General features: G+C 41.5%; 3 protein-coding genes and 1 pseudogene across 9 annotated transcripts; 3 read left to right on the top strand and 1 right to left on the bottom strand.

Annotated features, from left to right (window-relative positions):
• The first annotated feature begins 11,878 nt into the window (after window positions 1-11,878).
• LOC105039884 (uncharacterized) lies at window positions 11,879-17,472 on the top strand (annotated as a pseudogene).
• Window positions 17,473-23,624: 6,152 nt separating this feature from the next.
• Window positions 23,625-26,903, top strand: LOC105039891 (protein trichome birefringence-like 40). Its single transcript, XM_010916208.4, has 5 exons — window positions 23,625-24,522; window positions 24,638-24,812; window positions 25,720-25,901; window positions 26,028-26,189; window positions 26,453-26,903. The coding sequence occupies exons 1-5, from the start codon at window positions 23,780-23,782 to the stop codon at window positions 26,787-26,789; spliced, it is 1,599 nt and encodes a 532-aa protein (XP_010914510.2). The 5' UTR covers window positions 23,625-23,779; the 3' UTR covers window positions 26,790-26,903.
• Window positions 26,904-43,898: 16,995 nt separating this feature from the next.
• Window positions 43,899-48,468, top strand: LOC105038926 (protein trichome birefringence-like 42). 2 transcript variants are annotated; one of them, XM_010914860.4, is made up of 5 exons: window positions 43,911-44,788; window positions 44,901-45,075; window positions 45,722-45,903; window positions 46,212-46,370; window positions 48,006-48,468. In XM_010914860.4, the coding sequence occupies exons 1-5, from the start codon at window positions 44,007-44,009 to the stop codon at window positions 48,334-48,336; spliced, it is 1,629 nt and encodes a 542-aa protein (XP_010913162.4). In that variant the 5' UTR covers window positions 43,911-44,006; the 3' UTR covers window positions 48,337-48,468. The 2 variants fall into 2 exon arrangements, with proteins under 2 accessions (XP_019708615.3, XP_010913162.4); XM_019853056.3 differs by lacking the exon at window positions 46,212-46,370 and having other exon boundaries at window positions 43,899-44,788.
• Window positions 48,469-59,351: 10,883 nt separating this feature from the next.
• Window positions 59,352-70,859, bottom strand: LOC105038935 (UBP1-associated protein 2C). Of its 6 annotated transcripts, none has more exons than XM_010914885.4 (2): window positions 69,503-70,858; window positions 59,352-59,553 (listed from the first exon to the last, which is right to left on the bottom strand). In XM_010914885.4, the coding sequence occupies exon 1, from the start codon at window positions 70,743-70,745 to the stop codon at window positions 69,504-69,506; it is 1,242 nt and encodes a 413-aa protein (XP_010913187.1). In that variant the 5' UTR covers window positions 70,746-70,858; the 3' UTR covers window positions 59,352-59,553; window position 69,503. The 6 variants fall into 6 exon arrangements, with proteins under 6 accessions (XP_010913187.1, XP_010913172.1, XP_010913202.1 ...); XM_010914870.4 differs by lacking the exon at window positions 59,352-59,553 and adding an exon at window positions 60,421-60,706 and having other exon boundaries at window positions 69,503-70,857; XM_010914900.4 differs by lacking the exon at window positions 59,352-59,553 and adding an exon at window positions 61,810-61,952 and having other exon boundaries at window positions 69,503-70,859.
• Between the last annotated feature and the right edge of the window lie 1,230 nt (window positions 70,860-72,089).

The raw sequence follows: 72,089 nt of genomic DNA, 5'->3' as shown, positions 1-72,089 counted from the left end.
AGTGGGTCATGAGAGAGAAAGTAGAGAGAGAAAGTGGAGAAAGAATCTTCGTATCTTTCAAAAGTGACAATCATAATTGAGATCATCAGAGATCAGGATGTTTTAATATAGATTAACCATGATCGATGTTATCAATTTCGAATAAGAATCGGATCAGGATCCAATCTACTGCACGAATTTCGAAGTAATCTCAGGTCATCATATTTTTATCTCAAATTTATCCTAGGGTCTATAAAGCAATCAGAGAGAGAGAATGATCCTAGAGAGATAAAATCCATAAAAAGAGATAAAAGATCTAGAGAAAGAAAATGGAGAGAATTTAGAGAGAAACTGGATAGAGAAGGTAAAGAGAGGAGAGGAGAAAGAGAGAGAAAAAAAAAATTTTTTCTTTTTTTTTCTTTTCCTTTTTTTTTCTTTTTCCTTCTTTTTTTTTCTTTTCTTCCCGTGGTCTTCCCTGGTCGAAACAGAGGATCGACAGGTCCCCTTCCTTTGATTGACCGTTCGGGCCGCAGCCGGCACAACGAAGGCCGACGGCAGGGGGCAACCCTCTCGAGTTCGGAAAGACCAAGGCCGGCAGTCGGCAATGATCGCCGGCGTTGGAAATTCAAAGAGAAGAAGAGACCAAATAGGGGGTCCCTTCTCCGACGACATCCGTCGCCGGCAGTTGTGCACAGAGGCACGAGAAAAAAGAGAGAGGAGAGAGGAAGAAGAAGAGGAAGAAGGGCTTACCTCAGCCTTCGGTGATCCCGCCGACGAGAAATCGCAGCGAGTACGAATCGAGGGGCCGCGGCTTCAATCGAAAAAATCGGAGAGGAAACACCAGCGATCATCGGTGATTGCTATATCCTCTCACAGAAGAGAGGAGAGGAGTTCTTATAGGGCTCATCCTAGGGTCCTTCAATAGCCTTAGGTCTTCGATTTTCAATCAGAATCGAGGAAGGAGAAGACTTTGATCGGGAGACTTCTTCCCCCTTTTTTTTTTCTGAGTGGGCTTAATGGGCTTTAGGCCCAATAGGCCGGGTTATCACAGAGATGAGGACAGCGGTCAAGCATTTGAACATCACATGACTATCAGAGTACTGGAGAGATGCTCACACGGTGATGTACACCATGAGGAGAGGGAAGCTTCTCACATCGGAACAGCGAAAGCAACCTCAAACTTACGCTGACTGCAGCCACTGGTGCTTTCCCGGCCTCCCTGACACTTGGAACGTTCTTCTTTTGGCCTCAATCGTTGGAAATCCTTCTACTGTTTTGTAGTTCTTACCACCGAAGCTCCAACTTTCCTTTCTTTTTCTATAAAAGGAGAAGTGTGGCTGGCTATGCGTTCTAATAAAGTTTAAAAAGTTGCATATTCTTTCAACTGCCCAAAAAAACAAAAAAATATCATTATAGACCCAGCGGAATCTGTTGCCGCTAGAATCCGAAGTAAATATTGAGGCCAGTAGGCGACCCGGGTAATGGGGTGAGGTCGGTTGCACTGTGAACTAGAGAGTTGTGTCTAACAATTGGAATGTTAATAGTGAATCTAGCTGAATTTCTGCGATCTAGGACTAATTTGAAAATAAAATTTTATTATAAAAATTTGTTACACGGAGGATCATCCGATGCTCAAATTAATCAAATTCTATAGAAACGACAGAAGAAAGAGAAAGGAGAGAGATGCAAAATATTTCGAAAGAAAGTAGAATAGACAATGACTTATCTAAGGATCTTCTAGCTCCTCCTTTATATAGGATGGAGTTGCAATCTATTATCAAGATTAACAAGATGTGCACTGTTAACTAGAAATTTGATAAATCAAATACACTAAACTGTTTAAAAAAATATATATCCATAGAAATCAGCAAACAAAATATTTAGTAATGGAATGAGAAGATTTATCGAAGAATCCCAAAACATGGTCCTAACATGATTTGTTACATAATTGAGGTGCAATCCAATCGGTTGTAGTATTAACTTTCCAGCATACATGTGAATCTCAATGGAAATAAATGTGTGCACTAATCTCTAACAATCCGATAGAAGGTGATGGAATTGGACATCATTATAATGTGGATCTAAAAGTCATCCAATAATTGCCAAGCAGTCTCCTTCAATATTTACGTGGCATAAATCAACTCCTCCCATATCTTATTTAATTCCGCCATTAGAACAATCGTATCAAAGATCTTGACACCACCACTATCAAAGCACCACAAACAATCCTAATAATAAAGTCAGCTCCACCAAGAATATCTCTCTTCTGGACACTGCTATCGAAGTTAACTTGAGCAAGCCTAGAAATGGCAGGTTCCAAGAAAATTAATAACCTCGAGATATTCATCAGCCTGGTGGAGGCCTTTAATAAAATTAATCAGGCACTCTATCGCATACCTTGGAAAAATATGGCACATTCATTCATAGCTAGCAGATATGATAAACAACATAACAACTTAAAAGGAGTTTGGAAACTCCATGTATGGGCGCGATGGAGTATATGGACAGCATCGGGCACCTCACGTGTTCCAAAGCATGATGAGCGATCAAGCATGCCTATGCATTGACTACTATTTGTTTATTGGATTCTCCAATTTGGGCCACTCATCATGCTTAATCTTGGAAAATTTGTGACGCCCATCGAGGGATTTAATTCACTCTGTTGAACCTGACCCAAGCCCTTTCTTTCACGCCATGCAGTAAATTGCGTGAAATTGGTTAACTCAAGGGAGTTTACTGTATGCCGATGTGATCAAGTAGTGCACATGGAGATGAAGCAAAGTTCTACATACTAATTGGGAGATTAGTCATGCCATGCCCATGTATTACTTTATGTACTCTCCTTTAACATGATGATTTAGTAAATCGTGGTTGTCAGTCATATGCCAGTATGCGCATGGGCAAAGCATCTTCCTACCAATGTTGTGGCGAACAATAACAGCATCATCACCTAGTAAGGTTCTCAAAATAAAATGTCCGGAAAACATTATTATTAAGGCTCAAAATGTGGATCTCCCCAGCATGCAGGAGAGATGCAACTAATTGGTTATAGATCTATGTATGTTTTATAATATGACAAGGTAGATGTTGCAACCATTGATATATGCGAGAAGTTTTGGAATTGTTTAAGCTCTGTTTGCTTTGTTACTACACTATTAATCTATTGGGAAAAAAATGGAGTTGGAAAAAAAAAAAAACAAACAAACAAACAAATCTTGACCTATATATTGTTGGTCAAGCTTTTCTCGCCATCCAGGGATGAGCATGTCCAAAGGCTTATTTGCATATTTCTGGGGTAGAGAGATAGATGTGGGAAGGTGTTACCGATATTTGAGTAGCTAGAAAGGAAATTTTTGAAAAAAAAAAAAGATGCTTTGAATGTATAACATGGGTCCATATGTCTTCATCTTTGAGAACTTTCGATGCTGTCATACTGCCTATTTGAAGATTGATGGATAGAATTAGATGTGACTATTCAGGGCTATGATAGAAGAGATTTACTATTACCGCTATTGCTAAGTTAGAATCCTACTAGTAATCTAGAAGTGAAGTAAAATAAAGCTAAAAGGATAAGTAATAAACTGGATTTATTGATATATTGAAGATCTTTTCTCAGAATACATTCCACCTTATTTCTAATATGACATGAACAACGTAACAACTGCTTGCTTCCATCGATCATAGCCCGTGTTCAACCTCCATTTCTAGTAGTTCCCGCAACTGACACCAGCTGTTCTCCTACTTGGCACGTCAGTCAAAATGGTTGGACCTTGTTCTACTTGTTAGATCAAAAATCGTGCCCTATCGATTACGCTTCATTTAGCCTATCCCATCTCCCTCTAGTTGGCCTATAGTACAGTTCTTTACACCTTGATGTGTCCAGGCTGAAGCAAGACATGCATATATGTTAGAGTACCTACGTTAATTACACCGGAAAAACATTGTCAAAATTTAAATTCGGACATTCTCCCAGTTGGTGTTGGCGTGCATTTAAATATAACTAGCGAGAAGATTTATGGCAGGGGGGAAGTCATTGAAAAGGATAAAAAAGAGGTGCAGGGTGAAGCTCACAAAGCCAACATCTTTCTGCTGGCAGCTGTTGGCACTCATTCCTTTAGCAGCACATGGTCCAGCAATCTTTCTTCACGAAGACTGTATTAGCTATTTGGTGATTGGCAGAACATTGTTTACCAAAATGAAGATGCAACTCTACGGAACTTTTAAACATTGTAAACTTTTCCAATGGATAATAACTACCCAAAAATTTAAAAAAATAAAAATAAAACTTTAGATAATGCATATCTAATCAAAAATCAAGCACTTAACAGAGTTTTATCAGTTAAAAATTCATATTGTTAGAAAATATATTAATTGTACGACAGACGCCATAGTACTAGAAGATTCTTGGACTTATTTTGTAGGGCATATAGGTTTGCAACTTATGCATAAGATGCCACAGTAGAAGATTCTTGGACTTATTTTGTTGGGTATGTAGGTTCCACGGCAAGACCACAAAGCCCTTCGGGCGAGCCAACGTTACGCTGGATGTACATGAATCCGTTGTCACCCCAACAACTACTCCATGAATTCTTCAATATCCAATGTTCAGTCAGCCCATCATAATCCTCATGTAACCCATAACAACAACCGTCATGGTGTGGTCCTGACAAGTTCGACATAGACCTTTGAAGAGACCACCGTCGTACCACTTGAAGTTTTCAGAACAAATGTAAATTGAAACAGGCTGATTCGCAACTGCCTGCATGAGCGCAGTCTCGTTATATTGAGGCACGTACTCGCAGCCGCTAATGCTAGCTGCCGGATATAAGGTCTCGTCGGCGTCGCAAGAGCTGGAAACCCCTATGTAACTGTAATTAACTTCCGCTGCTATGCATCCATTATTAATGACGTAATTGAAGGCGCTGTCCAGCCATCCCCCCTGCATCCAAGGCTAGTAGGATCACAGTCTACAAGTTGTTGCAGCGCCAGTGTGAGCAAATTGCCGGTCTTGATTTGAGTGATCCCTTCGATCGCAGCTACAGCAGCGAACGCCCAGCAGCTCCCTATATAGTTGTTTGAGATAACATTATTTGTTTTATCCCCATTATTCTTTAAATTTAAACAACTCGTTCTTAAGAATAATAACTCATTGTACGCTATATCTTACCACATGCCCCTTGATACTTGACGTTAGTAACTGCACCACTGGTTATCCAGTTCACACTTCCAGGCAGCTTGCCAGCTCTATTGACAGACTCGATGTACTCATAGTTGTTCTTGAAGAATTGGAAACGCCGATCCGTCTCTGCTGCGTCCGTGTAGAACCGTCCATACTTGGCCATCCATTGCTAACAATGCAAGCACAAAGCATCGGTAAACCATATATTGCTGTGTGAAGATTTTGGGATAATTGCATCTAGGTGGGTTGGAGGGTGATATGTAAATCAAGAAAACAAAGGATGAAATCTCTTTGTATTCACTTGTGTGTCACTGCTATGTATATATATATATATATATATATATATATATATATATATACACACACGTTGTCAATTTATCAAATATGGTAAACATTTCAAAAAAAATGAATCGGATCCCAATGACCGGGAAATCTTACAGCAATCATGGAAAAATCATATAATGACAGAACAGGGAGGATAATAATCATCATGATAGAAAGGTACTTAAATTTGTGTTCGCCCATAATTCTCTTAGGATGGAAAGTGATACAATGCCCTTCTAAAAATAAATAGCTAAAATAATAAAAAAAAGCCTGATTATATGGAAAATTAAGCGAATCAACAATAATTTGGAAAATGGATCAACAATAATGCGGTTGAGAATGTGCCAGTGAATCAGATCTTATGTAGTAATGAGTCAAATCCGACATGGATCAAGGCTAGATTCACTCTTTCCTTCACTGATCAGATTGTAGATATATTCACTTCCTTTACAGCAAATAATCAGGCTATATACACTGACAGATTAATACAATCATGACTAATAAACTTTTCGCTTGAAATCAACTTTTGGCAAGGGAAAGAGACAGAACGAGGTTTTGCGGTAAATGTATTCAGATGGGTGTCCAAGCATTTGAAATGGCAAGAGAAAAAAGGAGATATCCAATTACGCAGGAGACAATCAGATGGTAGACTAAAACGAATTCTAATCCAAGATGATCTAAACCATGATTCCATGAAAAAGATGTAAAAGTTTTCATGATAAGCATATTCTGGTAATAAATACACGAACCAATTAAAGCAGCAACTGGTTTGCATCCTCAAAACATAAACTTAACCAGCTCAAAGTAGCATAATGATGCACAAGCTTTTTAGCCATTTAGACTTTAAGTATATGAATCCATAGCAATTTGGATTTCCCAGGTAACAACAGTAAATAAATAGCTAGCCGAAGCAAAATTAACTTTATGGAGTCCAAAATGATGGAAATATATGGATTGAAGAACAAATGGGTTTAAACAAGGAAACTAAATCGATCTTCAGGATTCTAATTTCTAACTAAAACTAAATAAAAATTCCACTTAAGGCATATTTAGGGCTAGTACTCATGATGGGGCGAACAAAGTAGTCGTGAATTCACTCTAATCGCGCAAACAGCATTTCCCATCCCTTACTGAAACATGGTAAGTTTATATTGCCGTATTGCTATGCTTTAGGCCTGTTGAGTTTAACGAAAAATTGTATCGAGCAATAAATTTAACGAAAATTTTATGCAAAACTGTATCACATAAAATCATGTTAATAGACTGTTCAATTCAAATCAACTTTTGTTAGTCGTTGAAAGTGACAGAAGAAGATTTGGCACAAGTAAAAGAACTAGATCCGAACACCTATTAATGAGATAAATTATAATATAGCTAAATTATATATATCTTTAATTTCTAAACTTTAAGCATCAAATGCAAAGATGTCATTTGTTGAAGACATCCACTGTACATATTTTTCATTCAAACTTTCCAAATTGACTTAAAGATACCGGCGAAATAATATTTTACAAAGTTTTTTCAATTTCGTACTTTATTTTTTTTGCCAATACTAAACAATGAATGCTCACTTCTAACCTAAAAATAAATGGTCAAACTTACTGCTAGGAAAAAATGGCAACCATATATAAAATGTCAGAATGCCAACATCTTTCCGCTAGCAGCTGCGGTCAATCACTCCAAGGGATTAAAAGGGTTAACAGGGCCAAATGAGCTGATTTCAAAAAAAATATCATGATTTATATTTCAGTATTTCATTTGTTTAATTAAAGCATGTCATGAACATACCGGATCAAGGTCAATCAACACCTCCCATAGGAGCAGAAGCACAATATTTTGAAGCAGTAGGGTTCACGTGGACCTTGTTCCATGATACAGCATACATTTATAAATGACATACAGATACTACAAGCAAATAGGGCAAATTAATGTTCTCTTAGTATTTTATTCATTCTATTCCGTACTAAGGTCATGAGAAGGGAGAACTAATTCTCCACTTCTCAAATAGCATATAAACCTCTTCATATGATTGCCAAACATGCAAAACCTATTATTGCGAGAGGAGTGTATCCTTAGTCCCACATCGGTTGTAAGTTAAGGAAGAGTATAGCTTATATAAAATGGGACATTTTCTTCTCTATAAGATGCCTTTTAAAGGACAAAATCATAAGGTCCAAGACGACATCAGATATGAGCCAGAAGTCAAAGCAGACAATACCTCACGCATATAGGAGCGGAGACCAACCCATCAGAGCTAGGAGTAGTTGGCCTTAGGAAGGCCTAATCCTTGATTATGAGTCAAAAGAAAGTATGACTGATCCATCCAAGTCAAGAGTATCCTTGGCCGCAACACCTACCAATGTCCTAACCATACGATAATGAAAAATCCAGCTTTGAATCATGGTGTTATGCTAGGATAGCTTAGGTCCCTTTTTAGGTCACACCTAAGGGCTGAACTAAAACTTTTAAAGGCTGTTTAGATGATTGATCCAAAAAAAAATAAAAAAATAAAAAAGAAGCTCCTCATGAGATTCGGGTCGGCCCATTCCAAAAGTATTTTAGACCTGTATACTTAATAGAGTCTGATCCAATCTAATTTGGATAGTTGTATTAGCTCAAATGCATGATCCCTGTGGGATTTTATATCCAATCATCCGAACAAACCCTAAAAAACTTTTAGTTAGCTAAAATTAAGTTCGTGCAAAGATTATTTTTTATTTATTGGTTTATTGTAAGGGGTTCAGGTAGCCAACCATCTTCTATTGATGAGTCAAAGTGTAGCACTTACAAAAGAGGGGAGTTTACAACTGAGCATAGACAGAGGCTAAGCGTGCAGCGCAAGCCATAGGAATACAACGATTATTTATTGAATTCAATTTTATGAGATTGGCAGCAAAATTTTTCAGAAAAAAAAATATAGAACCACGCAATCCTATATAAGATGGCTTTCCCATGCCTAACACCAACAAGAACGACCACCACTCTATTCTAGACGATCATTGCAAGAAGAAAATATATGAAGAGAAGTCACAAATATAGGACCTGGCATGTTTCGAACTTCCAATACTTTAATAGCCATTAGATATGACGGCTAATACATTAAGCATGATGCAAAACAAAGTAGTCTCACGCTACACTTTTAGATAGAAGTGTAAAAATTATTATCTATCCAAAATTATGAATAACGTAGCCCATGAATTCTTGTCTAAGACTAGACTAAGAGGACCAGCGCAAATCTCGGAGCATATGCACGGTGGATAACATGCAATCTGGAATAGGTGAAATGCAAGGGATAATGTGGCGTGTTATCCACCGTATGATTTGGCGTGGTGCATCTGACCGGGTCGAAGTAACAATTAGACCACGGCAGCGACAGCATGCGCCCGGACCAGCTCTATGGTTTAGAATGAGGATACCGGGGAAAAACTGGAAATCTTCAAGATGACTTGGTGATTGGCAAGAACAACAGCAAAAATTGTTTACCAAACGAAGCGCGCGCACATCGAACATGATAACTCATGTCGTAGATTTATTGGCAAGACGCAGCAACTTCACAGCACAACCACTGGTAGGAGCTATAACATGCCTCTGCTTAAAAAGGCACTATTACATAAAATTTATTCGATGGGAAAGATTCCTCTAAGCTATGGATAAGAATATGCCTGCCGTGGTGGAGGATTCTTGAACTTATTTTACTGGGTAAATGGGCGTCTTGGCAAGACCACAAAGCCCTTCTGGTGGACCAGCTTCACGTTGGATGAACATGAATCCATTCACACCCCAATCTTCACCCCATGAATTCTTCAACGCCCAATATTTAGACGACGGATCCAAGGTGTCTTGTATCCCGTAACCAACAACAGTCATAGCGTGGTTCTGACAAGTTCCACACGGACCTTTGAACAGACCACCGCTGTACCACTTGATGTCTCTCGGATTTCTGGTGCAAAGGGCAATTGCAACAGGCTGGTTCGCGACCGCCTGCTTGAGCGCAGACTCGTTATTTGGAGGCACCGCCTCGTAGCTGCGAATAGTTGCTACCGGGGGAACTCCGCCTCGGCACTCGCCTTGACGTCCCGTGTAACTGTAATTAAGTGCCGCCGCTATGCCTCCATTCACGAGGACGAAAAAGAAGGCGCGGTCCCGGCCTCCCCCCTTGCATCCATGGCTCGCAACATCACAGTCCACGAGTTGTTGCACCGACACAGGGGCCAAAAGCCCAGTCTTGATTGCATTAATTCCTTCAATGGCAGCTGCAGCAGAGAACGCCCAACAGCTCCCTGCATGGTGGTTGGTGGTCGTGTAAACTTCTTATTTGAATGTATTCCGTTATTCTTTAGATTTAAATAGCGTATTGCGAGTTCATAAGAATTATAATCTTACCGCAGTGGCCTTGACTCTCGCAGCGAGTGACTGCATCACTGGCTATCCAGTCCACGACTTCGGGCACGTCGGTCACGTTGGCATACCGAAAGCTTCCTGTCATGGACTCCAAATGCGGAGGGGTTGGGTCAAGACATGAGTCCTGATCCTCCTGGAACTCTTCGTCGGTCATATCCGCGAAATGGTTGAGGCCGAGCGTATACGTACGATTGCCAGCTTTGTTTGCGGACTCGATGTACTCATAGTTGTCCTTGAAGATTTGGAATCGCCGCTCCTCCTCTGCTGCATCTGTATAGACCCGCCCATATTTAGCCATCCACTGCTTGAACTTTGTCCGCACGGATGCATCACCGATAGCACCAGCTATGGCTCCAGCGATCCAAATATCCAGAATTAACAACGCAAGTACGCAGCATCGGTGAGCCATTGCTGTGTGAAAACTTTGGGATGATTGAAGTTAGGTGGGTTAAGTAGCTAGATAGCGTTGGAGGGTGATAAGTAAATTATAAAAAAACAAAGGATGAAATCCCTTTGTATTCAATGGTATGTCACTGCTATTAGGTTCAATGAATCAAATCCTAATGATAAGGAAACTTACACAGCAACTTTGGAAAAATCATATAATGACAAAATAGGAAGGGTAAGTTTGGAAGGTGATCAAACTGCTCTTCTAAAAATAAATAGCTAAAATGAATAAGAAAAAAAAAAGAATAAAGATCATGATTGCCTCCCATAATAACCGGGCACAATATGAAGGAAAGTAATGGTCATGGTAGAAAGCAAAGTAATTAAACTCGATCCGACCCAGCCGGTTGGACTGGAAACCCGATGACCCGGCCATGGGATCGAGTCGGTTGCCTAATTGAACCGGCTATGCTTAAAACCCATTGAAATTCAGGCGAACCGGTCGGTTGGACTGCGAACCGTTTGACCCGATAAAATCCGGTTGAGGCAAATCCGATTAAATTACTGACTTACCGTTCATCTTCATCGCTTATCTCCCGAAGTCTCGATCGTCCCTTGGGCTTCAACTTTCCAATCCTGGCTTCCCATGTTCAAACTCCGTCGGCGTCTTCTCCTTCCTCGGTGACCAAGTCGGCAACGGCGGCAGCGAACGGAGACTAAGAACGAGCCGACGAGGACGACGGAGCCTCCGGTGAGTAAATGATGCTAACCCTCTTTTTTTTCTTAAATCTCCAATGAATAGGCCCAACCGCCCAAGATCGGCCCCTCTGCCTCCTCCATCCGCGACCGACGACCTCCTCCCTCTGCTCCCTCCTTCTCCGCTCGACCACCCTGCCTCCTCCTCTATCGACCGAGACCTCCCTCCTCCGCTCCTTCTCCGCTCGGCCCCCTCCCCCCTCCGCCTCCTCCTCCTCCGCCGCTCGACCCCCCCCACCTCCTTCTCCCCATCTGAGACCTCCCTTTGCCTCCTCCGCTCGGTCCCCTCCTCCTCCACCTCTACCATCCAAACATCTTTCCTCCATCTCCTCCTCCTCCGCTCGACCCCCTCCGCCTCCTTCTCCCCGTCCGGGACATCCTTTCTCTGCCTCCTCCTCTGGTCGGCTTCTTCCCCCCTCTGCTCGGCCCCCTCCTCCCTCCGCCTCCTCCTCCATCTAGGGCTCTAGGCATTAGTGGGACTGAGGGTTAGAACTTAGAAGCTGTGACGGTACAGGAAAAATTTTTTTTTTGACGAGTGCAGTGCTATGTCACACGGTGATGCAATGGACTACTGTTCGTGATCTCACTGTAAGTCCCACTCTGTGGGATCATGAAAAAAAATGAAAAAAATTGTTGATGATTTATTACTGTTATTTTATCTTCTACTTATAAATTATAAATTATAGTTTAATTTAATTTTTTTTATAGATTATCAAAATGACTTCTGTTGAGGAGACTATTCCATCTATGAGTGATACAAGTAATACTTCATCTTCTGGAGTTAGAGGTAAAAGTAATCCTGCATTGAATCATTATAGAGAACCTCCATAACTTAATGATAATGCCAAAAGGATGAAGTTGGCATGTTTGTATTGTGGAAAGGTATTTGCTGGTGGTGGGATCAATCGCTTCAAACAACATCTTGCAGGAGTAAAAAGAAAAGTAGAACCATGCCGCAAGATACTGGCTGATATTCGCCATCAAATAATACAAAATATTCAAGCTATTGGTGAGAAGAAGAAAAGAGCAAAGACAATGGATGAAGATTACAATCCCTTTAGTGCAAGGCATAAGGAACATGAGGAACAAGTATATTATAGGCAATTGGATGAAGATGATGGCATACAAGAAATTCTTCACTCATCAAACAAGTCTACAAGTAATGCAAAAAGTAAAAATATAGAAGGTGAAAAAAAAATAATTAAAAATATTTAAAAATTATTTTATGTCAAGAACAACTCCTGGTGCTCAACCAACTATAAAAAGCTTTTTACAAAACAAAGAAGCAGTTAAAAGGTGTGATTTTGCAATGGTAAAATGGATAATAGATGCTGTGTGCCATTTAATGCTGTCAACTCTAAGTATTATCAATGCATGATAGATGCCATTGCTAGTATGGGGCCTGGTTACAAAGCTCCAAATTTTCATTCTGTTCGTGGTTATTTGTTAAGCAAGAATGTTGATGAGGTAAAAAGTTATGTTGAAAGTTTTTGTGCAATATGGAAGAAAACAAGATGCATAATCATGGCTGATGGATGGATAGATCAAAGACAGCTGATATGTTATACAAGTTGTTCAAAGAAATTGTTATATCCATTGGTTCTGAAAATGTGGTTCATGTAGTGACTGATAATGCTGCAAATTATGTTACTGTCGGTAAGAAGTTGGAACAAGACTTTTCCACTCTTTTTTGGTCACCTTGTGCTGCTCATTGTCTTAATCTCATTATGCAAGCTATTGGTAAGTTAGTTTCAGTTAAGAACAAAGTAGCCCATGCTGCAAGTATCACAAAATATATTTATAATCATTGCTATCCTTTGTATTTGATGAAAAAATTTACTAGTGGAAAGGAGATAATTCATCCGGCATCCACACGTTTTGCTATCAATTTTATTGCTTTACAAAGCATTTTGGGCCACAAAGATGCATTAAGAGCAATGGTGACTTATAGAGAGTGGACAACTTCAGCTAATGCTAAAGATAGTAAAAGAAAAAAGCTTGTCGATGATATGCTTAATTCTCTTTTTTGGAATGCATGTGCAACCATTGTTAAACTAACGGAGCCTTTAATTCGAGTTTTGAGGATTGTTGACAGTGATGATAGACCTTCAATGGGCTACTTGTATTATGTTATGCATCAAGCTAGAGATAAAATGATCAAAAGATTTAGAAGGAGAAAGACTGTAGTTGAACCTTATTTGAGGATAATCGATTCTCGGTGGGATCTACAATTACATCAAAATCTTCATGCAGTTGGATTTTGGTTGAATCCTTATTTTCGATATGACTCATAACTTATGGATAAACATCCTCGTAGTATTTTTGGACTCTTAGATGTCATAGAGAGGTATTTATTTGGTAATCCAACCTTGTAGGTTAACTTAACTAATGAGATGAGGTTATTTAGAAATACAGAGGCTGACTTTGGATGCTCATCGGCTATAAATGATCGAAGTCGCTTAGCTCCAGATAAGCTTGTTTCTTAGTTATGTCCTTATGCTTTCATTGATATAAAATTTTTTCAACTGCATTCTATTTTAACAAATACAATATTTTGTATTTAGATAAATGGTGGATCACATATGGAAGTTGTGCACCTAATTTGCAAAAGTTGGCTATTCGTGTTTTAAGCCAAACTTGTAGTGCGTCCGGGTGCGAGAGAAATTGGAGCATCTTTGAACATATTTATTCTAAAAAGAGAAATAGATTAGAGCACCAAAAACTTAATGATATGGTATTTGTGCACTACAATTTGAGAGTACAACAAAAGTAATTTTATTATGAATGATATCCAATTTTTTTTATTTATTTTTTATTATATAATTTTTAAACTAACAAGTATTAAATATAGGTTTTATTTCAAGGGTCGCAACTATGATCTTATTGACTTTAAATTGTTTGGTGATAATGATGCGTGGGTATTAGTTGATGAGCCATCAGAGTTAACTAGTGAAGAATTGAAAACTTTTCACTGTGAATTGGTATTATGTTCTATTCAAAAAAATGATAATAATGGTGAGTAAATTATTTTATTATATAATTTATGAATAAAATATCATTACAATTTCATGAGATATGATTTTTCTTTTTAACTTTTTGTTAAATTTGTGACTTTGTAGATATATTGAACTTAGAAGATTTGGATGCTAATGATGGTGAAAATAATGGAAATGATGTCAATAGGAGAGAAGATGGAGAAGATGAAAGTATTGCAAGTCAAGAAGATGTTTTTGCAAATATTGACATAAATTTCAGTCCATTAGCTTGAATTTTTATATTGTGTACTTGTTTATTACTTTTAATTTTTTTTTAAAGATATTGAAGTGAAATATCGTATATTATTGTGTACTTGTTTGTTAAAACTTTTGATCTTGCTAGCAGATGTGGATGGTTATATTTTAAAGTTAGGTTATATGTTTGAGCTTGTATCAAATTTTGATATTTCTAGATATAAGATTAGCAGTTGGTTGGGTACATATATCTTTACCAGCTTCGTTTGTGTGGTTGAATAATGCATGCTTGCTAATTGCTAAAATTTATAAATTCATAGCTTATTATCTGATGAAGCTTTTTATGATTTATGTTATTGTGGATATAATGCATGAGGTACCATGAAGGCATGGATTATGCGATAGAAATATCAAATAAGTTTAAACTATTAGTTAAGCAGTTATTATGAATTTATAACTTTATGCCATTAAATGTTTATATTCATGAATATTTTAATCTAATTATTTTATTTATGAGATTATAGTTGTGTTTCATTTGTATTTTGATACTTGCAGTATTGAAATATATATTATCAGGACTCTTATTATATTTTTGGATATAAACAGATTATTAAATTTTATATTTTATGCTTTATGCCTTAACCCGCCGGTTCAACCATTGATCCGACGGTTGGATCGCTGATCCACTGATCCGATGTCTTGTAAGGATTGATGCTCGGACTGGGTTTAATAACATTGGTAGAAAATAATCAAATTTGTCTTCACCCACAAGTCCCTTAGGATGGAACACTATGTTTAGAAGGTGATAAAATAGCCCTTTTAAAAACAAATAGCTAAAATAACGTGAAAAAAATAAAGGCAAGGTCTCGATTGCCGCCTATAACAATCTGCGGCAGTGATCTTGGCATCATCATGATCACAGCCGTCTCAACACAACACATTAGTATATATAGCTTGATTATATGTTCCAAAATGAGCATCAACAACGACTAATATGGAAAATGGATCTTTAATGATATGGTGGAGAATATGCCAGTGAATCAGATCTAATACGGTAGTGAGTCATATCCAAAATAGATGGAGAACACTGTGCCATAGTTTGGGAGTGCACCATGGAGTCCCTGTGCTCAGATATCAAATTAGTCAAAACTTTAATTCAAGATTTGGCATCAAATATGGTGCTCAGGAACACGTATAGAGTTTGCAGCAACCTGCAACTTTAGACCGAAACACTTTTTGGTTCTTGTTTCTTCGCTCCTTCGCTCCTTGTGGCAGCGGGTTCATTCCTTCGCTCATCATTCACAAGACTGCTTCAATTTGGCTTAAGTGGATAGACAACTCCAAGTGACGACACATATTTCGAGGTATTAAAGGATTTCAATTGGTTGATGATACGCGTCTATTATGTGCAGAAAAAAAGTGTGTCTTTTCGCTGCATGCAAAGACAATTCTTTTGGCCTTCGAGAGTGCCTTAGCTCTCAGAATTAATCTTCATAAAAGCTTGATTGTGTGCTTGAATATGTAGAACTTTGAAGCCTCCTTTTTTGCCTCATTGTGGAATTGCAAGAAAGAAGAACTGCCTATCTCCTATCTTGGACTCTCCTTTTGTGATCAAAAACCCCCAAAGCATTGTTGGTTGCCTTTATCGAAAAAAGTTAACTCTAGATTGGCATCTTAGAAGGATAAACATCTTTTTTGAGGCAGTAGCGTTACACTTCTCAATATAATTTTATCATCTTTGCCGCTTTACTTCATATCGGTATTTAGACTCCCTAAATGAGTTCTGTCCAAACTTGATCAACTTTACCCCGCTTCTATGTGGAAGAGGGAAGAGAAAGTTTGTGGATTTTATAGCTTGGTGAATTGGACTTAGTTTGCGGATCAAAGGAACAAAGAGGTCTGAGAATTAAAAATTTAGAGCAAGTTAATCTTGCCCTCTGGACCATATGGGTTTGAAAATATATTATTATATCTACCTCCCTACGGTGGAAGCTAGAGTTGGAACCGGACCGGATCAAGTCGGACCCTATTCTTATCCGAGCCTGATCCAAAATAATTTTTCGAGCTTCAGATTGGGCTAAGATCTGATTTTTTTGAAAAGCTCGACCCCTGTTCGAGCTCGGCTCGAGCCCAATTGGGCTTAAGCCAGATTTCTCTCCTGCTCAGCTCCCTGGCACGCCGCCTCGGCCTGGTAAACGACGTCGGAGTCTCACTGGAGGGCCTCCTTGACTGCTTGCCAGTGGCCTACTCTGCCTACGACTAGCTTAACCCTCGAATCTCGTTTAGCCGCAACATTGCTGAAGGTGACCAGCTCGCCCCCGCCTCGACCACCACCCCGGTAGAGTCTTCCTGTTAACCGTCAGAAATCTGCGAGCCGGAGACCGCCAGCAATGACCTTGTCGACTTCAAATTTTGGCTCGACGATCCCGTCGTGATGCTGCCCGCTGATGAGCTCTTCTCTGACGGAAAACTGGTCCCGCTACAGTCGGCACTGACCGCGTCGAAGCTTCCTCTGGCATCCACTGATGAAATCCGGTTGCCCGAGCCACTCAAGTCGTGGCGGAGGGTGGAGAACGCCGTCGGATTGGACCCATACTTCTTCTCTCCCAAGGGGCCGTAGTGTTCCAATTTGTGAAGGGAGATCCTCGGCCTCAACAAGGCACAGACCCGAAAGCTCGATTCTCGAAAGCCCCCCGTCGCCGCTTCCAAGAATGCGAACACCAAATCTCTGAAGCATTTCCTCCACCGAGACCCTAGATCACCGTCGGCAGACTCATCCTTCCGCCTCCCACTGCTCCACGACTTGGACTCAGAGTCGGTGTCCTTCTTCTCCCGGCTGTCCTCCTCCCGTCCCAACCATGAGGACCTCCCCTGGATCTCCCTCGACTCTGAAAAGCCGACGGCCCAGACCCTGATCTCGCTGAGCCGAAACCCATCGCTAGTCCGGATGGCCTGACCGAGATCTGCCTCGACCATCACGATAGGCGAATCCCAGCAAGGATTGGTTGGACCTCGATCCGATGAATGGCAGATCCGGGGGTGGAGTCACCTTCACCGTGGGGTTTGTCTATGGACAGCCCCCGGATGAACCCGACGGGGAAAATCGTATTCCAGGGCTTGGAAAGGAGCTCGAGCAGCCCTGGAAGCTTCCACAGCAGTCCTTCCGATTTAGTTATAGTTGGGCTCGGATCTGAGCCAGGCCAAGGCTCTGTCTGAGCCCGATCTGAAAACAAAATAGGTTCTATTTTTTAGCCCGAGCCTGGTTTGAATGATTTCAAATTGAGCTCGAAACCGGCCTGGCTCAATGGGCCTCGAGCATGTCCGAGCCCTCTTCCAATCCTAGTGAAAGCAAATCAAAAATGCATATTACTTGAAAAAACTACTTGGTTCGAGATCAAGAAAAAATTTTAGAAAGATGTTTCCAATCTCGAAGAATGTATATAAACATTTCAATGCTTTTTGGATCTCTCTCTCTCTTTCAAGCTCAGTGATGGATCCAAAATTCATTTTTGGAAGGACCAATGGTGTGGCCCTACACCTCTTGCTTATCTCTTTGAAGCTTTGTACCCCTTGGTTGTTTAGCAAAACTGCTCTATAGCTTCACAATGATCAAAGAGATTCTTGTCTTGGAAGATTAAAGTTAGAGGATCACTTTCTCTTCTCCAACATAGACAACTGTGCATTCTCAAAACTTGTATTGCCAACATCAAGCGTCTAGAATTGCTGATGTCCCTTCTTGAAAGCTCACTATCACTGGGCTATTCACTGTGGATTCATTTCATGGGTTCATTAACAATGGAGGAATTGTTTGTCCATACTACAAGATGATATGGAAAGCTGCTACACCTGAGAAGATCAGGATGTTCTTGTGGCTGGCGCTTCGAAATAGACTGCATACTGCTGAAATTTTGGCCAAAAAAAAAGATGGCAAATAAACTTCAAATGTGTTCTACGTGGATCTAACTCCAAAACCATCTCCCATCTCCTTACTAGGTGCTCCTTCGTGCGTGGGATCTGGATGGACCTACTTGTGAATCTGAACATCTCCGATCGGCCTTCAAATTTACCTGATTTGTGGATTGTTTGGAGGAAAAGAAAATTGGATGCCTTAATTAGAAAAGCTACTGATCAACTTCTTGCCGCTTTGTGCTGGAAAATTTGGAAAGAACGTAACGCAAGAATCTTTAACATTACTCTAAGTTTGTAGTTCTTCAGAAAATTCTCCAATCTTTTCATAGTTGGCTCTACATCTACGGGCTAGGAATTCAAGACAGCCATGAAATACTTTGGAGAAAGCTTCAACCATTGCTTCAGCAGCCAGTGGATTCGCCTTGAGTATCAACTACTTTGTTGTCTTGCAGTCGCTGAAGGTTCTACACTTCACGATATCTGATGGAAGCATTGGGCGTGGGAGTTGTTGTACTCTATTTTTAGACCCTGTTCTGCACGATTTTGCTGATCTTGATTTTCTCTGTTGTGTAGCCCACTGTTCTTCATAAGTTTCTGGCTTTTTTTCTGCTGTACATTCTTTTCTTTCTGTATCTTACTCCTTCTTGCAATAAAGCATTGGTGACTAAGGCTGGCCCTTAGTCTCCTTTTCCATCAAAAAAAAAAAATTCTTTAAGTGACGACACTGTTTTGTTCTTGTTTCTGTTTTTTTATTTCCTTCTTTTATTCTGTTGAATTTTGCTGATATGTATTGTTTCGCTGATTCACGGTCTCTATACCTCCTAGTTTCAAGTGTGATCTCTGTCAACCTATTCTTAGGATGGTGCACGACTGCAATGGTATGGAGCTGCTGGGAGGAAAGGAACTCAAGGATGTTCCTTAACAAAAGCTCAACAGAGAAGGTGTTGTTTTGGAAGTTGCTTCTTCTGTTCAATGAGTGGTCTATTTTCTATAATCAGAATGAGCTGCCTACTGTTGCAATAGTGGCTGTGTGCAACTCTTCAACGGATAGCTCAATCTTTTGTGCCTGGAGTCCTTGATTCCCCAGAGGACTTTCTGCTGTGATGTACAACTTGTTTGTAGTTGATATCTTCTTTCTTGCTTCTGATTTCTAAATTTGCTTTAACTCCTTTCTGTAGCACTAAGCAACTGTATATATTTATCCTTTGACAACTTCTTTCTGAAACTCTTATCATCTGTACATTTTTATCCTTCTAATAAAAATTGGGTGGCTGTTTTCTAGCCTCCCTTAATTTCTAAAAGAAAAAAAAAAAAATTTAGACTGAAACATTCATACAAAGTTAAAAATTAATGTAAACCTTTAAATATTAATATAAACTTGACATGATGGTTAGCATTATATTAAGTACCAAATACCAAATTATAAATTATAAGCCACAGTATTTGTTAATAAAATTATAATTAGTTGCATATACTTATAGACCACATTTAAATGTGTGTAATTTTATAGGTTAAATTTGCTAATTCGATGTCCAGGGCATTGAGGTGGGATTGGGATGGGTTGGCAGCGGGATGTGCCTCCTATATTTATGGAATAAAGCTCTTCCAGTAACTTGAGATATTGCAGCAAAGTGGGCAAACTTAAGGTATTGCAGCAAAAGAGGCAAACATGCATTAGATCTCAACAAAATGCTCCCTTAGATAGATTTAACACCTAGAATTTAGTGCTCAAAACAGTAACCGCCATCAATGGTTAGTTTTCGCTTGGAAGAATACCATCCATTTGTGCACCTCAAAGGAATACACAGTCAATATAGCGGACTATCAATCTAAGTGCCATATCATGAATTTTAGAATGTTGCACAATAGACACCATATTTTTGCACCCACATGATGCACAGATAAGAGAGTTTCAAAAATGCATTTTTTTTTATTTTAGGTCTTTATAAGTCCAAATCATAATCAAGAAGCATGGCTCTTTGATTTGGATGTCCTGTCATAAATTTCATGATCACTACATGTATACATATATTATGATTGAATTTTTAATATTTTTATATGGCCCACCTACCTTCCTACCTTTTGTCTGAGCACTCTATGGTGCCCTAGGTGCCTCCATACCGTAACTGACTTTTAAAACACTAGTTCAATTATATAGCAATTGGCCTCCATCATAAAGCAAGGGACAAGAGTTTCAGCACTTTAAGGGATATAAATTATAAAGTTAGGAAAGTAGCTTCAGTATTCAGCAACGGGAAGTTTGTTCCTGGGGTTTGCGAACCATTCGGCATATGCAATGTCATAAAGGTTCGGAGAAAAGGAACATGCATGCATTCTCCCTGCAAAAATAAATAAATCCATTGTGGTTACCTATAAACTTTGATTCTTAAATTATATATATATAATTATTTAAAAACAAGTCTTTTTGTTCAGAGCTAGAAAAAGTAGTCGCGCGTCTTAAATATGTAAGCGAAGGTTGGACGGGAGCGTTGTTAATGGGCTCACTTCCACGCCCCAAGTTCATCACCTTCAGTACATACTTTGGCCCGTCTTAACTATGTCAGTAAGGAGCGTTGTTAATGGGCTCACTTCCACGCCCCAAGTTCATCACCTTCAGTACATACTTTGGCCCGTCTTAACTATGTCAGTAAGGAGCGTTGTTAATGGGCTCACTTCCACGCCCCAAGTCGCAGCCCATCATCACCTTCAACGAATAGATTGGCCCATACGAAAAGTCCGAAGTAATAATGAGTGGGACCCAATCTATAGAAGGGGGAGAAATTAATAGCCAAAATGTAGACATAATTAAGCGATGCATATGGCCAAAATCACCATTTACCAAGCAATCCGTATAGCCAAAATCACGACTTGCCATGTGCCATATGTTTCCCATGGAGTGACACATTTCGTGAATCACATAATAAATTAGTTGCCAAATTCATAATGGTCGTTGGATATTATAAGCCTTGTCTCGGTTTGTAAGGGAAAACATATGTAAATCCACTTCAATGTAACATAGATCCTGGACAAGAGTATCTTTTCTACCTTACAAAGGAGGTTTTGTATAAGCCTTTCATGAAGCTGTCTCATGTTCTGATGTATAAAGCCTTTGGCTTTCATAAGAGAAACACTCAATGCTGTTTTTACCTAAGAGTGATCACTTGACTCAGACTGGAGCGGTAAGGTTCTTAATTCTCCATTTTGACTGAGCTATGCTTGTAACTTCCGTCGAAGTCGAGGGAAAACACCGATGCTATAAACCGGGCATGGAAGTTTTCCAGTTTTAAACAAAAAAGTTAGCAGATATTGAGTTCAGAACAGGAAAGAGCTTGGGAAATCCAATAAAGAGAGCAAGAGCCTTAGACCTGCTAGTTACTAGCGGCAAATGGGGAAAGCTGGTTTCATCATTCACCAACATCACATGGACACTAATTTAATTTGGGGATAGGTGCTGATCTACTGCTTCAAATGAACAGTGGATGAGTCCACGCTCCTACTTCCTTTAAGTTTTCATAATAAAATATTGCACATTAACCTCATGATCAGGTTTGAAAGCTATTGATAACCGTGCTTATGAATTATATTTTTCTTGGCCAACCAAAAAACCGCTTTGTTAAATTATGATTTATTTTTACATGTAGAGCGAGGTCACACTTTCCAGAGACCCAACGCAAGAGACTTGGGACCATCTACGGGTTTTACCCTGCAAGAATATAAGTAATTTAACGGGGGCTCGTCCACTTTGCCTCTATATCAATAAGTCATGCTGGGACGTAGAGCTCGAGGTCTCCCATCTCCCACTTTGCCTCTCTACGTTCAATTTATTCTGTAGTCTTAACGGTCTCGTTTCTATTTCACCATATTCCAAGGTCCTGTCACGTGATCCACTTGTTTCCGCTGCTTTTTTTTTTTTTTTTTATTTCACCGTATTCATTTCCACGTGATCGAGTTGTTTTTTTTTTTTTTTTTTTTTTTGGGTAAAGATGATCCAGTTGTTTTCGACTCCTGCTGTTCTAATACTAATCAGTGAGAGTGCCAGGCCATGGACCACACGTTGCACTACATCAGCAAGAAGCAGGGATTGTTTACCTTGAAAATTTTTTAAAAAAATCAAGCAAGAGCGCAATATACTATTGTTAGTAACGATCTTATCAAACAAACGAAATATGGATCCCAGGTACGAAAACCCTCTGCCAATATTTTGCAAAGAAGGGCTCGAGTTGTATCTTTCATATAATGTCAACTATTGGATAATATAATAGCTGCTTTAAAACTTATGCAAATAAATGAAAAAAATATTTGAATTTTTTGAGAGCTATGCGATGCACGATTCATTAGTTAATATCGTAGAAGAAGATCAATCATTCTCTTGTGTAAAACATACAATCTAAATACCGTCAAAATCTAAAAAATATAAATGCAAGTAGAAATCTATCGAGCTCTATATTTTAACAAGAAATATTGGCATGCCATTCAGTAGCCGACTCAAGTATGCATTTTCTTGTCATACAAAACTCCATCTTATAACATGTACATTTTTTTTTTTTGATAAATATATACCTTGGTTAGATAGGGATTCTCTTAGCAAAGTGAAAACAGATTATTATTTATATAATACATAAAAATATAATTAACTAAATATTGCCACAACCATTCCTCATTCTCTTACATCTGTCAGGTCTCCGAAAAAAAAGATATTTTGGCAGGCTTATAAAAAGAAAATTTATAGTTTTTAAGTGCTTCTTGTGGGAAATGACTTGGCTCCAATGATATCTGAAAGTAATCATTTGCTGGATAAGTTGAAGCTAATTAAATAGTTGCTTATGAAAGAAGTTTAAATAATAAACTAACACATAATTTATATTTATCTGAAGCATCTGCTTAATCAATTGAAGCTGCCCACTAAATTAGGTAAATTGACTGAATTGTAATTTAGATTGACCCATCGAGTCAAAACCAAATATTTTAAGTTCTCTAGATATTAGTTTGGCTCTCTTGATCTGAACTCAAACTTCAGTGAAATAACATCTGGATCTACTTTTATAAAGTGCACAGAAAAGCATGCCTTTGCATCACGTATCTTCTTTTTAACATATTTTTTATCCTTTTTTTCTTTTGGGTGGTAAGCGTTTTATGAAAAAGCACAAACCATGCCCGAGCGTCAGCAACTAATTAAAAGCTAATTTGAGCAGGACTCTAGGAATCCTTACCATATAATATGTTCAGCAATGCTACGGCAACCCAAAAACATCACCCAGAAGAGTCACTCGGCTCGTGGCCCCAATCACGTTGCTTCATTTAATGGCACACTCTTTAATCGAGGATGCCAGCTCAAAGGAAGAAATCAGGATACACCACATCATCCGAGTGACCTCTTGTTTAAGTTACTCAAGCATTTTCCTAATATTTTACGAGAAGCCACCATGCCCTTATTAGGAGGTGATTCACTGAGCATGGAACAAAAGTCCGCTCCCCTACGTCGTCCGGGCCACGGCGTTTCGAAGTCCCATACACGGAACACCAGCCAGAGCGGCTTCTAGTCAGAGTACCATCCCAAAGAATCAAAAGAATTGATCTCCCCTTCCTTTTGTCGCCGATTGGAGAGAGTAGATTCATGGAGTTCCCCACAGCCAACGTTGCGAAACGTATATTGTTTCTCTGCACCCTTGCTAGCTTCCTCGGCGGCTTCTTACTCTACTCTAGCCTCAGCCAAGGCCATTGGCCCGGCCTAGCCTTTGCATCCCTCGGCAGCTTAGAGGCCACAATGAGCATGGAATCACCCATGGAGTACTCAAGCACTCCTCTCCCTTCTCCACCCAACATGGAGGGACGAGCTCGCGAGTCATATAACTTGGATTTACCTTCTCCAAGTAGTTTTCCAGCGCCTACTTTAGCTGAAAGATGGTCACCAGCTGAATTCAGCATAGAGTCATCTCCTCAGTCTTTACGGGTAGAGATGGTACAACCCCCACAATCCACTATAGCATTTTCTCCACAGCCTAGCGTAGTTGAGGAAACTTTACGAAGATCCAATGATAAATTCTTGTCTCCACAATTAGTTAGCGTAGCACAGCCGGTGTTCATGGAGTCTTCACAACATTTAGCCACCTCAGAGGCAAATTCAGAGGTGTCTTCACGATCCACAGAGAGGACTTCTTTGTCGTTGGATGGCAAGTCGATAGAACGAAAATGCAACATCTTTGATGGGAGGTGGGTCTATGATCCAAAAGCCTACCCACTCTACCACGGGAAGCGGTGTCCGTTCCTTGGTGCCCAAGTGAGTTGCCAGAAGAATGGAAGGCCGGACTCGGCTTACGAGCATTGGAGGTGGGAGCCCAATGGATGTCGGATACCAAGGTATTGGCTGTAACTTGGGTAGTAGTTTAACAGAATGGGCTGGTTAATTTTCTCTTCTTTTCTTTTGAAGTTTTCGTTCACTTTGTTTGCATGGATGTCATATATAATTTGGAAGGTTTAATGGGAGTTACGTGCTCGAGAGGCTGAGAGGGAAGCGAGTGGCGATCATTGGAGACTCTCTCAATAGGAATCAGTGGGAGTCGCTGGCTTGTCTGCTCTATTCTTCGGTGCGACCGTCACGTGCCTTCATTAAATCACAAAGCTCCGACTATAAGATCTTCCGAGCTGTGGTAAACGCTTACCCTTTTTCTATGTTTTCTGTGTCTTTTGATAAAATTGGATTTTTTAAACCGATCCAGCGAAAACAATGAGTTTTTTTTTTATCTTTATAAGTTTTAAAAGTCCTTTTGACTGTCAGAAGATTACAAAAGTCGAAACCAGTTGGAAATGGAACTGTGTTCGTTCCGCCGTCATTTCCGCTGGTGACAAAAACTATCGAAAAAATAAGTAGTTTTTTGCCTGTAATTTATGTGCCACATGGCTATGGTCAGGCTTCTCAACTAAAAATGAGTTGCTCACATATTGCGATGTTACGGCTAAAGAACCAAAACACCAGAAAAATAAAAAATAAAAATATATCCATGCACAGACACCGCATTAGTCGATCGGTTGATGCACCGAGTCGAATTGGGAAGAGGTTCCCAAATGTTTGACCCAAAAAAAATTGTTAGATAGTGTACGTCTCTGATAAAATTATACCAAGTAGAAAAAGAAAGGCACCATTCACGTGTATTAATATAAAATCATCACTCGGAATAGTGTATCTAGTTACCATTATTAGCATAGCCATGCGTGTATGGAAGTGGTCTGCTCTACCGCGCACCTTGTCAGTGCAATCGGTGATTATAATGCCGTTTTTTACACAAAACAAATTTGCTTATAAACTTTATATTATGTAAGAAAAATCATCTAGTAATAAATTGGGGTGGAGGAGCCCGCTTCAGTGAGTGCTCGATGTCACACCATCTTAGGGGCACCTCAAACCCAGGGTTATGTAGGCCTCGGGAAGGGTGGAAGTAAGGTAGGATGAGGCTTGGATGGTATGAATATGCTTTTGCTTCAACTAATTTTTGAGAACGGGATGGATATATATATATATATATATACCTCAATCAATAATACTTCATTTTGTGCAAGGACTATGATTGCTCAGTGGAGTTTTATTGGAGCCCATTCCTTGTCGAGCTGAAGGAAAGGGAAGACCAATCCAAGGTGCTAAGGCTCGGCAAACTCCCAGGATCGGCCAAGAGTTGGCGAGGGGCAGATGTCATGGTTTTCAACACCGGTCACTGGTGGACTCATCGTGGCAAGATGCGGCCGTGAGTCCTGTTCACTCCCTATGCAAAACCCTCGAAAATTTTATTTGTTCCACACCGGCCTAGCTGGCAGAGGGAAGCGAGAGGGATGCAGCTGTTATATATTCTGATGATTGGTGATTGGTGCAGATGGAACTATTACGAGCACGGAGGAGATCAGTTGGTGGAGGACATGGAAAGGGATAAAGCGTTTGAGATGGGGCTGAGGACTTGGGCTCGTTGGGTTGACCGAAATGTGGATCCTAGCAAGACCACTGTGTTCTTCCGCAGTATCTCTCCAGAGCACAAAAGGTAAGAAAACACCTCCACCTGATGTGGGCCGGTAGACGTCAACCCAATTTTAATTAATCAAACTCAAAAAATTAGCCGTTGGCATCCATCACTTCCGATGTATTTTTTGTCATAAGACACACTCAAAGCAATGTAGAAAAGGAAACAACGTAATATCTGAAGATAATTATAATATTGTATTCTAACTGCATCACCATCTTCTGGTGAGACTGCCTATTGTGATTGCAATACATGGGCTCACACGAGCATGTCAAAATTTGCAGGGAGAACCTACATTGGTGCTACAATCAAACCCATCCAATCACCAACGAAACTTACGTGCAGTGGTTTCCAAGGTCCATGATAGCTACGGTGGAAAAAACTCTCACAAAGATGAGGACGCCGGTTAGGTATTTGAACATTACACGGCTATCAGAGTATAGGAGAGATGCTCACGCGGCGGTGTACACCATGAGGAGAGGGAAGCTTCTCACTCCGGAACAGCGAGACCAACCTCAAACTTACGCTGACTGCAGCCACTGGTGCCTTCCAGGACTCCCTGATACTTGGAACGTTCTTCTTTTGGCCTCGATCGTTGGAAGTCCCTCTACTGTTATGTAGTTCTTATAACCAAAGCTCCAACTTTCTTTTCTTTCTTTTTCTATGAAAGCAAAAGCGTGGACTAGCTAAGCGTTCCTATAAAGTTTAATAAATAAACAGTTACATTCTCTGGCAATAAAAAAAAAAAAAAAAAAAAATCATTATAGACTAACCAAACAAATTTATGATCAGAACAATCCTATAAGCCAAGAAGATAAATGAAGACTTTTATGCTTTAATTTTATGACATGGTTGCATCACTTCTGATTTTCATGAAATAAAAATCAATTTCTAATTTTTCAAAAAATAAAATTTGTTAGTTATTGGAATTATGCAATGGTGGCTATAACAACAAATGATAGCAATAGACGGCGATGGCTATAACCACCAGTAAATGGTAGTTGGCGATTGATGTGGTAAGGTGAAAGACGAGGATTGGTAGCAAAAATTGATAAAGATAGCGATAGCGGTAAAGATCATTTATCAGTTTTTTAAAATTTGAACAGTTTTCAAAAAACATGCAAAGCCAAACAGAGTGTTTTGTCTTGATTTCCATGGAGTTTTTACCCAAAAAAAAATATTCTTTTTCCTTGGAAACTGACTTTTTTATACTACAAGCAATAGGGTCATTTTGGGAAAGGGGAAAGTTCTCAGTGCCTTGATCTGAGGGGCATTCTGGGAAGAAAACTCAATACGACGCCGGCACGGCGGCGCTGTATTCGCCTAGCGAACCGTAGGCCATCTTTGCGAGACCTAAGTGCTAGCCTGTCATGGAGTCGGCATTTTATGTGCCGTTGTTGCAAAATTTTTGAGACAAAAGAAGATACTGGTTGCGCCACAGAGTCGGCAGAAAAGATCCTCACTATATGTGAAGTCGGCTCTTAGATACCTGACATTTGCTTAACAAATGTTTGATTCGGGGAAGAATAAAGGTGGCATTCTAAAAAATACCACAGAGAATCCCGTTCCTAAAACAAATGCACCCCGCCTTGTGAATTTCGTACTAAAAGGAGAATGACATTAGAGTGCATAAGCCAAAACAAAGAATGTATATATCCACGTATTTTTAAACCATGATCTGCCTCATATTAACATGCATCTCATCCGTTTACACAAGGCACTAAGCCCAATCAGCACCATCCTCTCTCTAAAATGGGAGGGGAAAAAAAATCAAAATCCTACTTTGAAGGATGACGGGGGTTGAAGTTGGACTAGAGAGTATTGAGAAAAGCCTAAACTTGTGAAGGTTGTGACGATTAATGAAGGAGAATGGATAGCAATGCTACTCTTTCATGTGATGGCGATGGATGGGGTGAAGAGATGATGTATGGCTGCTGTAGTGGTGCTTGTAGTTTGTAGCAGCAAATAGAGATACTATAATAACGAGATAGAGCAATTAATGATGCCCAATATATGATCTCAGCACCATCAAAGGCATACGGATTGAGGCATAGAATCAAAATTGCTAATAATTATATAAAACGAGATTTGTGAATAGCCACAAAATTTAATAACAAGATAAATTGCAACAATAGTTGGAAAGATTACGTGCTTGGGATGTGGTTTATGAAGACACTGTTCCAAGAATGTATTTCACTTCTGTTGGGGAATATCCACCGACCGATCGACCGACGGTCGGAGGGACCGACCGACCGACTGACGGCCGGAGGGACCGACCGACCGACCGATGGCCGGAGGGAGCGACCGACCGACGGGCGCCATCGCCGGCCGAATTAACGGCCCACAACCGACTGAGGATGTGTCGGTCGGGCAAACTTTTTCCGACCGACTGAATCAAGAAGTCTGTTGGCCGACTCACGCAAGACTCGCCGACCAATAGAGGGGCCCGACGCCACTCAGCTGGCCACCGACCTAGGGTCGGTCGACTCCTCCGATCGTCGTACAGCCGCCAAAGCTTGTCAGTTCTGACAGCAACATGCGGCACGGCCACCTAGGGGCATTGTCCCACCGAGGGCATTGTCAACCCTAGTGATTTGACAGCCCCACGGCGACATGACACTTTCACGACGACTCTGACAGTCTACAGTGAGTTGACAATTCCTCAGTTGTCCGCGCCATTAATGACGGCGCCATACCGTGCTCCACTATATAAATCGGAGAAGGCAACAGTACAAGGGATCCCCTCCCCACTTCTCGACTTCGAATCCACAGGCTCGCTCCTCTCCCTCTCTCTCTCGATTGAGCTCTCTGTCTTCATTTCACTGTTGCCCAGTTACCTCTCTGACTTGACCGTCGGAGGGTCCCCGTCGGAGCCGCCTCCGGTCAGTGTGGACTTCCCTTTTTTGCAGGCGCACGTTCCCCGGCGATCAGACGGCGAGGCGATTGGCCGCAACAGATTGGCACGCCAGGAAGGGGGCAAACGATGACAAAGACAAGAGCCCAACGATCGAGGATTACCGGGTCGGCGAGGCGCTCTTCCCGCCGGGAAGAGGCCTCCCCGCCACCCTCAGCGGCGGAGCCCAGCTCTCCACACCCCGCGGTGACCACGGAGGCGCAGATCGCGGCCATCGTACGGCAGATGACCGTACTGACGGACGCGGTCAAGAGCCTCCAGCAACAACCGACGGCCCGTCCGATGCCCTACAGGAGCAGCCGCCGACGCCCGCGCCGATCCCCGTCGCCTCCGCGCGAGCGCCCACAACAGCGCTCCCACGGAGAGGAGGAGGGACGGCCATGGCGCGATGACCGACGGTCCCAGCAACCCTCTCCTTCCCTGCTGGAACGGGCGAGGAAGGAGAAGCGACCGCGAACGCCGTCCGCCTCCCTGTCGGAATCTTCCGGAGACTCCACTCCTGGGGTTTCCCAGCACCGACGGACAGACGACTACGAGCGCAGGTTCGAGAAAATTGACCGTCGGCTTGCGCAGTTGCAGGTGGACGGTCAGAAGTCTTCGAACGACGTCGACTTCCGGACCGCCCAACCTCTCTCCCGACTAGTTCTCGACGAACCGATTCCTAGTCGGTTCAAGATGCCGCACGTGGAGCCATACGATGGCTCCACCGACCCGATCGACCACCTTGAGAGCTACAAAGCTCTCATGATGATCCAAGGGGCAACCGACGCTCTTTTTTGCATCGACTTCCCCGCCACACTCCGCAAGGCTGCCAGGGCCTGGTACTCCGATCTTCGATCGGAAAGCATCCACTCCTTCGGGCAGCTCGAGCACTCGTTCGTGGCCCACTTCAGCACCAGTCGGAAGCCGCCGCGAACGTCGGACAGCCTTTTCTCCCTTAAACAGGGGGAAAGTGAGACGCTCCGACACTTCGTGGTGCGATTCAACACGGCCACGCTTGAGGTCCGGGACCTCAACGAAGATATGGCTATCTCAGCCATGAAGCGGGGGCTGAGGGCGTCCCGATTTACCTACTCTCTGGACAAGACCCTCCCCCGGACGTACGTCGAGCTACTGGAGCGCGCTTACAAGTATATGCACGCGGATGAAGGGGCCTCCGACCGACGCTTGACCGAACCTAGAGGCCCGAAGGAGAAGCGGAGGAAAGGTCGGGAACCCGCCGAACCCAGCAGGCCCCCGACTGATAGTCGGGTCTCGCCACCCCGACGAATCCAAAAGTCACCCCGGTAACAGGCTCCAAGGCCGGCACATCCCAGGTACGATTCCTACACTCCTCTCTCCACTCCTCGTGCACAGATTCTAATGGAGATCGAGGGGGAAGAATACCTGCGACGGCCTCCGCCTTTGAAGGCAAAAGGCCTCGACTGTCGGAAGTACTGCCGATTTCACCGAGGTCACGGCCACAACACCGAGCAGTGCATCCAGCTTAAGGATGAGATCGAAGCTCTCATCCGCCGGGGGTATCTCGGTAAATTTCGGAAGAACCCGCCGACCCAACCAGTTGCCGATCGACGACCCCGGCCGACTGAAGAGGCGGCGACTAATCAGCCGACGGCCGGAGTCATCAACATGATCTCCAAGCGGCTGGGCCCGGGGACATTTGCGGGAGGAGAGACGACGAAAAAGCCACGCCCGGACGACGTAATCACTTTTACGGAGGAAGACGTTCGGGGCATCCAAACTCCCCACGACGATGCTGTTGTTGTTTCGGCAACAATAGCGAATTATGATGTAAAAAAAATTTTTGTTGATAATGGAAGTTCGACAAATGTTTTGTTTTACTCGACCTTCTCCCGGATGCGACTGTCAACCGACTGACTTAAGAGGGTCTCTATGCCCTTGATCGGCTTTGCCAGGGATGCTGTCACGATGGAAGGAGAAATTACCCTGCCTGTGACGGCCGGCACCGAACCGCGATAAAGCACGGTCCACTTAACTTTTGCAGTCGTCCAGGTGCCTTCGGCCTATAACGCCATACTTGGATGACCCAGACTAAACGCCCTCAAGGCAATCGTCTCGACGTACCATCTCCTCGTTCGGTTCCCGACCAAAAATGGGGTTGGAGAGATGCGCGGGGATCAACAGCTCGCCCGATGATGCTTCCAGATCTCCGCTCAAAACAACGAGTTGAGGGGCTCCCTGACGATCGACAAACTGGACCAACGGGAGGAGGAAGAACGGGGTTCACCGGTCGAGCAGCTCGTATCGATCCCGATAGTGGAAAATCCTGATCGGAAGGTTTGGGTTGGGTCTCAATTGCCCGACCCCGAACGACGATGATTGACGGAGCTGCTGACGGTCAATGCCGACATATTTGCTTGGTCGGCAGCCGATATGTCGGGCATCTCCCCAGAGACAATAACCCACCAACTCAACATCGAACCGACGATGAGGCCGGTGAGGCAGAAGAAAAGGTCTTTCGCTCCAGAGAGACAGAGGGCCATCGACGAAGAAGTAGACAAGCTACTCGAAGCGGGCTTCATCCGAGAATCCACGTATCCCGATTGGCTCGCCAATGTTGTCATGGTCAAAAAAGCCAACGGGAAGTGGAGGATCTGCATCGACTATACCGACTTGAACCGAGCCTGCCCAAAGGATAGCTTTTCACTTTCGAAAATCGACCAGCTGGTGGATGCGACGTCCGGATTTCGACTGCTCAGCTTTATGGACGCCTTCGTCGGATACAACCAGATCCGTATGGCGCCTGAAGACGAGGAGCATACCACCTTCGTGACTCCCAAGGGCCTCTACTGTTATCGAGTGATGCCCTTCGGACTGAAGAACGCCGGCGCCACCTACCAGCGACTTGTCAATAAGATCTTTAAAGATCAGATCAGGCGCAACATGGAGGTGTACGTGGACGACATGTTGGTGAAAAGTGCGCAGATCCCGGATCATGTTCGGGATCTCGAGGAGACCTTTTGCACCCTACGACGACATCAAATGAAGCTCAACCCGACCAAGTGCGCTTTTGGCGTGACCTCAGGGAAGTTCCTCGGATTCCTCATTTCTCAGAGAGGGATTGAGGCCAACCCTGAGAAAATAAAGGCGATCCTCGACATGCATCATGCGAACACCAAGAAGGAGGTCCAACAGCTGAACGAAAAAATCGTCGCTCTTAGCCGATTCATTTCTCGATCAGCTGAAAGGTGCCTCCCGCTTTTTAAAACTTTGCGCCAGGCAAATGGTTTTTCTTGGTCGGATGAGTGCCAACAGGCCTTCGAAGACCTGAAGAAGTACTTGGCTTCCCCACCGCTGCTCGTAAAGCCGCAGGTCGGGGAGACCTTGTATCTCTACTTTGCGACATCTTCTGAGGCGGTCAGTTCGGTGCTCGTCCGAGAAAACGAAAATCGAACCCATCAGCCTATCTACTATACCAGCAAGGTACTCCACGGCGTCGAAGCCAGATATTTGGAGACGAAAAAGATGATTTTCACCCTGACCGTCTCTGCACAACGACTCCGTCCATACTTCCAGGCTCATGCCATAGTGGTCCTCACCAACCAGCCCCTGAGGGCGATATTGCGCCGACCGGATACATCTGGACGACTGACAAAGTGGGCGATGAAGCTCAGCGAGTTCGACATTCAGTACCGACCGCGTCCTGCCTTGAAGGCTCAGGTCTTGGCCGACTTCATCGTCGAGTGCCCGACAACTGACCAAGGGTCGGGAGCTACGGACCCGAGACGAGACGCGGTCTCCGAGCCAGATCCGGTCTCCACCTGGGTACTGCACATCGATGGAGCTTCAAACGCTCAGGGGAGCAGGGCCGGGCTCCTGCTCACGAATTCGGATGGAGTGGTCACCGAGTACGTCCTCCAATTCGACTTCAAGGCCTCCAACAACCAAGCCGAGTACGAAGCACTCCTCGCTGGCTTGAGGATGGCGAGGGAACTGGGCGTCGACAGCCTCCGGGCATTCTGCGACTCTCAGCTGATCGTGGGACAAATCAGGGGCGAATTCGAGGCGCGAGATCCGACTATGGTCAAATACCTTCAGAAAGTGAAGGACCTCGTGGCACGCCTCAGGTATTTTAAAATTTCCCACATCCCTAGGTCGGAGAACGCCCGTGCCGACGCACTCTCCAGACTGGCGACTTCGGCTTTCGACTCTTTGGGTCGGACGTTCGTGGAGAACCTCGAGCAGTCGAGTGTCGACCGGGTCGACGAGGTGCTACAACTAACGGCCGAACCAAGCTGGATGGACCCGATCATTCGGTATTTGACCGACGGGATCGGCCCCGAGGATCCCGCAGAGGCCAAGCGGCTCCGATGGTCGGCCTCCCAATATGTGATCATGGACGACCGACTCTACAAGAGGTCGTTCTCGCTCCCCTTGCTTAGGTGCTTGGGACCGACCGACGCCGACTATGCTCTCCGAGAGGTGCACGAAGGGATCTGCGGGAATCACTTGGGGGGCAAGTCCCTGGCCTACAAAGTCCTGCGACAGGGTTACTACTGGCCCACCATGAGGAAGGACGCGGTCGAGTTGGTTCGGAGGTGCGAACCTTGTCAGAAGTATGCCAACATTCAACACCAACCGGCCAGCCAAATCGCTCCTATTGTTGCTCCATGGCCCTTCGCTCAGTGGGGGGTCGATATTCTCGATCCTTTTCCTCCAGCATCGGGTCAAAGAAAGTTCATGGTTGTCGCCATCGACTACTTCACCAAGTGGGTGGAGGCCGAACCCTTGGCGCAGATCACCGAGCGGAAGATGGAGGACTTTATCCAAAAATCCATCATCTTCAGGTTCGGGTTGCCGCATACTATCATCACCGACAATGGGCGGCAATTCGACAACCAAGACTTCCGAGACTTCTGCGCAAGGTTCCACATCACGCACCGACTGACTTCAGTCGGGCACCCACAGTCCAACGGCGAAGTCGAGGTGACCAACCGGACCTTACTCCACGGACTCAAAACCCGACTGAATGAAGCCAAAGGCCTCTGGATCGACGAGCTAGGCTCCATCCTGTGGGCTTACCGAACGACCCCACGCGTTCTGACCGGGGAGTCGCCTTTCAGCTTGGCCTACGGGACGGAGGCTATGATCCCACTCGAGGTTGGACTGCCGTCTTCAAGGGTCGAGCGGTATCAAGAGCTGGACAACTCCGATTGTCGAAGGGCCGATCTAGACCTCCTCCTAGAACTGCGAAATGAGGCTCAAATTCGCATGGCTTCGTACCGATAGAAGGTTGCTCGGTATTACAATGCCAAGGTCAGACCAAAGCTCTTCAGGCCTGGCGACTTGATCCTGAGGAAGGCAGAGGTCTCGAAGCCCCTGGACCAGGGGAAGCTGGCTCCGAACTGGGAAGGGCCCTACAAGGTAGCAGACACTTATGGTCCGAGAGCCTACCGACTGGAGACCCTTGAAGGGAAACCCATCCCCCGAACGTGGAACGCCGACAACCTGAAATTGTACTACCAATGAACTCTGTACTTGACCAGTCAGAATACAAATCCAGTTTGAAATCTCGGAGTTTTAACTCTTCGACTAACGATCGGCGCTCGCCAAGGTCAAGCCCCGACATGTCGACTTGGACTTGGTATCCGCCTGAAACCGACGACCCTACCGTCGGTGATGCATCGGACTCTTACAAGGACCGATGCATCCACATGGACGGGAGCTACACTCCTTCGACGACACATCGGACTCTCACGAGGATCGATGCATCTATATTGACGGGAGTTGACACTCCTTCTACAGTCGAACTTTCGGGCCAGACCATCGGCTAACACGCCGATCGGGCCCCGACCAAAGAAAGGCGAAGTGCCTGCGCGACCGACGTTGCGACTCCCGATCGAGCTACGGTCGGTCGAAGGATATTCGGCTTACCACCGTCTATCGCACAATGCGACCTCAGTCGCATTCATGATTCACCGATCGGGCTACGACCGGTCGGAAGATATTCGGCTTACCACCGTATATCGCGAGGCGCAGTAAGTATACCCGACACAAGGGTATCGGGGTCCGACTTATCGGTGCTCCCTCGACCGAATGCGCCGGACGACATTCGACTGAACGCGTCAGAGGGGACCCGACTACCGAACCTTTACCACGATCGGTCGGCTCCTGACTCAACAGACGCGCCCGACTGACGACCTTGACTATCAAAGGCCGATCCAAAGTCGGAACTTACTCTACCTTCGTGGCGGCACGAGTTGCCGAACGTCCTAACCGACCTATATGAGTTAGCGACTTACATGAGTTAGCGACTTACATGAGTTAGCGACTTACGAAGACATTCAACAATACACAAGAAAAAGACCGAGCAGAAGAAAAAGTAAAGGAAGTTTTCATTCAAAGTCAAAAGGAAGTTTACAAAGTCGGGTCGAAGTCCGATTACAAGTATTCCAAAAAAGAAAAAGACAAAAGAAACAAAAGTCGGCAACGCTCGATCATCCCTCTGAGTCGATCTCCTCGACCGACGGAAGATCGGGGATAACTGGTGTGTCAACCATGATGGGCGCTGGGTCGACGGCCGAAGCAGGACCGTCGGTCGGCGGGGGACTGGCAGTCGGCGCCACTTGCTCCGGGACGGCTTCCTCCGCCATGACGACGCCTCCCGATGGCTGGTCGGCCATCTCCTTGGTGGCTTGCTCCTCGGCCCCCGGCGGGACGATACCGCTGAGGTCCAGCTTCGGGTACAAGGCATGGACCGCATCCCGATCGTCCTCGTACCCCACCCGGTACGACACGAAGCCGGACTCCAGCATCTCCTCCCGGTATTAATCGGTGGCACGAAAGTCCTGCACCGCCCGGCTTGCCGACTCCTTCGCCGACCTTGCTTCCTCCTCCGCCCGGCCGAGCGAGTCCTTTGCCGACTCTGCTTCTGCCTTCGCTATGTCGGTGTCAGCCTGGGCAATCGATAGATCCTCCTCGGCTTTGGTGAGCTTCTCCAGGCTGACCCGAAGCTGCTCGCGCTCGCCTTCAAGTTCGACGGCAACGCCATCCCGGCCCTTGCGTTTGGCTTCTTTTTTGGCCGACCTTAGCTCGGACCCGAGTCAGGAGACTTCGTCCACCAACTTGGCCTCCCGGTCAGCCGACTGCTTCAAGTGGTCGACAGCATTGCCCGGTCGGCTTCGGCCGCCGCCGACCTTTCCTTCCAAGCCGCCCGGACGGTCCCGAACCTCCGGTATCCGGCTTCAAGCTCCGACATGGTGTAGATCAGCTGCCGACGCAAGTATTTCATCAGGAAAATAAATTGACGAAAACACTAAGGAAAAAGGATGCGGAACAAGATTTACCTCGACCATGGTCGGGTAGAACGACGACAGCATCTCGGTCACTTGCCGAGACCTCAACGCCTCCACGTCGGCCGGGAGGAGGATTCCCTGGCACAGCCTCCTCGCCAGGTTGTGGTCGGCCAACGCCGATGCCCCTTCGGGGAACTGTGCGCTGGGCGGCACAGTTCGACTCCCCGACCTTGTTTCGTCCGCCGGGTCCATCGGGGCCTTCCCTCGATCGGCCGCCCCGACCGACGAAACCGACAGCGAGGGGATGCTCGAGGTTGAACCGGCACCCCCCGTTGCGGCCACAGACGCCGCCGGATGATGTTCGGTTTCCCGAACGTCATCCGGCTCCACCGCCGCCGGTGAGGCCGTCGATGTTCCTTCGACCGCTTCTTCCACCGGCCTCTCCTCCGATGCGCTGCCGAAGCCGCGAGCGCTATCACTGGCTCCGATTGGTCGGTCGCCGACGCTTCTACGGTCGGCGCCGCTGGAGTAGGCTTCTTCGAAGGACACGAAGGTCCTGCCCCCGATGACGGCCTCTTCCTTGTTGCAAATTGCCGGATCTCGACGTCGGTCGGCCGCATTCTTGGAGGTGTCCCTGCGATACCGACAGATGTGTTAATCAAAGAGCCGGACAAAGGGCCGAATGAAAAAAGGACCGGGGGATCGGGCGATACCTAGTCAGGGGACCAAGCTCAAGCCAGCGTCATAGAGAGCTTGTTCGGTAACAAGCTCCCTCTGCTTCGGGACCGACATATCTTTGAGTCGGTGGAAGTCCTCCCGGTCGTCCACCTCCACCCGGCTGTTGTCATTTGCCTCGGTTCGGGGCACGCCCCAATGCGAAGGGAAGCCCCAAGGAGATGGAGATGATACAAAGAAAAACTGGTTCTTCCACCCATGGATGGACGATGGAAGACCAGTGATGAAAGAAAGACCCTTCCGGGGATTGAAGAGCCACCACCCTCGGGCCTTAGGGTGGGGTCGGAGCACAAAGAATGCCCGGAAGAGCGAAATACGAGGGTTGGTCGGCAAAAGCTGACACAACAGCGCGAAGCTGATTATCAGTCGGACAGAGTTCGGCGCCAATTGCGCCGGACAAAGTCCGTAATAATTCAACAGATTCCGGACGAACTCCAGAATCGGGAGACGAAGACCCGCGCGAAGGTCTTCGACATACAACGCTAGTTGGCCAGGCGGAGGGTTGTTAACCCGACCGCCGGCCCCTGGGGCGGAGAGTTGAAACTGCTCCGGGATGCGATGCTGCTCCCGAAGCCGATCAACGTTCGGCCCCGAAAGTGAGGAAACCTCAACTTCCGGAGTCGACCGGGAGTCGTCGGTCGGATTTCCCGACCGGGCTCCCCGAGTCGGATTTCCGGCCATTACACCGGAACCGAACAAGAAGAGGAAGAAGCGAAGAGGAAGAAGCGAAGAGGAAGAAGAAGCAAAGAGGAAGAAGAAGAAGAGGAAGGGAAGACCACGAACCGGCAATGAACCCTTCTGGAAGCTGGAGGAGAGGCTCTGCCCGCGACGACTGAGAAATCGCCCGGACAGAGTTTCTGCAGCAAAACGTCGATAGTGAGGTCCTGGATCCGGATGGTCCTATATATATAGGACAGTCCGACGGCCGAGATGCCTCCACACCGACCGAAGACTCACGGATGTGCGACATGTGGCGGCCTCTGGGTGGCCTGATGATTCGGCGCGCCCATCCCGGGACGGCCGCACCGCCCTCATTAAATGCGAGGGGCGCCGGCCCAACCACCTCCGACACGTGGCAAACGGGGCCGCGGTTCTGCATTAAAGCACCCACGCCGATTCGCGTTCCCGATGGGACGTCTGACAGCACCCCCCGCTCCCAGAATCGGCACTGGGCGACGGTCTGCATTCCCTAGAAGCCGCCGAATATCCGATCGCCTGACACCGAATCGTCCGACACCCGACCTCCTGACGCCGACGTGACGTCTGACGAGGACAAGACAGGACGTCTGACACCTGACGCCGACGTGATACCTGACACCGACTAGACGTCTGACGTCAGCAAATCGCTCGGCATTCATGGGACGCCTAACGTCGTATCAACCCGCGGTACGGTCGGAATTTGGCATACGACGAATCCACTCCTTTTCGCCCGAGATTGCTGCCCAACTAAAAGCATCGGCCAGCTCACCGTCCGACTCAGGAGTGGAGGGGGGCAACTGTTGGGGAATACCCACCGACCGACCGACCGACGGCCGGAGGGACCGACCGACCGACTGACGACCGGAGGGACCGACCGATGGCCGGAGGGACCGACCGACCGACTGACAGCCGGAGCGACCGACCGACGGGCGCCATCGCCGGCCGAATTAACGGCCCACAACCGACTGAGGATGTGTCGGTCGGGCATACTTTTCCCGACCGACTGAACCTAGAAGTCTGTTGGCCGACTCACGCAAGACTCGCCGACCAACAGAGGAGCCCGACGCCACTCAGCTGGCCACCGACCTAGGGTCGGTCGACTCCTCCGAGCGCCGTACAGCCGCCAAAGCTTGTCAGTTCTGACAGCAACATGCGGCACGGCCACCTAGGGGCATTGTCCCGCCGAGGGCATGGTCAACCCTAGTGATTTGACAGCCCCACGGTGACATGACACTTTCACGGTGACTCTGACAGTCTACAGTGAGTTGACAATTCCTCAGTTGTCCGCGCCATTAATGACGGCGCCATACCGTGCTCCACTATATAAATCGGGGAAGGCAACAGTGCAAGGGATCCCCCCCACTTCTTGACTTCGAATCCACAGGCTCGCTCCTCTCCCTCTCTCTCTCGATTGAGCTCTCTGTCTTCATTTCACTGTTGCCCAGTCACCTCTCTGACTTGACCGTCGAAGGGTCCCCGCCGGAGCCGCCTCCGGTCAGTGTGGACTTCCCTTTTTTGCAGGCGCACGTTCCCCGGCGATCAGACGGCGAGGCGATTGGCCGCAACAACTTCTTTATGCAGGTTCACAAAGATATTGTCCTCGAGGTACAATGAATCCAGCACAGCTTGAAGCTTTTTATCAATACCATAATTGCATAAAGATCTGATTCAAAGGATTTTTTTTGATCCAGAAGGCTCATCAGATTCAATATAGATCATTTTGGCTATTACAAATATAGTTAGATATGATCCAAATATAATATCTATTGTATCAAAGAAGTTGAATTATATGCTAAATTTCTGGAGATCATAACTTGATCATACAATATCTGATTGAGAAGATCCTTTTCTTTCAAATTAGATAATTTTTTAAAATCTATATGCCATGTAGCATTTATCTCTTAAGATTAAAACTAGCAAAATTTCTTTATTTAGCCACTAAAAATTGTACAATCAAAAAAATTTTCTTTTCAGACAAGATTCAAATAGATGTAACTCTCAATTTAAACAAAATCAAATAGAATGTTTAAAAGCAAAATTGATATAGGAGAAGAAATCTACCTCTTATTAGATTTTAGCTTTTTAATGTTTATTTTCATCGGTCATACTTATTTTAGGGATTGAGCAATGTTAAAATTGGGAGAGAAATCGAACATAAATTGTACAATAGTACTTAATCTTTATAAAAATGATTATATATCTCAATTTATGATCATTAATAAAAAAAAGGTGAACTTAAAATCCTATTTTCACCTTTTTTTTTTCTTTCTATTTTTTTGAAAGATTCAAGATTTTTTTTTTGGGTAGAATTGAAAGATTCAAGTTCAGCATGTTAAAAAAGTTTGCTTCTATCACCTCACTTGCTTAGAAAGAAGAGCAGAAAAATATTAGAAAAATTAAAAAGGATAGAGAAATTGTATGAAAAACTGAAGGAAAGAGAAAAAAAGACATTCAGTGGAAGTTCTTTCGTAGTAATAGCACAAGGCCTAATTTACTCTCTGGTCGTGATCATAACCTACTTTCCTTATCAATAAGTGCATGGCTTAGGCAGCTAAGCTGAGCTTGGTGAGGGAGAACGTGTTGTCATCAACACATCATTTCCAAAGCTCATTTGGACCTAAAATAACCAGACATCAATAAATACAAGTATGCTTGCATTTAGGATATGATTTCGAAATTTGAATCATTTTCAAAAAAGAAAGCAGCTAAAACTATCATTTAGAAATTTAAATTTTTTTAAAAAAAATAAAAATCTCCCACGGAGAGAACTTTTAAAAGTCCGAAGAAGAGAGTCCAACTATCCCATCACTTATGACACTTTTTTTTTTTTTTTTTTAGGAGTTGCACCAACCTCTCCTTTCATATGACAAGAAAAAAAGAAAACTTTTCATGTGAAGTGGACCCATATCTGGCAATTTCGTGATAGTTAAAAATAGAATGAAATTATGGTTAGCCCACCTAAAGCCAGGGGTCATTTTGGAAAGTAAAAGGCTATATTTTTTTATTAGACTGCCTATTATCTTTGGGGAAGATCCAAGTCATAGTTGCAATCCTTACCTTTATTGCACCAATCATCCTATAGATCAATCCACGCTAACTATAAAATGAAAGTTACCATATAACATTACTTATTATCATCTATTTTTTAGTGTAAATATTTATTTATAAAAATAAAATAAAATATTTATTATACATTAAAAAGCATAATATTGTGATTATAACATATATTTTTTATTTAATAATGCAATTAAGACAAGCACCTCGACCAAAAAAATTGGCAGCTACAAAACTCCGGCAGCAATAGCAGGTACAGTACCAGAATCCTCAGTCCCCACAAAGTTAAGAACAAAATATTTTAAGAAAATTAAGGCAGTGTCATCATAAGAGAAACTTCTTTTTCACCTGAAAAAAAAAAAATTCTTTAGAGCTATTCCCTGGATGGATGTTTGCTTGATTTTCCAGCATCCGGGTGTCTTGGTACTCCTCCTTGTTGTTCCCATTGCTGATAAAGTCCAAAGATGATGAGGACAAAGCAAAAGGAGGGGGCTTTTGCCAGTATCGCATGGTAGACGTGGTCTGGCTCCCACGTGAAAGTGGTCCCACTTTCGTCCGACCACTTTATGGGGGGGGGGGTTGCGGTCGGCTTTCCCTTGGCTTGGGGATTCGCCGAATGATATCGACTCCAAAGGCTGTATGCTGTTCCAAAGGAGACAGCTCGGTAAACCAGCCCCGACGTTCTGTCCCGCTACTGGTCGCCGATACCGTACGACGATTATTAGAGGGAGTTTTAGCATGTGCATTTAATTTATAATTTTGTTTTAAAGTTTTTTATTTAACCAATTTATCAAATATCAGTGATTTTTGTAGTCAGGTTTTTCGTTTATTAAGTCAGTTTTTCTTACAACGTGCTGTTTGGAGGTCTTAATGGCAGAAGCAACGCAAGCTTGGAAAATATTTTTTGGATATTGTTCAATGATGGTTAATTTTTAGATTTTTTAAAAATTTAAAATAAAATGAAAAAAATATTTGTTTGCAGTTATCTATTGGATAGATATTTCTGTGCCTTATCAAACTTTAAAATTGAAATACATAATCGTTGGAAGTGGAAATAAATCTGAAATTTATTTTTTTCTTTTTTTATGTACATATCTCAAACTGTACGTTATTTTATTTACATAAAATTTATATAGTCTAGCCTTCCTTTTTCTCAAAAAAAAAAACTCAGAAAAAAAAATCCTCTGAAAGAAAAATGCTTCACATAACTTTTATTCTTTTTTATGAAATAAGTAATTAGGGGAACTATCTAACCTGTGTATAATGAATAAAAACTTGATTTGGTGCAGCGAAAAAATAATTGTTGTTGGACTTGCTTCTACCCAAATCCAAGTCCCCTGTCCTCCAAGCCCTGCTCCAAACCAGCGCATTTTGTGGGAGAAAGGGAGTTTTATATTTAGTTAACCAGCTTTCGTAAGACATACTAATTTACTTGAGTTACGCTAACCCCATCTTGCCACGTGATAAGGGGAAGTTTGTTTTTGCGTGAAACAAGTATCCCAGAAAATTAGTTGGATTAATTCCTTTTTTTTTGAGGGAACATTAGTTGGATACTTGAATTGCAAAGGATGCACTACCCCCTAGAAAAATACCATGTCCCTCACGCATACGAATGTTTAATTTCATCAACAACGCTATTGATGTAGAAGTTTTTTTTTTTGGTAGAAAAAGAACAAGATATATTACAGCCAGTTACAAATAGATACAAAGGTGTGATACAACCACAGGATAAATTGAGAAGATTTAAACAGCAAATAAAAAGACTATTGATGCAGAATTTGATGTCGTATATAGTTTATTGTTTTGGAACATTCAAGTTCTCCCACATTTATTCCAAAACATGCAGACCGTGAGAGGACAAAGTGTCACTATCGATCATTTCCACTTTTCCTCTCAATGCAAAGCAGGCTGAAGTCAAACCTAGTTACGAAGAAGTAAAGAAAATTCTGTGCAAAAATAATAATGGAGGACCCGATGATGTCCGATGGTTTGGAGATATCTCCGACGAGGAGGCGTAGGCTTTCGGCATCGAAAGAAAGAATATTTTGACAGCGATATAGAAGATTCCAGCATTCGATGGAGTGGTTGAAAAAGTTCAACAAAATATGGACAGTCATCTTACATAGAGTTAGCATAAATTTTTTTATTTTTTTATTTTTTTTAAATATTTATTTTTCATGTTATTCTAGATAAGTCGAACTCGAACCTAATTCGAATATAACGAGCTTAACAAAATCGATCTCAAATAAAATTCTCTCGAATACGTTCGAATCCGAATCAAATTCAAACTAAACAGTAGTTCGAAACAGTCGATCTCGAACAGTAATATATTCGATCGTATCCCATTCGTTAACGGCTCTAATAATGATGATCTGGACTTCCATTTTATCATTTTCAGTTATTTATATCAAAATATATAATTTTAATTTTTTAGGATTAAGATATTCATTGTTACACAGGATTCTAAAATGAAAAATGATAGTCAACAATAAAAAATGATGATTTTTATTTTTCAATCATTTTTTATTAATAAAAATATTATTTTTCAAACTTTATATTCTCCTTCGAAGGGAAAAACAGCACAGTTTTTTTTTTCTTTAAATATATAAAATTTTATCTCAGAGAAACAGCACAAATAAAAAATAATCATTATTTACATTATTATGCTACTAAATAATGATTATAATAGCTATTATCTTTTCTCTTTTATTACACAAAAAAAAAATAAATGGAAGGAACCTACTCTTACAGTGGCCGTTATACCGGACCTCTTCAATGCAGTGCTAAAAGAAAACTTTACATGTGACGAAAGGACTGCTGAAATAAAATAAAAAGAAGGAAAAGAACAAAAGGACTACTGGATTTTTTTTTGATGATAAAAAAAAGACTACTGATCATTTCCCTAAACAAAAGGTTGAGACGCACCAACCCCCCCATTGAATTATACCGAACGCAGAAGGTACATAGCATCCTCACCTGCTAGGATAAACACCTTCCAGCTGGTACCATCCATCTCCGAGCTTCACCCAATTCACAACGCCCGCATCGCCAATCCACAAAAAGTAATCATAGGCCAAAAGGCCCACCCACTTGTTTCCTAGTTTGAAAGACCGATACACTGTACCTCGTGCATCAATTTTTACCATCATAATTCATAACCGACCCAAATAGGGAGACATCATGGTGTTACCAAATAAAGCTGGCGCATTAATTAATTCTTCCCCCATCCTTCTTCTCCCAAGCGATTACTTCCCTCTCTTGGCATGCCTTCTTTGCCGCGTCCTCCAACAGCAAGGATTTCCCATGGAGTCCCTCATCCCTTCTCTCGTCAACCGCAAGTGGTTCCTCTGCTCTTTGGCGAGCTTCTTCGGCCTCCTCTTCGTCTGCTTCAGCCTCAACAAAGCTTCTCGTCCGGCGCCGGCGTTCGCATCCTTTCGAGACTCCCAGACGAGCCTCGTCGCGACGTTGCTGGAGTCCGGCGAGCCACTCTCTTCCCAATCCATGCACAGTGGTGGTCCAATTCGTAGCACACAAACTGTAGATATTGTTCAACCCCCAACAACCAACATAGCGTTATCTCCGTTATCCAGTTATATGGATTTATTGTCTCCACAGATTAGTGCAAAAGAACCAAAATCTAGTGGAGTTCCAGTAGTGTCCTCAGAATCTAATGGAACAAATCCGGTCTCCTCTCAAAGCAAGATGGAGATGCCTCGGTACAAGGAAAATTATACTTCGTTGTTGGTACCGGTGGGTGGTGGAGCTAAGAAGGAAAAGATCAAGGAAGAGAAGAAGTGTGATATCTTTGATGGGAAGTGGGTTTATGACCGGAAAGGCTATCCGCTCTACCGTGGACATTGGTGTCCGTTTCTTAGTGATCAAGTGAGTTGCCAGAAGAATGGAAGACCAGACAAAGACTATGAGCATTGGAGGTGGCAGCCTAAAGGCTGCGAAATTCCAAGGTACCCCGCATTCCAAACTTGAGGAAGTTAATTAAATTTCTCCAATTTTCACAGATTGATGGTATATTTTTTCAAACAAGAACTGCTATCAGTTTACTTATAATCTTGGAAGGTATAATGGGAAGGAATTGCTAGAAAGGTGGCGAGGGAAAAGAGTGGTGATCGTCGGAGACTCTCTTAACAGAAACATGTGGGAATCGCTCGCCTGCATCCTTTACTCTTCGGGGCGCCGGTCCAAGGCTTATGTCAAATCGAACAGTCCAGAATATAAGATCTTTCGAGCCTTGGTAAATTTACTTACCATCCTCCGCCGTCTTATTTTTTTGGATTTTTTTTTTTAATATTTGTTGTGATTGAGAGTTTTAATTCCGGGAATATGTTGGGTAAACTTGGCGGAAAAAAGATAAATTTAGAAAGGAAGCTATTAAGAGTTTTTCGTTTTTAAGTCAATCACTGACTGGTTTTAAATTTATTCGTATATATATTTTAAGGCTTTTGATTAAGAAAATCTCTTATTGGCTTCCTTTCAGACACAAATAGTTTAAGCCAATCACAGAAAACGCCCTCCAAGTCCAACCCCCTCCCACCTAAAAAAAAAATCACTGACAAGGGAAAGCTGGTAGGTTTCAGCTTGGACACAAAAAGTTGGAGAGGACTTGCGGCAATTATTACCCTGCCCTCTGTTTTGGCCTAGCAGGAAGAGTGCCTCACACACCAAATCTCAAAAACACTCGAGTTGGCACCCACCTCTGTCTTACACGTGGACCATCTTGGGCAGTGGATGTAATGGGGCCGTACTACTCTTGCAGCATCGCTATATCTTTATATAGACGTGACAAATGATGAGTACATTCCAAAGTGACAATAATAGCAAATTAGCTAGCTTAAGTGTTTAGCTATTTACTTGCTTTTCATTTTCCTTTTTGCTACAAGGACTTCGATTGCACGGTGGAGTTCTATTGGAATCCATTTCTCGTAGAGCTGGAGGAAAGGAAGGACAATTCCAAGATCCTAAAACTTGACAAGCTTCCGGGGTCATCCAAGCGTTGGAGAGGTGCGGATGTCATGGTGTTCAACACTGGACACTGGTGGACTCACCATGGAAAAATAAGAGGGTTAGTTTCACGAACCTTCATATCAGAACCTTGTCTCGTTAATTGCACTTGGGCGGCATTTAGTTCAGTACTAAAGCAAACATAAGACCTGGAACATAATTTATTTCTATCGTTGTCTTTTCCTTATCTCATTTTAATGGATGGAGATATCTTTAGCCTAGAGTTATTTAGGAAGTTTCAGCCAAAAAATTATTGGAAAGATTTATGAACAACTACTATGAATGGAATTTCCATTCATTTCCTACTTTTTTACTTATTTCTAAACCGAGTTTGAGGAGAAACTGAGAGGGTTGAGCGGAACGTTGCAGGTGGGACCATTTTGAGTTCAGGGGCCAATTGATGGAAGAGATGGGAGTAATTGAAGCGTTTAATAAGGCTCTGAGGACGTGGGCTCGCTGGGTTGACCGACACGTGGACTCCACTAAGACTACTGTCTTTTTCCGGAGCGTCTCCCCTGAGCACAAGAGGTATGTAGGCCCTTGCCCAAACGAACAATCGAGTAGCCCCAACTTTTTTCCATGGTGTGTTTTTTATGTTGAGAGGAACCGATTGGACTTCATCCAAAGTGTCGAAATTGATATAATTGAAGTTTTCCTTGGCTATTAAATAGATATAATTAAGGTTGGTGGTGACAGAATCATTCTCCGGGTCCAACTAGGATTTTGTCCTAAATGATTTCACACCTGCATCGAATAAAACATATCTGGTGGGTCTCATCATTTTCGAAGCGAGCCTTGTTCGCTTTCTCAGTGGTTGATCCAGTGCCAGGGTTCAAATGGATGAAATTTTAAGAGATGTATAATCCACAATAGATAATCAAATTATACAATTTATTTCGTTATTTTCACAGATAATGCTGCATTACATGTAATACAATATTATCTCAAAAAAAAATAATCTGATTGTCTAGAGAGAGATGGTTATATGATTGCATATAATATGATAATCCTGTAATTTTTCAATAAAATAACTTCAGAACCAAAATATCTCCATCAAAATAAATCAAAATAAATTATGGATGGTCCTAGTTAGTGAAAATAGAAAAGAAAACATAATAGGTGATGTCACGAAAAATGGTTGGTCTCAAAATTAAGTTGTCCTTTTAGAAAATAGACAATAATCAACAAGCAAAGATGGGGGTACTTTGAAAAAATTAGCTTATATTTTATATAATCTAAATTATATACCAAACACTGCAATGTCAAATTCTCTGTAATTTTACAATAATATTACTGCACATACCAAATACTGCAATATAAGATTCTCTATAATTTTACTAGGTAATCACATTTCCTTTGTAATCACATTACCATAGCAACATTATCTATGTAATGCATCAAACGTCACCTTAAAATCTGAAGAGAATCGCCTTCTGAGTACCTGCTTAAGGGCTTAGAACTATTGCATCAACAAACAATCTAGGGATATAGCAACCTGAATAAGTTGGTTGGATATAGATGAATCATTAGATGCTGGTTGGATTAAAATTTATCGATTTGAATTCAACCTATTTATTAAATAGATAAAATATTTATATCTAAATCAGACATCGAACATGTTTATTAAATAGATAATCTGATTTGACCTGCATAATTCATTTATTAAACAAGTGGAGTCAAATTAAACAGATGAACTGAGTTGTTAACGAGTTAAATGGTTTTAAACAAATTAAATGAATCACGTTAAACAAGACAAAAACAAGTTAAGCAGATTTTAAATGAGTTAAACAGATTTTATATAGGTTAAATCATTTAAATGAGTTAAATGAATTATCTAATCTAATCCAATCTAAATATTAGACGGATTAAATAGATTAGATATCTGAAATTTAAATCTGATCTAATGTTAAATAGATTAAAAAGGTTATCGTGTTTACAACACAAATTCATTTAGCGCAAACTCAACCCTGCTTATGGCAGATGGAACACGAGTCAAATTGATTGGTCAACTCATATTTTGTGAGCTCTAAAACAATCACATGTTCATAGTTATATCATATTGGAGCACTGATTGCCACTATCATCTATGCACTGTTCCACAAACACTTGCATTTAAAAGCTAAGAAGGCTAAGCACCCGGATTCACCAATGTCCAATATGCAGGGATAACTGGTGCTACAATCAGACCAGACCGATCACCACGGAGACCTACGTGCAGAGGTTTCCAAGAAATATGATATCTTCAGTGGAGAGGGCCATCCAGAAGATGACAACACCGGTTCGATATCTGAACATCACACGGCTATCAGAATACCGGAGAGACGCGCACACAACAGTGTACACCTCAAGGCAAGGGATACTCCTGACCGCAGAGCAGCGAAAGCAACCTGAAATATATGCCGACTGTAGCCATTGGTGTCTTCCAGGACTACCTGATACTTGGAACGCGCTTCTGTTTGCCTCCCTCTTTGGAGTCCCATCCACCGTATCATAGATCTTCTACTTGTTATTCTTTAATTTCCATATTTATTCTTTATTTTAACATAAGAACAGTAAAACTGTTTATATTTCAAATGTAAGATAAAAAAAGGCTTGTTACAAAATAAATACAACCAATAAATTATAGATGCTCAGATTCTATGCTCAATGCTGACCCTCCTCCAAACCAAAAAAGTGAAAAAAAAAAGAACTTAGTTTTATAAAATCTTCTCTCTCTCCTTTTTTTTTTTTTTTTTTTTAAGGGGTACAAACAACTGCCCGATATCTGCAAACTGAGACAGTGAGTCTCATGAAGAAGTATCTCCATGCGTTAGGCTTTCTCATAATCTGAGAGTATGAATGACCAACTTAAAGCAGCATCAACATCATTACCTCTTACACACACGTCTCAGAAGCACAGGAACCAGCTGCGCCATCATAATTGCATTGCATAAACACATGCTTACAGGAACTCCAAATCAGATTCATGTTCTAGTATTGATGCCAGCATACAATTTTTGTGCCAGTACACTGTGCTTTGATAGCCGAGGCTTTGAACGAAATGCACATCTGACTTTCTTCTGATAAAAGGAAATATATATATATATATATATATATATATATATATATATATATATATATATTTGGCAATAATCTCCCGACAACCGAAAGGTAAGATCATAATACAAGAAACGACCAAATATCTAGGTTGACAGAAATTAGCCTGCTTTGTGTGATCCACCACTCGTTGTAATTGCCATCGGCAGGCAAAATTTGGTAATATTTGTATCACCAAAACACGTTTCAGCAGAGTTCATAGCATGTGAACTCGTTGCCTGGGTCTCGGATTGTTAAAACATCATTTTATTCTTCAGGATAGGGCTTTAATTTGCAAGAATTTAGTTTTGGACTAAGTTCTGGATTAGACTGCATAGGACTCAGATTCACGTCAAAGTTCACCTAAGATTTCTTAATCGTTACAAACAGATCTAATTACACCACACCGCAATGTAACTGACAAGAATTTAGTTTTAGACCAAGTTGTGGATTAGGTTGCTCAGGGTTCAGATCCATGTAAAACTTCATCGAAGGTTTCTTAATCATTCTAAACAAATATCTAAACACACCACTGTGAAGCTTTTTCTCTCATAGGGATTCTCAGTATTACAGTTCAGAGAGTCATGAATCTTTCCGCCTGTTGTCCTCAAATTTTGTATGAAAAGAGAAAGTTCATTGGAGGAGGTTCTAGGATGGATCTATATTACGATGATGTCTAGATGGCTTCACACATATTAGAACGGTTTGACAAGTTAGTTACCATGATAGTTGCATGTAGGAGCATAAAGTAAAAGTCAAGTAAATTGCATAACTATTGGTTGCCGTAGACGTCCAAAAAGAAAATGACAATAAAGAACCATCATAATGTATGTTGCCCATGAGGATGAGTAGATTGACCATAGTCTGAAACAGAACACAGATAAATATAGCTATACATAATGACCAAGACCAAACACCATGGATGTATTTATATGTTTATGCATCAGATGACATGTAGCAGAGTTATAGAACAGATACCATATTAGGCTTAAGACTAGGGCCGGAAACTAGCCTTAGGTCGGGCACGTCGGCGATGACCCATATGCCCCATTTATTTTGATTAACCCCAATGCCTCATCCCTAAATCAAATATAGCAGAAAAACCCTGCATCTTTTCTCTCTCTAGTGACACAGCGGAGTTATAGACTAGATATAATACTAGGGTTGGGTCCAGGGTTTAAAACCAGGCTCAGGTTTGTGACACCCTAAAAATCATTTATAATAGAAAAACCGTCTTTTCTCTCTCTAATGATATGTAGCAAAGCTAGAGATCAGATACTATATTAGGCTTGATACAATAGTTGGCACCAGTCTCAAGTCAAACTTTATGTGACAGCCCTATACACCACTTAATTTGATCGACCCCTTATGCTTCACCACGAAATTAAATATAGTAAGAAGTACATCTTTTCTATCTCTGATTATATGTAGTGGAGTTAGGGATCAGATACCATATTAGGCTCGGGACCAGAGCCAGAACCATCCTCAAGTCAGACACTTTCTGCATGTGATGGCCCATGTGCACCATTACAGACCAGATGCCATATTAGACTTGAGACTACAAAGCCTGGAACCTGCCTCAGGTTGGACCATTTTCGTGATGGCCTTTGTGCACCATTAATTTTGATCAACCCCCAACTCTTCGTCCTGAAATCAAATATAGTAGGAAAACCATCATGTTTTCTCTGATAACATGTTGTAGAGTTATAGACCAGATACCAAATCAGGATAAGGATCAGGGCTGCAAACCAGCCTTAGGTCAAACACTTGCCCATGTGCACCATTTATTTTGATTAACCTCCTATGTTGCATCCCGAAATCAATATGGCAGAAAAAACCATCTTGTCTCTCTAATGACATGCTGCGGAGTTACAGACCTCACATTAGGTTCAAGATTGGCATAGCAAACCAGCCTCAGGTAAGACACTTTTCTTCACAGCTCAATCTCAACAAGATTGTCTAGAAACAAATGGTATATGCTTTCAGTGATCGTGCAAGTACCGACCAGCACAATCTCTCCTTTGGGCTCTTAAATAAAATGAAGGCCAGCACCGATTATGCAGTTCACTCTAATTTGCTGAAAGCTTATAGACCGCATCAAGGCCCCTTCTTCTCCCATGATTTTTCACTAATGATTGTCTACTTAGGGCCCGAGCTACTATCAAAGATGTTCTATGCTCAGCAGCTTTGATCGATGCTCACTGCTTGCATTCGGGTCAATCTGTTAATCGTGCCAAGTCTCATATGATTTTTAGCCCTACTACTCTCTCTTCTCTTGAGCATCCAATTTCTGCTCTTTTGCAAATTCCGAAAAAAAGGACTGGCTGGCAATATTTAGATTTGCTGTTATCTAGGTCTACCCTTCAGTCTACTGATTTTACTTATACGATCCACAAAGTTCCTCAAAGAATCTCTTCTTGACAGTGGAAGGCTTTATCAATAGTAGCTAAAGCTCCACTCTTACAATCAATGCTTTTTTCTGTACCTCTTTATGCTCTATCTTCTGTCCGCGTGCCCCTAAGCATTCTTAGTAACTTGGAAAAGGAGTTTCATGCCTTTTTGTTGGCCATATATCATCCCAACACTGTCTACACTACATATTTTGGGATTCAATTTGTCTACCTAAATCTCAAGGAGGTTTAGGTAAATTATGGGCCCAACTGGTTACTGCCAAGTATGGGTTTCCAGGCTCATGGGTAAATTACCATAAGCCACGCCACTCTTCTCCCATTTGGTCCAAGATTTGCAGTTATGGCCAAACCATACGACACCAATTTCAGTGGATGATTGGAACAGGACATCAAATTAATGTCTTTCAAGACCCTTGGATAAGTACAACACCAATTTCAGCTTGACCTACCTTTATTAATATGGAAACCCAACACGTTGACCTCAAAGTATCAGATCTCATTACTGACCTCAAAACCCGGGATATATCCAAGCTCCCTCATTATTTCTCTGCTGAAATGATGCAACATATTGCCTCAATTCCCATTCCTCTCTTGGAGTTCGACTTTGCTTAACAGAGTTTCTTTATCCAACATCCCACTTCACGCCCCCCATCTACTGATTAGAGTCCACAATTAATTTTAGTTGTGTATGGAGACTTAAAGTTCCTCCACGCATCAAAATTTTTTGCTTGAAAGCCTTTTGGGATTGCCTTCCTTGCAAAGCTTGGTTGGCCTATCACAGTGTTATTCCAATTGGCCCACGATATTGTGACTTATGCCCAAATCAAGTAGAGGATTGTACTAATGTTCCGTTTTCATGCTCCTTTGCCAAAACCTGCTGGCAACTCCTAGACCAAATGTGCCACGTTTCTTTCACTTCTATCTCTCTGTCGGATTTCAAATCCTTCTTATCCAATGCCTTGGTAGAGGATAGAGTGAAGTCACTTGTGGTATGTTTGGCTTAGAAGTTATGGCAGGTTCGTAATGCTCATGTACATGGTCAAGAGATAATTACTGCACCTCGAACGTTCAGACAAGATTCTTCTCTGGCTATGTTGTATTCAGCTTCACTCTCTACTCTGTCAAGGCACTGGGGCAACTAATCTCATTGTCACTCACTCTCGAAAACCTTTCTAGTTCGTTGGTTGCCCCCTTTGGAGTTATTAAACTTAACTGTGATGCTTCTGTTACACATTCTAAAGCTGTTGCTCGATACGTTATCAGAGATCATGTAGGCCAACTTATCTGTTCCGGAGACAAATGTCTGCCGACTGCCTCCATGCCAGTCATTGAGCTCACTGCAACCAAGCTTGGCCTACAATAGGCCGTTCAGCATCTTTTTGCCAACTTAATTTGGGTGGAAGGCAATTCATCCACAATCATCTCTTGGCTCTCTACCCAAACCCCTCTTAAATTTCTGCATCTTTGCTTCAGGATCTTAAAGCTTGGCAGTCATCTACTCCTACTATCAAATTTATGCATACCTTTAGAGAAGCTAACAAAGCTGTAGACTATATGGCATGCAAAGCATTACCGGATGACTTTTGTTTGGATAGTTCCTCTGGTTTGGATTCACAGTTTTCCCTAATTCTTTATGCTGATGTTTATGGAACAGCTTATATTCGTCATTTTTGAAAGTTCACAATTCACTGCCATCATTTTATACTGCACACATCTTATTGTTCTGTATATGTGACCCTCGCTTCTCAATTGCACTCTGCACACAATTGGTAGGAATTAACTGTTTTTTCTTCATACCTCTGCTATTGGGAGCATGATTATCAATTTAACTTTCATTACTCCTGGAAGAGTTTATTTACCCTCTTATCTACGTCACAAATTTTAATATACACAACATGCGTAAGTATACCTTCAATTGCACTACAGAGATGGCTATTTCAGTCCTTATTCAGATACTCTCCTTAATTTCTCTTTTCAACACAGTTACAAGCAAGCAACACTGCAGCCATGGGAGTACATGCTTTCATCAACTTTCATTTTCAGCTTTTACCTCGTTTATCAAATATATTTTCTGCATGCTGCAAATGCCTTCCTGCTGTGGATATGTTCTTCGCATGCTGCAAATGCCTTCCGTGTTATCCCTTTTGCCTCCTCGCTACAGGACAACATGATTCTGATCCCATTCTACCCTCTTGATATTTTCTTCGCTTCCTGCTGCTGCCAGCCTTTTGGATGCCAACAGTGGATTGCTCTTCACATTCTGACTACAGAGGCCTTTTCCAATGATCGCATGCGTCATCTTTTTCTCGCATTACGTCCCACTACCGGACAGCTCTTTAATGCCATATCCCTCCCTTCAATGTCGCTGGAACTTCCTCCAACAAAATTTCTGCTGTTGTATCTTTACAGATTTCCATTTATGTCTACTGCCTGTTTTCCCTTACCCATCCTCTGGTAACCGTAGTTATCTTATTAGCATGTACCATGTATCTTGTTAAAAAAAAAAAAAAAAAAAGCACGTTATAGAGTACTTATGGCGTGACCCACAGATTTACCTGCATCACGTGAAAATAAATGTATACTAACACATATTATTTTATTTTTTTTAAATTAAATTATAAAAAAAAAATTGAAAATAGATCGAAATTATAAATATATCCAATAATTTTTAAAATCTATAATTATATACTTAATATTTTAATCAACCTTACAATCTAACTCATACCGTTAAACAGTCTATTAGGTTGCGTTTGGTGCATTGCCAAATAATTTTAAAAGATAATGTGAATTACTTTCAAAATAAATTATCATTATTAAATTATCAGTAATATTGATTACTGTATTTGATACATACAGATAATATTGTAGTAAAATTATTGAAAATCTTGATTGATATATTTGATATGACAATCAGATTATTGTTAATATGAAATCAAATTCTCAAAATATCCTCAATAATTTTATCTTGATACTTTTCTTTCTTTTTCTTTTTTAGTTGATAAATAAGTACTTTCACCAATCCGAAAAAAATTGACTATTGATAGGTTACAACACCGAGTTGGATCTCTCGTCCATCAACCCAGATCCCAAATTACTTTTTTGGATTTGGGATTAGAAAAGATGTTGGTGATAGTGATGAGGGAGAGGCAGCGCTGGGGGAAGAGAAGATGGATGTGGTAGAAGCGGCATCATGCGAGTGCTGCGGACTTACAGAGTGCACTTCGGAATACATCGTGTGGGTGCAAGAGTGATATGCAGAGTAGTTGGTGTGCAGGCTTTGCAAGGAGGCGGTGGAGGACAAAAATGGACAGTTGGGGCAGCGGATCTCCATGGAGGCAATGACTCGATAAGTGAGCTTTTGTCGGAACTTCCAAGCCACCGTAGCATCCGCTAATTGACCCTGCAAAGCACTTCATCGTCGTCGTGCAGTAGCTCCTCCATCGAAGCCTCGACTCACCTTGGGTGGTGCAATCCACCATCGACAATCCTCGTCGAAAGGGAGGGGCCATCATTGCCGCCGCCACCAACACTCGATCCCCACTGGTCCAAACTGAGAGCTGCTTCTCGACGCTGGCCGATTAAAGATAGCAAAATAAGCCTTCGAGATCAAAAAAAAAAAAGAAAAAGGAAACCATCGAGGCTAAAAGTAGGCAATGATTGAATTCGAGTGGAATAAATCCTCAAATGTTAAATCGCCTGCCTGAATGGAGGACTCGACGGTGCTACTGCTTGGAGTTACATCGCTACTGATGGTGGCAACAATAAGGGCGTTGGGTTTGAGATGGGTCGAAGAAGGAAAAATTGATCTTGGCCTTGGAGCTATGAAACTCGCAAGCAGTGGATGCGTAGGCCCTAGTGGCCCCCTCAACTGTGTCAAAGGTCCCGAGCCAAACACGGCTCTTCTTCCTTGGATCCCGTACCTCCACCACATACCAACCCCATGGCCGCTTTCTCACCCCCAGAAGTGCACCTCCTTTCCTTCTCTTGGAGAAGGCATCACCTATTGATCAAGGAGTGGGGAGGGGGCCATGGGGGTGGTGGAAATGAGCGCGGAGGAGCCGCAGGGAGGGTGGGACAAGATGAGGGCGAAGGTGCTGCAGATTTCATATGATTTTTTTGAGAGATAATTTTATCCAAAAATTTTTTTTATAACATCATAAGTGGTAATCTGGATAGTCATCCCTATCTCAGGCTATTTAGATTGCCTCCTGGAAAGTAATGTAAATTGCCACCCAAAAGGCATACCAAACACATTAATCCGATGGACCCACTTTAAATTAGCGACAATCTGAATAGATTACCAACTACCAAATGCAATCTTAATATTAACTTCATTGCCATGTCATTATAAATTTTTAAAATGACCAAAATAACTTTGAAAAAAAATTTAAAAAAAAAATGAAAACCTTCGCCTCTATTAAATCCGATCTCCCCTCCAAGCCCCTCATGCTCCAGACTCTCTGCCATCATCCCCACCCTACCGTCACCCCGCCCTCCACCCGCTCCACCTTCACTTCTTCGACTGATCCGGCCGCTAGCCCGACTACCGCCTACGATGTCATCTTCCACCTCCTCTCCTGTGCTCGCCTGATTTCCATCATCCTCAAGTGGCTCCGCCTCTTCTCCCTCTCCTCCTGCCACCCCTTCCTCACCACGAAAACCACCACACCACACCCCCACTTCCATGAGACCCTCGTCATCGGCTACGCCATCACCGCAAGCCCAAGGTCGCCCTTTAGCTCCTTGCCTACATGCGCTTCCATGGCCTCAACCTCAACACCTTCTCCTACCACGTCATCCTCAACTCCCCCGTCGAGGGCTCCATCTTTGATTTCACCGACTCCATCCTCGCCCACATCACTATCCGTGGCCTTTTCGGCCCCATCACCGCCTGCATCAAGATGAAGAGCCTCTACCACGAGGACCACCTCGACGACTCAGAGGCCAACCTCCATGAGCTCGAAAGCTCAAGCCTTTCCGACTATCGCATCGATGATGGCAATAGTCGAAGGGGGTGGTGGCAAAGCCGAAGCTGGCATCCAACACGATGAAGCCGACAGCAATGGTGATGTCCCTACGGCTCCTGCACCTCCTCTCTTTTCTTCTCCGCTACTCTCTCTCTCTTCTCATCCTTTGCACCTCTACCTAGTTCCACTACCTCTACCTCTCCCCTATCATCTCTGCACTACTATTGTGGTCAGAAGGTGTTGACTGGCTCGATGACGAGATCGACGCCACAGCCATCGAAAAGTGGGGCACGTCATCGAAGAACATGGAAAGGAGCTGGTCATCATCTAGACGATCAAACTCATGGGCCTGCCATCATTGATGCTGTAGTCAACCAAGGGCTCCGAGGAAGGTGATCGAGTCACTCATGGACCTACTATGGGTGCCGTGCTTGATGGTGGAGAAGTCCACGAACTCATCAACCTAGGAGAGCTGGGCAGCATGGGATAGGACGATAGCCGAGATGAATATGTGCCCATGGAGGGAGATTTCTAGTAGCCAAAATTGGGCCAATGGTGGATAGGTTAGAAATCTTAGGGGGCAATTTTCCAAAGTCCAAGAATTAAATTGCTTGATTCGAGCAACTCAGAAAGAATGCAAAGAACAGAACAAAGGAAGTGGGAGATATGCAGTTGGAGGGAGAGTAGAAGAAAAAAGAGGAAGAAATAGATGATGGAAAAACATAATGAGATATTATATAGGTGGAAGTGATAATTTTTAACTTTTTATATATTATAAATAGTTATCTTAACACCGTTAATTTAACCGTGCGTAAGTGTAGACTTTTCAAACTATTTAATATAAATATAATAAATATAAATTTCAAAAAAAATTGTATAATTTATCCAAAAAATATATATATATTATTTTTGCAAAAGGAGCACATACCCTAATCAAATATATTTTGTAACGTGTTCATTGGTTTGCCACTAATTCTTATGAATGCAAGAACACATAACTAGTCAACGTTAGTAGAGTGTAGAATTGTGCATTGTCGGCAGTTAAACACTGCCTTGATCTTAAGTTCTTAGGCTATTTGTAAATTCCTTATTTCTCCAAAAGTATAACTTCCAATCCGTACTTGATATATTCCTGAAGAATCACGTGTGAGGAAGAAATAATTCATTTTGACTCTTTGGAAGCTTTAGATATATCGTACATCAACATAAAAAAAATACTTTAAATTCATTTATTTTACAGAGGTAGGAGGAGGTTTTGTTTTTTATGTGATCCAAGGTAAAATGAAAAAGAAACCATCATTCTAGCTTGTTGGAGCCTGCCTCAAGAATCGAAAAATCGAACGAGAGCTATTTCATACGGGGCTATAAAGTGCAATCATCTGATAGAAATCCTTTTTTTATATTAAATTATTATATTATTTTTGACTTGCTACTTATGACCATCCATTGGGAGCGAGATTTTAAATCCTTACTTTTTCAGACTAAGTACAAATCTATTAGTGCCGGTAATTGCACATTTGATAGAAGATAAATGGTTTGTGCAAGCGCTTGATGGGCAAGGGTGCAGTCATGGTTATCCATAAGACGAGATCTACCCTTATAGGATGGCATGAATTTGAAGTGTGGGATTGAAAGGGAATCATAGCAATGGCAAGTTAAAAGAATATATGTGGACCAGATAATAAATGCAATATCTATCTCTTTCATTTTAGTAAAGTGTATTTTTTTTTTTTTTTTGATAAAGCTCGTTTCATTCAAACAAATCTTATATAAATACAACCAAAAAAATCAAAAAATAAAATATCCAAAAATTATCCAAAAAAAAACCCATCCCAATTCATAAAATTTCTCCAATATACTCAACTGTAAAAAAATACCATCCAATCAATAACAATGTTCGTCTCACGTCTAATAATCAATGCAATGCATCCTCCCAGCAACATCAAAATATCATGCAGAAATGGATGAACCGCTCTACTGTAGTTGCATTCTGAAGCAAAGACACTACCATGACAAAGTAACCCTCAACAACAAGTTGAGTCACCCCAAAATCCACCTAGCAAAGATAATCCCCACCTAGGTCACACGAATCTCTATCTCAGATTCTGCTTAGCTGCCACCTAACGACCCTATTTATTGTGGAGGGTGACTACCACTGATGTCTTGACTACAAAATACACCGCTCACTTTTACATGACGCCTCGATATTACTGAGAGGATGTAGCGCACTAATTATCAAGCATGTCTTTCATGAGACAAATACTACTACTAATTAGACGACAGTTTTTGTACCTGAGCATACTGAAAAAACTTTATGAACTGAAAAGGAGGTCAATCCTAGACAATTTAGAGATATTTTATTTTTTAATTTTCTTAATAATATTCATACAAAACTTATTTGAATGAATCATTTTATCAAAAAAATTATATATTTTATCCAAAAAAAATTCCATTCATCATCTGATCTACGTATATTCTTCTGACCTGCCCACCACAAATTGATATCCGAATAAACGACCATACCTACCACCCCTAAGTCCATCAAGTGATTGTCCTTCCATCAGATATGTAATTACCGACACCAATAGACTTATGTTTGATCTGAAAAAATAAGAACTTAAAAGCCCACTACCAACGGATGTTCAAAAATAGCAATGTAACAATTTAACACAAATAAAGAGCTCCAACCAGTTTATCGCACCATATAACCCCATATGAAGTAGCTCTTGTATGAATTTTCAGTTTTTGGAATAACCTCCAACAAACTATAATGATGGTTTCTTTTCCATTTCACAAAACAAGAAAACAAATGAATTAAAATATTTTTTTAAAAACAAAATACTTTATGTACAATATGAACTATTTCTTTCCCCCACAAGATTCTCAGGAATTTATCAAATGAGGATTGGAAGTCATACTTTCAGAGAAATAAGGAATTTATAAATAGCCCAAGAGCTCAAGATCAAAACAGCATTGAACTATCGACCATACCAAATTCCACAATTCTACTCTTTACCAATGTTAACTAGTTCTTTGTCCTTGTATTCACAAAAATCGATGGCAAACCAATGAATGCATTATAAAATATACTTGATTAGGGTATATGCTCCTTTCGCACATCATATTCACACAGCCAGCAATATATTAAAACAGTGTGTTCTCATGGGTTCTCCAGGGAAAAGAAGATCGCAACCATCAGATCAAGAATCAAGATGATCAAAGTCTAAGCATTGATGAGACCATCCAAATTTTCAACCTCTGCAAGCCACGTCCAAGAATGCAGGCCACATAAAAACGAATTTAAAAATAATTAAAGAAAACAACAACAAGACTAAAATCAAATTAATTGAAGAAACCAATAAAAATTCAGAAATGGAAATTGCAGAGAGCAACAGCCACCATCAACACAATAATAAATTAAATTGAAATGCATAACAAAGAAAATTAGTTCAAGACAAGGAAACGGCAATATGAACAACCACCATGAACTAAAACTCTACACTAGAAAATAAGGAAACCCAGAAAAGAAGAAAATGCAGTCAGCCAGATGATGTTGCGCATAGCCAAATGGGAGGAATAATAACCCGGCAAGCTGACACTAAAATGACTGCATCATAGGCCATATTCATCTATCTATGCAGTATACGCTTACTAACTGAGTACAGCATATGAAACTTTTTTAGTTCCTTATATAAATGATATGAGGATAACATTGCTCTAATAGACCCCTGCCAATCAAATTTTAAAAATCACTGAAGCACAGAGTTTCACTTGCTGAATGAACAACCAAAACTGTTAACAGAAAGGAACACAGTCAAAAATCAGCAAAAAAGAAGAGGATAAGCAGCCCAGCTTGAAGTCGAAAAACAATGGAAGACAAACAATCCATGCCAGAGTTTCATAGCTGATATTTATCCTCATCTCTGATGAGACATGAACTAGTCCAAAAAAAACCACAATCACCAAGCAATCTCTTTCCCCTGAACTAGAAATGTTCTAGCATAATGCACAAATGATGTTATATCATCAAGGTGAGACTATAAAATCTCAGGACTCGCAACAAGGCCATCCAGTATTTATAAAGAAAAGCAAGGAAAAGATCACTTCACAACAAAATACAAAGCATAAGTAACAAACAAGTGCATTTTTAAATTTGTCATGGAGAAAACTTCAATATAATTGCAGACACAAAAGTACAGGTCTTGCAGTTATGGAGCTTTTTCACAATTTCAGAAGTTCTACACTACTCTTAATAATTCCCAGCAGCTAACACTCAGAGCAAACTGCATAGCAGAGCAGAGAAGCAGAGAAGTATCCAGTAAATTTGCAAGCCATTCATCAAAAAAGTAGATAACAAGTCTGCATTCAGCACAACCAGTCAAAGAATTTGCTCCCAAGAGTTGTCATACACCTGAATAACACATCCATCACAACACAATTCATCATTCAACATAGTACAAACAAAACAAATATCCTGCTGGAAACAATTAATAAAACCAGTCATATAAACAGTTGACCCAAACCAAAAGTATGAGGAAAAGATAAAATACATACATACAAGAAAAGAAATTTTAGAAATTCTCAACAAGCAGCTACCGGAAACCATGTTTTACCATAAATAAATGATAGTAAAGTCCCTCTGATCAACTTCTAAAACTTAACAAACATCCAAGCATCATCTTACATAAGATTTAACAGCTAACAATTTCAAACATATCAGCTGAAATAATAACAATTCATACATGAAACCAGCAACAACAGTGATGTCAAAATGCATGTAAAGAACTAGATATTTCAGGCTCTACAGATAAGCACACAATGTGCACAAAGAAATATGTCCTGCACTACTCTAGTAGTTGCCTGCATTAGATAAGTTCATCAAACTCAAAAGCAGCAGCATCCACATCTTTTGTAAGACTCCATTATACATTGATACATGTGTAATAATATGGAATGCTTAGTCTATTAAATGCACTTCTCGTGTCTTATGTTAATATCATGGACAAACAAATAATATGACTATATGACAAGTTAATATGCTAGAGAATAAAGGTGCACAAGAAAATCTGTTTAAAAATAAAAGAGATCAACATTACAGCAGTCCATCATTAAGAAAATATATGATAATCTCTTTAAAAGCTATGTACAAGTTGACACCTCATCGACATGCTTTAGGAAAGAGATTAGTTGTAAACTTATGCGAACAATGCAAGGTTATGTAAAAGTTGAGATGCATGCAACAAAGATGGACTAGCTCTGCGAGAATAAAAACAGATGGCAAATTCCATGGAAGGGGTTAACTAACAAAACAACCAAAATCATTCTGCTAATCAAACTTCCCTGGCCCCATTGCTACCGGTCAACAATCTAAGCTGCCTTTTGGACCCAAACTATGTGGCATTTCTTATTTATCCATAGTAAAACTCCAATAAAACTCATAATGGTCTCCCCTCAGACAAAGGTGGTACAGGAAAATAAACAAATAAAATGCAACAAACAAATTATGAAGCAATGTAAAACAGGCATCAAATTGTATAGACATTAAACTGGGAGACACCACAGCTCTCTGGCAACATAAAACAGAGATTACATCAAGCATCCACAAAATACCACAAGCTCAGCGAACAAACACAATGGGCTTCATCTCGTCCATCAAACTGCCACAATATAATAAGTTATAAGCAAAATGGACACAACAATTGCTCTACATGGTTGCATTTTGTCAATCATCCAAGTATTAATTCCTTCAGGAATAAATGCAATTTAAAGACATGATATCATTCATGAAAAGGATGCTACATCTATTAACAGTTGGACCTCAATATATCATGATCATAAGAGTGCATCTACAAAAACAGCAGAAGAAACCTACTCGATAACCTCATTTATTTTACAAACACCAAACAAATAGAGCAGACCACACTTTTCCCATATAACTTACAATCCCAAGCGATTCAATACATAAACCACTGCATGCACAAATTACAGGAATCTTGATAGCAATGTTGAGAACAATGCCATGAAGGAAGTCAACTGCATGCAGAGATATACTCTCGCATACATGTCATGTGGTCTCTCAGAGGACTAACTAAAGAAAGCAAATCAGCAAAGTTCAAACTTTCGAAGCCATCATGGTCAAACTTCCATCCAATATACGCCAGCAACAACACAGACCCTGCACAAACCTTAGTTGCCATCAAAATCAATTACGAGATTATTACTTAGAGCCTAGAGATCACCCATCCATCACAACCGTAAAGGCAGCAATTTAGACTAGCCAAACCAGTGCAAACATACAGTCGGCTCCAACAATATGTAAAAGGTCAAGCACCTCCCTCAACATGATCAATCACAATATTGACAATACAGTCAAGACATTTGATCTAAATCACTGTTTTAGGACACGTGAGTACCTAAGAAATTATCCCAACAGAACAATCTTTGGTCAATGCCAACTACTTATAATTCTTTGTCCGCCTCAGATATTTATCATTTTCTCATCAAGCTATCCATCATTTCTGATATGAGCACCCATCTTTTCCAAAATCTTAAACTTTTTAGTAGATTTATAAACCACCTTCAAGTCAAATGGCTTCAACATGATCTTTCAGCATCTAAATACAGTACACCTCTCCCTTAAGTTGAATTAGATTGTTCTTAACAGACTACTATAAAAATAAATGTAGGGGATGAGCATGAATAAGAGAAATGCACACATTTTTTGATCATCAACTTTTCTGGTAAAATCATTTCTTAATAGTAGCATTATTTACCGAGCAACCCAACCAAGAGTTACAAGCTATTATAGTCCAAGCAATTCAACAAGTTACAGCATTAGCACTACCACTGAAGCTAGGTCCACGTGAGCCATTGTTTGATTTCAGACCAAAGTGACCCAAAACTCAACTCTCACAACTAATTAGAACCGGCAATGGAAAGTGTTGTTCTCCTCTAATTAGAACTTCTAAGGGGGGAATCTATCTTGACTTATATTAGCAAGTTCTTTCAGATTTTATCAAAACACATGGTGAGTATGGGTGAGTAAGAATACACGTGAAGATATCGCCATCAATCTAAAGAGGATTCCCAAACAAAAAGAAATACAAATGAATCTGAAATATCCAAAAGGGATAGCAGGCAGGAAGCAGTTCCCCTGGGGGGGTTGGGAATAGGTCACTAAAATATATCAATATTTTTACCTAGTATGAAATATCAATATTTTTCATTCATTTCAAGGGGAAAAAAAAAAAAAAGAAAACCACAAAATATTGTCCACCTAACATCATTATATCAAGGCAACATCCACACAATGTACAGGTCAACAATCTAATAAGTATCATCATCCACTAAACATAGTAACATCATTCATAAAATATAAATATTCACAATCACACAACATCAATTATAATAAAGATACAAATAATGTCATAACATCAACCATAGAGAAAAGATGTCCACAATCTTATAACATAATTCACTTCTCTTTCTCCTCTTCTATTGCATGCCCCATCCGACCAAAGCATGAAACAACTAGACTGGCCATCCTTTAACCAACTTATAAGCCAACTAATAAATTGTCTGCTTGGACATCGTAGCATAGCGGATGCTCTAGTGGGTTTTTGCCCAACATATCAGCTACTTCATACCCAAATGCTATATAGCACCAGTTTGGTACTTATCATGCTTGGGCCGAACTGCTCTAGCAACCTTATGGGCTGATTTTTTTTGGAAAAGTGGAAAAGAAGAATAATTATTGAACTAATTACAATGCAAATAGAAAAAGTCAGCAGCATCTAGAGTTAACAAACGATGAAGATCTGAAAGAAGCTGTGAATAAGTGCTAAAATCAATGATTTTGAAACAATGAATCAATCTACAAGTTCTAATGCACTTGACATAATAACCATCAAAATATTAATACAACACATCAATGATTAAAAACAGCTACTTCAAATGTAATGGCAATGAATCAGATAAGAAGCCTACTGATAGTCCCTTGGGTCCCTCCAACCAACTCATCGGATCAATATATATAATGTCACAGTCCTCACCTTGTATCCTATTTTACTATTTACCATGTGGCTATTAGGACATCTAAAAGCACTTCTTCATGGTCGTAGCTACAGAACTACTACCTTTTCTTTTCACTACTGATTTGACACAGCAAAACACCAGATTCAGAGAACACTTATTTTTCTTCATCTCAAAATGTTGTAACACCAAGACCAAGTTCAGAGGAGACTTCAACAGGTAGACAAGAAGAATAGGAAAATGAGGAGAGGTTTCAGGAGAATCCATAGCTAAAACTTTGTTCTAGCCATGCATACCATAAGGGGAATGAAACAAAAATGAAGGTTCTTTCCCCCCAAAAAAAAAACTAACTTGAGAAAGAGAAAACATGATCCTGAAACAAGCAAAAATATTAAAACAAATATATAAAAAAAATTAAAAACCAATGGAAGATCACTAGAATGAATTACTTTTTAATCAAATTTACATTAGATCATCAAAATGAAGTGATTTAATGGTAACCATAAATTTCATATATAGAAATCCCCTCTTTATTTAGTATCTGCTAGCATTCATTCATTCTATGGGAGACAGAAAAGGTAATGATATGCCATAATAAACAACAATTTTATTCAGCAATTTAAATGTCTATTTACACTCATTGCCATTGAACTCCTCCAGGAGCGGGAAAATTGTTTAATTGCAATTATGGTTCTAGCCACCAAATGGAAATCACAGTTGTCCAGGAAGTTCAAACACTAAAGCCTCAAAAAAGTCTAACACATGCACACAAGAAAAAATTAATTCTACCCATTCAACATTTCCCTCCATTTTGCAACTTAAACATGTTTCTCCCCAACCTCTATACAGCTAGTGCCTTCCTTTGGACAAGGAAATGGACTTGATGTCCACCAACCAATGTTCATGCAAGTTCCAAACTGAAAAGAAAATGTAAGATGGCTTACATTATTTTTAAGTTTTTGACTAAAAATAAAGCACACATGACATATAACAGGTAAAATTGATCATCTATTCAGTTGAAGAAAAGACAGCTCAAATGCAACCAATAAAGCAAAAATAAGTGACAATTTTTGCGATTCCACAAGCCATGTCAATTAATAATACCAAGAAAAAGGCTCTATATATGCTAAGAGGTAATTAAAATTCATTTTTTTAGAATTAAAATAGTGTCAAACCACCTAGAGTGCACTAGCATAGCAACACATACAGGTCGGCTCAAGTTAGAACAATATATCATTTGCAAAGAAGACCCTACCAAACCCGACTTGACACTATGTTAGGATTTCTTAATCAAACAAACCCCAAACTCCTAGGCCCACGGGTGTGGATTCCCGAGGCCGAACATGATTGGACTAACCTATTGTCTGCTTCATACAACCTAACCTGACATTCTGACTTAACCCATCATAATCCAACCGAACTCATCTAGACTTACCTTGAACCAGTAACTCAACTAAACCTTAATGCCAAACTAGTTGAAGTAGGCTACATAAATTCTTTTCCTCCATTTCGCTCGATTTGGGACCATACTTTCTTAAAGATGTTGAAATATTAAATCCTTCCTTCATATTTTACCCATATAATTTTTGCTCTACCTCTACCCCTCTTTCCTTCTACATGTATCAAACTAGTACTCCTAACAGATGCATCCCTATGTTGTATATGTCCAAATCATCCTTTCAATATGTCCTCAATAGGTGCTACCTCCACTTTTTTACAAATGACTTCATTTTTTTTTCTATCTTTTCTTATATTACCATACATCCATCTCAACATTTTTCATTTTAGCTGCACTCATCCTTTGCACAAATTATTTTCTAACTACCAAACATTCTATACCATTAAGAATAACTAATCACATTCCTTTAACTTGGAAAGTATCCTATAATCACATAATATCCCAGCTGCACTTCTTTATTTTATCCAATATGCTTTAATCCTGTGGATAACATCCTCTTCAATCTCCTGTTTCTTATAAATAATCAATCCTAAATACCTCAACTAAGAAGGTTTTGTAAATAGCCTATATTTTGTACTAGTCAATCCCGAGCCTACATAAAGGAGAAGGGTTGCAACAGTAGATGGCTAGTGATATCTTATGAGCATGAATCCCAAGAAGACCAAAGTTGAACTAACCAAGGTTGAATTTCATAAAGTTTAAAGAGAATAAAAACCAAATAACTAAATTAACACATGATATTAGAAAGACATGAAAATTCAATATCTTGATGAGATAAAATTAAGCTAATGAATGAAAATCAAGGTCCACCGTACCATCCCAAACCATTCGATTACGAATATACCAGACTGAAACCACCTAGTTCAGCACGTACTAAACCAAACCAACAAGAAATAGGAACGTTTGACCTATTGGCTTCATAAACATGTTGAACCCATTAAAAAGCCCCCTCCCAATTCAAGATCCGCTTGATATCACCCCCCAACTCACCCCACCCCCACGTCTTTCAAAACCCTTTGACACCCCCTCCCTTCCCCCCCCCCCACCAAAAAAAAAAGTCCCCCCTATCGCAGGTCCCGCCTCCTCCAGCACTTACCTCCACCACTTGATCCACTTTCAATCGCCGCACCCCCCGCACCCCCCGAAGGAGGGGGGAAAAAAAACAAAACCATCCCCATCTCCTTCGAAACCTTCAAACCCCACCCCTCCCCTCTCTCAATCACGAACCCCCCTCCTCTAGCCCCTTTGCCTCCTCTCCCTCAAATCTTAGTCAAGAACACCAAGAATCCTCACCTCTTCAAAATACAAAAACCTCACATCTTTCCCTCCTCTACTCACCTTTGTCAACGCCCTCCTCTTCCAGCCTTTCTCCCGCTCCTCCCATCCTTCATGGATATAACCATCAGACTTAGGAGACCCAGCTAAGGAACCTCCAAGAGAGTTCCCTCTCCCCCCCTTCCTCTCACCCCTCTCCCTCCCTCTCCTTCTTTCTCTCTGTTCCTTGTGTTGGTGCACCGAAATAGCACAGTATAGATCCATCCCATGCGGAATCAATGACTAGTTAACACACACTTTGATACCAGTTCGACGAACCTTGATGAAAATTGTAGATCCTTTTACAACTCTAATACGGCATTTTCATTAAAAGCTAACACTTGATACCAAAGTAACAAATAAGAGATCACAGACCAAAATCAACCAAGCTAGGATAACATGGCACATGAAAAATTCCAAATCATGACATGATTTAGGTTGAAGCTCTAGCATATATTCTACTCACTTAAGATACAGTGTAGATAGTCTAACCATCGAAACTATAGAGCCCCTAAAACAAGATTTTTAATCATAAGATATCAGTCATCTAGGTGAGTGGACTCAGCCCAATGAATCAAGATCTCAGGTTTATCTTGGCCTGTAAGTTAGGTGGTTAAGTTTGAAAAGAATTGAGACTTTGGGGCTCGTATTGCCAAGATATCAAAATCATAACCAATATAGTGAATTCACGATTACGAACTAATTTCAGGCATCAATTTCAAGATTAATTAATTAATCCAATACCACCAGAATATATTTGTACAATATTGGCCAATATCTTGAAATTTATTGGTATTTATTGGCCTATATAATGAGGTCAAGATTTTACCATACATATTTTACTATGAATAGCCTGACATCACATAAACCTAGATCACAATAGATATGTTAGACAAGATGAAAATCTTGCCCTCATTTATACACAATCCACACAAATGTCAAGTTGGATAATTATTACCCCTTAAGGTACAAGCTTTAGAGGTAGGATATTCTCCTTTAACTCCTATTACAGAGTTGTAACATTATCATTAGCATTATTTTATAAAAAGTGCTTCAGATAGCCCATTTTCATGCACATAAAAAGCTCTCTACACTGAGCGGCGCAAGGGGTTGGTGTAACTCCGCAAAATTGTTGCCAAACAAGTGAGATAATTGAGTATTTAAGTACCACATCAGCAGTACTGGGCTAAGTAACTTTTGATGATGTGCACTTATCATCCCCCAAAGCATTTTTCCTTATTCCATTATTCCAAATATTAGTATCTGAAAATGACCGTTTTGTGATAGTACTTAAACGAATATACCAAGTAGCTTGGTTATGAAGACAGCTAATACAGGAATTTATCTTAAAATATCCTGAAGTAGCAAGACGTTCTGTCAGCAAGTGTGAAAACAACAAGCAAGAAAGAAAGTTTCATGCATTTGTTGAGAAGCAGACCAAGTAATCATGAATACTATAAAAGAACTAATCAAGGAATTCATCTCAAGTTATTCTTAAGAAGCACGAAGTTGTGTCAGCGAGTGTGAAAACAGCAAGCGAAATGTGCACGCATTTCTTGAGAAGAAGACCAAGTCACCAAAAATATTACAAGACAATTAACAAAATAATTTATCCTAAATTATAATTAAGTATCAGGAAGTTCTGACAGCGAGTGAAAACAGCAAACAAGAAAGTCAGTTTTCATGCATCTCTTGAGAACAAGACCAAGTAATCAAGAACATTATAAGAGCGAGGAGACAAGGTTGATAGACATAAGCAAACAAACCATATAAGATGGATCATGCATATATAGAGGACTCAACAAGTATCATGAATCAGTATACATGTGCATACGAATGATTCACTTGAAGGTACTGCTCTGTTAGTGTAAAGAGAAAGAGGGAAAAAGGCAACATCAGAAGTGGATAGATCAAATAGCATGTAACAGGACGTGATTTCATCAGAATCAACTTATAAAGCATTAAATACATAGCAATATATTAAGTTCAATGCATCATCTAAATGAGCCATCCAAGACAGAAAACTACTACATCTCATGCAGGTCAAGCGATTGAACAACACATGAAATTTGTCACTAAGAAACCTGAATGCAAAAATCAATGAAAAACGCATCATACATTCCAGATCCCCATGATCAGCCAGAATTCCAACAATAATCAAGCAACATGCAGATGGTTCGATACAAAAATTCCAAATTCCAAATTCTGCAAAATGAGACCAGTTATTAAGTCTAATATGCCTTCATAAACCAACACAAACCAAAGAATATTTCTGTCAGATAAACTTAATTGAACTACAAAAATTAATCTAAGGCCGATAATATAAGCCCTTGAGAAGCTACAAAATCTATTTAAGTGAAAAGAATCAATTCGAAGTAAAGAGAGTTGTAAAAGATAGATTACCCTAGTAGAAAGGGTTCTGATAAAGCCCTCCTCCACTTGGAACTCTAGCTCCAGGAGATGAACCAGTCGGTGGACGGTGCTGGCTCTGGTAAGCAGATGATGACAGCGGGTAATGCCCGCTCTCAGGATAACCACCAGAGGGCATCCCAACAGAGCTTGGTGGCATGCGATACAAAGATGATCCTCCGCCAAAACCACCATAGCCAGGACCATCATACTGCGAGGAAGCCCCATAAGGTCCTCCAAGGCCTCCTCCATAGCCTCCAGCTCCAGGCACCTGGCTTCCAACCGATGACAGACCGGGAGTGCCCGCACCAATTGACGATGGGTGATGATGTTGACCCAGACCAGCAGCACCTGGTATCCCACCGCCAGAGTAACCCCCGAAAGAACCTGGCAAAGAGGACTGGTGACCCATTCCGAGCCCATCCCCCCCGATATCAGCCCCGCCTCCCATCCGCTGGCCCTGGACTCCACCCACCGGAGCAGCAGCACCCGCGGCTGGAGCCCCTGGCTTTACCTTCTTCCCGTCAATCGCAAGTTTGCACACCAGATGATGCCCATCGATGTTCTTGGTGGGGTCGACTAGCGATGCCCCAGCTCCCTCGGCTGTCTTGTAGACGAAGAGCGCAAACCCCCGGAACTTTCCCGTCTGCTTGTCGAACCCCAGCGGCCCCTCCTCAATCTCCCCGTAGGAGGAGAAGTGGGCGAGGAGGCGGTCGGAGGGCATGTCAGCGGGGACGTTTCCGACATAGATCTTGCGCAGCGAGACGTCGATGGCGGGAGGAGCGGCGGCGGTGGTGCCGGCGGCGGCGAGCTGCGTGACGGTCATGCGGCCGTCGATCTTCTTGGACGGCTCCTTGAGGGCAAGCAGAGCGCCATCGATGTGGCGGAAGGTGATAAAACCGTAGCCCTTGCTCTTGCCCGTAGCCTTGTCAACGATGACGACAGCCTCCTCGAGCTCACCGTACGAGGAGAAGAGGTTGCGGAGAGACTCGGTGGTGGTCTCCCAGCCGAGGCCACGGATGAAAAGTTTGCGCTGGGCCGGGTCACGGTCGGCAATGGCTCGGACGGCGTCAAGGACGCCGGCGTCGCGGCACATGGCCTCCCGGACGATGTCAAGGAGATGCTCGCGTGTGAAGGGCTCCACGATCTTGCGGGCATCCTCGGGCGTCAGCAGGGCCGGAGAGGCCACGACGGCGCCGTTCTCGTCGGACTTGCGTTTCTTCGAGGTGGGATCCATAGCCGGAGGAGAGCGGAAAGGAAAAACCCTAACCCTAAAACCTAAGGCTCAGACTCACAGCAGCGACGCTACTACCGTGGTTTTACGCTTGGGGAATCGTGCGTCCCGTTGGCGGATTTGAGGCCAGAATTGACTTGGGGCTGCGGAGCACTGAGGTCCAGCGACCTGGGCGGTGCAGAAAATCCGACGCGGAGCGCACCGTTTATTCGTTTGGCCCATATAATTATTATTTTTTAATAAATATTTAATATTTAAAAATTAATTTATTTATTTAAAAATTTTATAAAATAAAAATATTTTTATTTTTAAAAAAAATTATGACACCATGTAACATATTATGATTTAAGATATTATAATATGATCTAAGATATCATGATAATATAAAAAAAATATTTTTATCGGATCATTTTTTGATATATATTTAATATCTATAATTTTATATTTTTCATTTGAAAATTTTGAACGATGAAAATAATTCTATTCTTTGTAAAAAATTTTGATATTTTGTGCATATTATCATATTTTACATTATATTATGACATCTTGTGAATAAAAATTATGACTTTCTAAATGCAGAATATCATAATATGGACATAGGATGTCATAATTTTTACAAAGAACAAAGATATTTTTATCATATAAAATTTTTAAATAAAAAAATCGATCTATGAGTATTAAATGCATATTGGAAAGCAATGACTATGTGGACCAATCAGATAAGATGGTGTGCTCTACGTCAGATTTTTTTCACCACCCACGGTGCGCAAAGAATTTTTCGATATAGAAATGGGCTCTGGGCTTATCCCCTTATAAAACAGCCCAAACTTCGATTTACACTTTTATCCTGTGTTTGGTTAGGGTTACGAGAGAGTAGATGGATGAGATTAGAAGGATGATAATCTCTATCAATCATTTGATTCAAAAAATTACAGAGAGAATAGATGAAAAAGGAAGGATTACCCATCCAATCTAACCCACCAATTTACATCCTTCCAAATTGAGAGGATAAAGAAAAAATGAATAGAGCATTGAAGAATAGATTTTTATATTAACAAAATTACTCATTTTTTTTTATAAAGCTACGGTACTTCTTTACTTTTCATTCGTATTATTTATATATATTTTTATATATACTATTAATTATATACTATTAATTTTTATTAGTCATTATTTTAATTTTAATATATAATTTTTATAATTATAATTAAATAATTAAATTATTTTTTATTTCTCTATTTATATTTACTATTTTTAATTAGTATTTATATAATATTAATTAACTATTTAAATTAAATTATAAATTCATAAATTATTTATATAATTAATTCATTAATAATTAATTTA

This window comes from Elaeis guineensis, chromosome 2 (assembly GCF_000442705.2).
Source record: "Elaeis guineensis isolate ETL-2024a chromosome 2, EG11, whole genome shotgun sequence".
Taxonomy (NCBI): Eukaryota; Viridiplantae; Streptophyta; class Magnoliopsida; order Arecales; family Arecaceae; genus Elaeis; species Elaeis guineensis.
This window is presented reverse-complemented; position numbering and strand designations above follow the sequence as displayed.

Excerpts from the sequence above, each read along its gene's own strand:
- LOC105039891 (XM_010916208.4), top strand. The coding sequence starts at position 23,780 with ATGGAGTTCCCCACAGCCAACGTTGCGAAACGTATATTGTTTCTCTGC. Across the intron at positions 25,902-26,027 it reads CATCGTGGCAAGATGCGGCC|ATGGAACTATTACGAGCACG; the intron begins GTGAGTCCTGTT and ends TGATTGGTGCAG. Across the intron at positions 26,190-26,452 it reads ATCTCTCCAGAGCACAAAAG|GGAGAACCTACATTGGTGCT; the intron begins GTAAGAAAACAC and ends CAAAATTTGCAG.
- LOC105038926 (XM_010914860.4), top strand. The coding sequence starts at position 44,007 with ATGGTGTTACCAAATAAAGCTGGCGCATTAATTAATTCTTCCCCCATC. Across the intron at positions 45,076-45,721 it reads ATAAGATCTTTCGAGCCTTG|GACTTCGATTGCACGGTGGA; the intron begins GTAAATTTACTT and ends TTTTGCTACAAG. Across the intron at positions 46,371-48,005 it reads GTCTCCCCTGAGCACAAGAG|GGATAACTGGTGCTACAATC; the intron begins GTATGTAGGCCC and ends TCCAATATGCAG.
- LOC105038935 (XM_010914900.4), bottom strand. The coding sequence starts at position 70,745 with ATGGATCCCACCTCGAAGAAACGCAAGTCCGACGAGAACGGCGCCGTC.